Source organism: Mirounga leonina, unplaced genomic scaffold (assembly GCF_011800145.1).
Source record: "Mirounga leonina isolate KUSES-001 unplaced genomic scaffold, KU_Mleo_1.0 Mir_153, whole genome shotgun sequence".
Taxonomy (NCBI): Eukaryota; Metazoa; Chordata; class Mammalia; order Carnivora; family Phocidae; genus Mirounga; species Mirounga leonina.
Genome location: NW_023270387.1, coordinates 13,267,038 through 13,327,683, shown reverse-complemented (window position 1 = coordinate 13,327,683; position 60,646 = coordinate 13,267,038). Strand labels below are relative to the sequence as shown.

The 60,646-nt window shown below is 42.0% G+C and overlaps 1 protein-coding gene across 2 annotated transcripts; it reads right to left on the bottom strand.

Annotated features, from left to right (window-relative positions):
• Window positions 1-685: 685 nt before the first annotated feature.
• Window positions 686-30,152, bottom strand: PAFAH1B2 (platelet activating factor acetylhydrolase 1b catalytic subunit 2). Of its 2 annotated transcripts, none has more exons than XM_035009025.1 (6): window positions 30,011-30,152; window positions 21,833-21,920; window positions 14,580-14,669; window positions 12,950-13,066; window positions 10,962-11,084; window positions 686-6,581 (listed from the first exon to the last, which is right to left on the bottom strand). In XM_035009025.1, exons 2-6 carry the CDS (start codon window positions 21,911-21,913, stop codon window positions 6,303-6,305), a joined length of 690 nt encoding a protein of 229 aa, XP_034864916.1. In that variant the 5' UTR covers window positions 21,914-21,920; window positions 30,011-30,152; the 3' UTR covers window positions 686-6,302. The 2 variants fall into 2 exon arrangements, with proteins under 2 accessions (XP_034864916.1, XP_034864915.1); XM_035009024.1 differs by having other exon boundaries at window positions 21,823-21,920; window positions 30,011-30,024.
• Between the last annotated feature and the right edge of the window lie 30,494 nt (window positions 30,153-60,646).

Genomic DNA, 60,646 nt, shown 5'->3' with positions numbered 1-60,646 from the left:
GCTTTGCAGGAAATGAAGCTGGTCAATCAGGCTGCTGAAAACAAGGAGATAAACAATTGATCAACTCAAATCTGTCTCCAAAGATCACTGATTAAAAATGAGCCATCCTCCTATCTCAAGAAGGCTTGGGTCTCCAGCTACGAAATCAGAAGATGCAACTCAAGAAGCTTTTCCTCCTCTCTGGCTGTTATCTAAAGATAACATGGCAGCTATTCAACCCTTATTCCATGTAGTTCTCAATAAAAGAAAGGGTCCCCTCTCTTTACACTCTGGCTCACATATAGGCCACCTCCCATAGCATCTCCTGTTACCTCACTGGTCCCCAGAGCCTTCACAAAGGTGATTCTCTCATACACGATACATTTGTTCCTCTGAACCAGTCTAACTTTTTATTTGGTTTTACTTTTCCTATAAAAACTATCTTATTAATTCCGTCTAGTTTCAATCAATTCCAGAAAACGTGTCGAAAACTTCTGTGATAGGTATGTATGACATCTGTTTTTGTTTTTAAAAGTGAATTTTGTTTGTCCTTATTAATAATGTGCATTGTTGCTCACAAGCAGCAGTGTGGTATCATTGAAAGAACAGGAAATGAAGTCAAAAGATTTGTGTTTCAATTTCAGTATTGACAGTTACCGGCTAGATGACCATGAACAAATCACTCCATCTCCTGTTCATTCATTCATTTATTCAATGCCTAGTTTGTACTAGTCACTAAGCTAGGTGCTGGGAACATAGATACTTAAAACACATTCTCTGTTCTTAAGAATTCATAATCTAACAGTGTAGAACAAATAGTAAGCATATAATACAGAGTAAGTGCAATGATAAAAGATTTACACACGGTATTATGGGAACTCAGAGACGAGAGATCTAGTACAAACCAGAGCTGGAAATCAGGGAAATCAGGAGAAATCAGAAAACACCCCAGGAGGTCTCCGAGGGGGGCTCCAGAAAGATGAACAGAAGCTAGCCTAGCAAAGGAATAGGAGCATATTCCAGACAAGGGGTCTCAACTTGGAGCAAAGTCACAGACTCGAAGTTCAGTGCTACTGGCATGAAGGTTCAAAGGGGTGGGAGGATATGAATTGAAGAGGGTCAAGTCATGGAGAGCACTGGATGTTCTAATGGCTTGGGCTATGCGTAATTATTGATGAGCTTGCTGCAGATGCGTCATGGTCAAAGCTTGAGCAGTATGTAAAATGTTTTCTGAGATCTTAAAATCGATAGCATAAAATCAAGCCAGAGTAGAAGAAAGACTGCATGTTTATCAAACCTCTAAGACCTTTGCTTCGTGGCTATATAAAAATATGTAACCGAGTGAAGATTTCACCCCTGCTATGACTGGAGGAAAGTAGGAGATGGGACTCTCCTGCTGGTTTTGTCGTTTTTCCCCAAGTGGGTGCTGGCGAGGGAGCCTTCCCTCCTACCCACTTGTCCTGGCCAGTGAAGTTCACATGGGCTAGTAGTTTGGATACACTTAACAGAGGGGCCTGGGCTGCTTTCATTGCTGCTCTGTGTCTTAAGGGGAACCAGTGAGCCGCTGACAAAGGCAAAGCCTCTGGGGGAGGAGAGGGCAGAGAGGAACCTGGTGTGATTAGATATGGGAGGAAGACAACTAGAAAAGCAAAAGTATCTTAGTATCTCCACATTCTATTCTCTTCCAGGAGTAAGCCAGTTTAACCCAGTAGCCATCACTGCGGTGAAGAGTGATAAAGTAGATGCTACAAAAAACAGAGGAGCTTACAGCAGCTAGGGAACATTTTACTGGCGGATCAGTTTGCTGTAATTACTGCTGGCGTGGCTGGGGGCTAGTCATCAGGCTAGGCCCTGATGGGCCAGTTGAGTAAGTGGCCCTTGCTCGAGTATCACGGCTATGAAGAGGCCATACTTGGGTCAGGCTGTTTGAGACTGGGGAGGCAAAGATGCTACGTGAGAGCTGTGTCCATGCTCACGGTTCCTGTCCTGAACTCCGTGGTCACATCGTATTAGGAGGCTGGTGCCACCGATGCCATTCATCTGGTTCAGGTCCGGTGGTCTACAGCATACAACCAGCCTGACCTGTCTGCACAAACACGCCGGACTCATGGGTAAGGGTGGCTACAAAGGAAGCAGCTGTGCTCTCTTAGCGTCTCTGTATGAATGAACCCTCAACGTTTTCATCTACCCCTGTGGTCCCCGCCCCCACGCCTCAGCATATGGAAGCTGCTACGTTGCTCTTTTAATTATCTTTTTGCCATTTGACTGTACTTACACTTTCCTGTTTCCTTTAGATCTTACACTTGCATTTCCCCAAGGGTCTTCCTGTCAGTCCGAACTTACTGACCTGTTAACGGCCGAGCAGTCTTTGAACCCCTTCATGTGTACCACCAAAAATTCTGGCTCCACAAACGCCACAATTTCATTCTGCTGCTGTTTTAAGGTGGAAAGCAAGATGGCCAGGTAACGCATTTTAAATAAATTCTAATATTCGTGTGGCCGTGTGTAGGACGGAACAGAAGAGTATGCCGGCTGCAGAAAGGAAACTAGGGATGTATCTACAACTAGAAGGACAGCCCAGATTGAATGAGTAGTGGCAAGGCAAGGATTCTGAAATCTGGTAAAGCTGGGTTCAAATCCCAGCTCAGGTACCGAAATTATAGGACTCCTTAGATGGATACCATTCATACCTCCCTGGGCCTCTCAGCCAACAGCAGAATGGGGACGAATACACCTGCAAAATATTAGTAGGACTTTCTCCCTAGATGGCACAGGAACTCAGAACAGTCCAACTGATTGGAAGCACTCGAGTGCATGCTGGGGGCAATAGTAGAAAGAGATATTCTAAAGTGTAAAAAAGGAAACTGATGATTATTAGTGTGAGGAAGAGAGTGAGAAACAGTGGAAATTACAAATTTAATGGGAATAAATTCTAAAGACTGAAATTAGGAAAAAAGACCAAGAGGTCATTTTCACAGTTTAAGAATCGGTTCTTTTTAACTGACAGATACTCATAACCAATCTGAAATACTTCCTTTGACAATTTCCCCAGGTGTCTAGTTAGGATTCCTTGTAACTGCTCACCCCATCCTTCCCTCCTACAGCCCTGAGGAGATGTGATGCCAGTCAGCTCAGTATAGTCACTTCCCCAGAAAAGAAGGAGGATGTTTTAAGTATCCAGTGTGCTTGTGATAAGGTAGGGGGGAAAAAAAGCATCCCTTTGTCCCCTCCATTGGAATCCAGAGACTCTGATAAAGGAGACAGAAAGACATAAGCAAGTTTGAGAGAAATGTTTACATTTATATTGAAATATGCACTAAAACAGAATGAGTTCTACTAGTCAATGAAACTTCGCCAAAGCAGAATCACAAACTTCTGTTGGGGAGGTCCAGTCAGCTAGCAGCAGTGATCCCCAAGCAGGAACACCAAGGAGAAGCCTGGGAGACCCCACTCCAAAAAGCCTCCTTTCAAGAGACCCCGACTCACTTCTCCCACATGCACCCACACAGATTTAGGAGCGTGGACATGCTCCTCATTTTCATATATTTTTAGTTTCTTCTTCACTGCAATAAATATAAAATTGGCAATGCTCATACACCACAGCACAGACAATATTTCAGGCTTTAGCATACAACTGTAAACAGTGACTAGATTAAAAAAAAAAGTGTTTTTGTTTTTTAACAACAAGAGACAGAATTCTTAAGAGCAGGGAATGAGCTACACAAGATTTGTTTTGTTGGGTTAAGGTTTTTTGCAGAAGATTCTGGTTTAGATAGATGCCCCCAACAGTCGAAAAAGACCCTAAGTGGGTGCCAGACCACTGCCCGTGGCAGCCTAGAATGTGGAGGCAGCCAAACAACATGCCTTAGGTCACCCTTGGCAGTACGTCCTCAACCTGCCACATTCACAATGTGCCCACAGAGATCCACAGCCATCACTGGCTGCCAGCTAGGTATCGGGAATGGAGGGGCAAAGGAATTAAAACTTGCTGGGGGGAGGATCAGAACACCTCTGCTAGCTGTCTGGAAAGTTGGCCCCTTAATCACAATGACAACTAGGACATTTCACTTGGACAGTGCATTACATTTACATATACATGAGAAGTATAAAGAGAGAAATCCAAAGAGTAAGCATTAAGTTCTGTCACTATAGCGAACAGGGATGTTAATCAAAGAAAAACAGATGAACACTTTTTGCCCTAACGCAGTGCAAAGAAAGTGGGCAAGAAATGAAAGTGGACTCAGTATCTGCACATTAGCAATGGGTCAGACTTTTATTTAAAAGGCCAGTGGTTCAAATACTATTGCTTGAATAGCTCTGGTAGGCATAAAATGTAGTAACACCCGAGGTTTACACACATAAGCAAAGGAGCTGAAGGCCAGCTCACAAAGGGCTATTTGATCCTTAGTCAAGAGGGAAGCTAAAAGCGCATGCTGCAGGAATAACCTAACGGGTTTGTTTGGACGATAGTCCCGCCCTCTGACAAATGGAAAAAGACCTGGATGAGAATCGGTCTTTTCACACACAAACTTCTCCGCCCTCCTTAGAACTATGCCTCAGCTAAGAAAAAACCTGTCCTGATAAACCCAAGAATCTGGGCTCCTAAAAAGAGAGGGAACTTTAATGTGGGAAACGAGGCTAGTAAACATCACATGTACTTTGTCGTTAGTGAAGACATGATACATTCAGAAATGTATTAAAAAAAAAAAAAGGACTAAAAATAAGACCAAAAAAATTCCTAGAAAGACATTTCACAAGAAAAACATCAGCCCAAGTTCTATCCCTCTCAATCAGAAGTGGCTCTTAGCACAAATCAGCAACCCCCTCCAACTCACAAAAGCACCGACATTTGCCTCGCAAGCAAAACATCAAACATATTCCTTAGTCACTGAACTTGAATGTTAAGCTGAATCAGTGCAGAGCACATTTTAATAGGTTACTCCAATACCCACCTGGTCCAGTTTAAAATATTTGTTTGTAGATCCAGTTTGTACATATTCCAAAGGTATACTGAACAATAAACCATGTATTGTCCCATTATTTTTAAAATGGCAGTTCTTGAAGCTCAAGCAAAACATTAAGATTATAAAGAGCTCTCTCGAAAGAAATCCTCAGACCCTGAAAGTCAAACCAACCTAGTTCTTTTTCACTAAAATGGTGGGATCAGGTAGAATGCCTATTCTGAAGAGCAGCTCCATTTGTTTCCCCATGAAAAAGGCCAAATTTTTCTGGACTGATAAAATTTTAAAAACTAAGCCAATAAAAAAATAAAATATACACCCTAAGATACTATAAAACTTGAAATAATGTCAGGGCTTATGGAATGAGAAATAGAGTTCTGGTTGCCTTTTTTTTTTTTTTCCCCCAAAAGAGGAAAGTGTAAAACATTTGAGGGAAAAACAAAACAAACCAAACCAGAACTCCGAATCTGGACAGCACTACACAGACTACGCACAGAGCACCACACGAGAATGAGTTGCACATCAGTACTATCATCATGAGAGTAACTGGCTGGGGACTTATACTTCCAGCAAGAGCTCCTAGGTCAAAAATGTGTTAAAAGCTTGTAATGTCAACAAGGACCCCCCCAAAAAACAAAGAGGGGATGAGGGGAAATAGGGAGGAAAGGCTGCATGCATGGGTCTATTATAGACATGATATTCAGCAGCATAAAAATAATACCCTCCGTAGAGTCCCCCAAATGGGGCAAAACCTTTCTTCCATTGCTAAACATGGGAAAGATTAAGAGAATGGAACAAATTCACTTGTTAACCATAGCATCTCCCATATCTGAATCACAAGCATGTTCAATCTGATGCTGTATGTTAAGAAAATGTTGCGAATACATAGGAGTAAAGCAAACTAAAAACAAAGGGCTAAATTATGAACTTTAAAAACTGGAAAAGACATCTGTATTAAAGCCAAGTAGGTATGGATCCTGATCGTTACTCTATATGACATAATCCATAGAAAGAAAGGCCAAGAAAAAAAAAATCTTCATTTTGTTCAGTCCTTAGGCTCGATGTTGTCCTAGGAAAAACTGTGATAATTCAATGAGTGTGTCACACATACAACTAAAAAGTCCCCTTCTGGTTTCAAACGAATTTAAACAACAATCTTCCTTGGCTAATTTGTCTCCTGTGTCAAACCAACCTTCTATGTACAGGACCAGTTTAAATCCCTCCTCCCCTTCAAACACTAGATATGAACATCCAGGAACATTCTACAATGCAAAGTGCCTTAGGAAAGAGAAGGATTCTGTAGTGCCAGTGATATAACTGATCTGAGGAAGCTGGGGTGCGAGTAACACTGATGGGAGCCAGTCAGGCGATGGTGGTTTGTTTCTCCTCAGGGGTCTCCTCCAACAACTGCATGATCAGTTCATGCAGGGGTTTGCAGATCTTGGCGTAGCCCCCTCCTGTGAGGTGCAGAAAATCAAACATGTCGTGGCAGGAGATGGCACCGTCCGAGTGCACGAAGCCCCCGTCTGTGTCCAGGAGCTGGACATTGGTGAGCTTCGGCAGGGAAACCTTGAGGAGCTGGTTCACCTTGGCATTCTTTTGCCTCAACGGGTTGGGCTTCTCACCTCGAGGTAACAAACCCTGGGGCAAAGCAGAGAACACAAGAAGAGAAGAGTCACTGGTTTTTCTCTACTGACTCATCTGTGATTTCTGAGATTCCTGGAAGAACTGCTCCATTTGACACTCTTAAAACTTTGATTTCTCAAACACTAGAAACTCTGAACTAGATTGGTTTCAATGACGGTTCTCTGACCATTTCTTCTCTGTCTCTTCAGAAGCACCCCTTCCTCCTCCTGTCCCTTAATTGTTGGTATGCTCCAGGGTCTTGTCCTTGGCCTACTACTCGGCCCACTCTGAACACTCTAGCCTAGAACCAAACTTCCCAAACCTCCCGAAGCACTCCCAACCTGACATGTCCAAAAGCAATTCATCATCTTCTCCCCACACTATGCTCCTTCCACATTCTCTGTACCAACCGATCATTCCGACCTCCCTGCATCTTTCATCCCACATACCTTATCTATTTACCATTGAATTACTCAGCTTTTGCATCCTCAATAATTTTCAAAACCTTTTTTTCTCCTCCATTCTGAGTGTACATGCTGCTATGGCTTGGAAACTTACCACTACTCTCTCAGTTAATGTAAAGTCTCCTGACTGGCCTTCCCACCTCCAGCGTGGTCTTCCCTTTAATTCATTCTCCATACAGCCATCAGAATCACCCAGCTCCAACGCACATGTATTTATGAATGCTACACGGAAACTACACTACTGCAGAAGACAAACAGTGGGAACAACTGTGGTCTAGACGAACCAAAGCCACATAATATCTGCTAGGATAAAACAGCTATTTTCTTAATTCATTTTTAACTTATGTTAATTATCTATCTTCAGGTAAATCACATGTCTGTCCTCCTACAGTCAATAGAAGTTCACCCTTACGTGTCAAGAGCAAGGTTTACCATCTCAAACTAGAAATGTCCTTTTACAGATGCTGATCCTATTATAAAATTATTGTCAGACAACCTTTCCATTGGTTTATAACTAGTGATTGCACACACCAAGTTATTCCTATGTAGGCAAAAAAATTTCTACCTACTTCTCCTACAGGCTATGGTAAGAGGACTTATTTTACAAAAACAGATTTTCTGCGGGTATTCTACTAAAAAAAAACCTTTATGCCAAAGTTAAGTACTTGTTCATGTCTTTAATTCTTTTCAGCAAAATGTTGGAAGCTTTATTACCACTTTTTATGTGACTGTATAGTTCCAAATGAGAATTATAGATAATTATGACTCTGCTACCCTAGACCATCTCCTCCTATCCTTTTGTTAAGCGGCTCAAAAATTTCACAAAGTCAATCCTAAACCCTCATTTACATAACTGTTGAAGTATTAGGCTCTGCATATAACAGTTAACAAAAAAGAACTGCTTACATATCGGAGTCTTGCTGAGATATGAGCAACCAGGGAGGATGGCCAGTGAACAACAAACATACACTTTGTTCTGACACTCAAAGAACACCGTGACAGTCAAAGCCATAAAAAATGAGTAAGCCTTAAGAACAGGGCACCATACCTACTGGGATTTTCAAGCAAGGATGAGAAAAGCACCTTATGTATTTGCATAGCATTTTCCTTAATATGAGAATATCAAAGGTATGCCATGTGATTTTTCCCTATAATAATTAATTACTAAAATACTATCATGTTAAAAGAAACAAAAAAGAAAAATACCATGCTCCTAATCTCTTCACCACGTGACTACGGCAGACCCTTGAACAACACAGGTGTGGAGTGCACAGGTCCACTTATTCACAAATGTTTTTCCATAAATACAGTACTGTAAATATATTTTCTCTTCCTTATGGTTTTCTTAATCCCATTTTCTTTTCCCTAGCTTTCCTGTAAGAATACAGTATGTCATACATATAACAAGCCAAATATATCTTAATTGACTGCTTATCAGGAAAGCTTCTGATCAACAGACCATTAGTAAATTTGAGTGAAAAGTGGGCACCTGGGTGGCTCAGTTGGTTAAGCGACTGCCTTCGGCTCAGGTCATGATCCTGGAGTCCCTGGATCGAGTCCCGCATCGGGCTCCCTGCTCGGCAGGGAGTCTGCTTCTCCCTCTGACCCTCCCCCCTCTCATGTACTCGCTCTCTCTCATTCTCTCTCTCTCAAATAAATAAATAAAATCTTAAAAAAAAAAAAAAATTTGAGTGAAAAGTTATATGCAGATTTTCAACTGTATGGGGGTCAGTGCCCCTCAAGGGTTATCTGTACTTTAAGTAATTCTAACTATAATACACACACACTTTAATATTTGGACTTTTCACTTAAGTATGTCATAAATCTTGTTTCCACACAGCTCTTGTAACTGTCATGGGATCGGGGCTATTATGTTCAGTGACTTCTGCAATCATTCCCTCACAGAATCATTTAGGGCACTGCTGATGTTTGAGTGTTGTAGAGAACACCAGTGTATATCAAATTTAAAAGTCTGGTTGCAACAAAGACTATTTATGGAGGATTTATTCAGCAACATTCACGCAACAAATATGTCCTAAGCAGCTTTGTATCAGCCACTTTGTAAGAGCCACCTCAGAGGTGGACTCTTAACCACAACCCTTTCTGGAGTAAAGCAGGGATATAAGCAAGTAAATTATATTAAATACCATGTAATAAAAAAATAAGACGTGGCTCCCCACGGGCACCAGTAAGAAAAACCCAAACTCTGGGTGCCTGGGTGGCTCAGTTGGTTAAGCGACTGCCTTCGGCTCAGGTCATGATCCTGGAGTCTGGGGATCGAGTCCCGCATCGGGCTCCCTGCTCGGCGGGGAGTCTGCTTCTCCCTCTGACCCTCCCCCCTCTCATGTGCTCTCTCTCTCAAATAAATAAAATCTTAAAAAAAAAAAAAAAAAAGAAAAACCCAAACTCCTCCATCAAGGCACACAAATCCCTACGTGACTTGGCCATACCTCTTTCTCCTAACCATCCTAGCCTTAAACTTTATTCAATGACAGCCCTAGAATTCTTCAAGCACCCCCCTTCATTTGCCCAATAAACACACACAAGTATAAGACTTTCACCGTTTTTTTCCCCTCCCTCTGTCATGCCTTCTTTCCTTTCTCCATCTGTCTGGAGACCAATGAATTCTTTAAAAACTATAGTCAAATGTAGCTTTTATGTCTAAAATCCACCCTTTCTCATGGGACGCCTGGGTGGCTCAGTCAGTTAAGCATCCGACTCTTGGTTTTGGTTCAGGTCATGATCTCAGGGTCATGAGATCAAGCCCCACATCAGGATCCATACTCAGATCCACACTGAGATTCATTCACCCTCCCTCTCTCTCCCCCTCTGTTGCTCCCCCTGCTCGAGTGAACTCACTCTAAATAAAATCTTAACAAAACAAACAAAACCTGGGTGGCTCAGTCAGTTAAGTGTCTGCCTTCGGCTCCCGTCATGATCCCAGGGTCCTGGGATCGAGTCCCGCACAGGCTCCTTGCTCAGCAGGGAGCCTGCTTTTCCCTCTACCTGCCGCTCCCCCTGCTTGTGCGTGCGCTGTCTCTCTGACAAATAGATAAAATCTTAAAAAACGAAACAGAACAAAAAAAACCTATTCTCCCCTTAGCATACAGTATAATTACTCCTATTAGCATACAGTATGCTAATTCTCTCTTTGTATTGCTGTGCCCATCTACCACTAGACCAGACTGTGTGCTCCTTGAGAGGGACAATGTCTTACTCATTTTTGTATGTTCAGGACCCAGGACAGTGTCTTGTACATAGTGATCCTCACGTTTGTTGAATAAATGCCTACCTTCTTAACATCATCTCATTAAAGAACTGAATACATACCAGATTTCATTCAGAATTTGGTTTTGCTACGAGTATCTATAGGTAAACTTTCATACTTAAAGACAGCTATTTATCTCTGAGACGGTGAATATTTAATGCTTTAGCTCCATAAAGGGCAGTACTCTCTATTAGGAGTAAGACTATAAAGCACCCATTTTTTTGCTAACAGAATCTCTGATGTTTTAGAGAATTCAGAGATTCTAATAAATATACCACCTTTAACATATGAACAGTGGGACTGAACAACACATCTATGTTAATCCAAAGCCAGTCTAATAAAAAGAGACTCAGGACTAGGACAAGTTTCATATGTGATTTAAAAAATTATCAGAAGACAGTTAAAAAAAAAAAAACAAAAACGAAGGCTACCTGAGACAACAACCTCTAAACAAGGATAAGCAGATAAAAGATGACTCCCTCAGCTGGTCTGGGAAATGATGAAACCAGTAAGACAATAGGACATATCAGAGAAGAGCCTCTCAGGAGTATCATAAACTGCTTTCACCTAAAGATTCTCTGTATTCATGAGTGATCATATTTCTAAAAACATTCCTCACCTGACCTAATGACATCAAAGACTACTGGCCCAAAGGCTACATACCAATACAATGATTTTGGCCTGCGGCTGCCTTGTGTTAATAAGTTGGACGATGGCCTCGATTCCACCTGCTACTTCTTCTGCCGTATTTTCATGGTTGTTTGTTCCTACCCAGACAACAATGACCTATAATTGAGGGAAGATAAAGAAAGCGGGGCGATGAGTAAATAACCAAGAATAAAGGAACGTTTAGATGAAAATCTAATATTTAGATAAAAATATTTATCAATGTTTAGATAAGCATCTTATTTCAAAAATCAAAAGAAGGAAAGGTGAACTTGTCAAATGGTAGGGATAACTTCAACTGAGCAGCCACCTTCAAACACTGATTTAGGCCTCATAGATCTCAGGATAAATTCCAAGCAGATTAATTCCGAAGCAGTAAAACTACCCTAGGAGGAAATGACAGAATTCTTTCATCATTGTGGAGTTGGAAACTAAGCTCTTAAAATCCAGAAACTATACAGAAAAGATAACAAATTCAACTGTATAAAAATAAAAACTCTGCATGTTGAAGAAAATACTAAAGTGAAATCTAAGAAAGCCAGGAAAAAATATTTGCAACTCCTACCATAGAAACTCCCTGACTACAAGTATCTTCCAGAAAAAAAAATAACAAAAGTACCCAAGGGAATGTAACTGGTATAAATGCAGTTATACTGAAGAAAGAGTAGCTGGGGAGGAAGCTGGATGAAGTTTCGAGTTTTTCCTCTTTAAAAAAAAAAAATTCATCTACGAGGTGGCTGTCACCTAGAGACATACATCTTAGTATACAACCCAACAAAGTAACTTTCCACCCTGTCACAAAAGACAGGAACATGGACTAGTTTTTCTATTAGAAAGGCCAAAAAATAGGGCTTCCTGGCTGGCTCAGTCAGTAGAGCATGGGACTCTTGATCTCAGGATTGTGAGTTCAAGCCCCACATTGGGTATACAGATTACTTAAAAATAAAATCTTAAAAAAAATAGAGGGGCGCCTGGGTGGCTCAGTTGGTTAGGTGTCTGACTCTTGATTTCCACTCAGGTCATGATCTCTGGGTCATGGGACTGAGCCCCATGTCAGGCTCTGCGCTCAGCATCGAGTCTGCCTGTCCCTCTTCCTCTGCTCCTCCTCCCACTCCCAGAGGCATGCACTCTCTCACTCTCAAATAGATAAATAAATAATAATAAATGAATAAAAAGGGGCGCCTGGGTGGCGGAGTCCATTAAGCACCCAGCTCTTGCTTTCAGCTCAGGATGGGTTCTCAGGGTCATAAGATCAAGGCCCGCACTGGGCTCAGCACAGAGTTGGCTTGCGATTCTCTCTCCCTCTCCCTCTGCCCCTCCCAGTCATGCTCTCTCTCTAAAATAAATAAATCTTTTTTAAAAATTAAAAAAAAATTTCTAAAGGCAAAAAATAAAATACTTTCAACAAAGCAACTGTTATCAACTTTGTTTTTTTTCTTTGTTTAGAGCTGAAAAAAATTACATGCACAGTGTGCCAACTCAGGACATTTATAATGTGTTAAGGTAGTGGGGTACACATTTATGAATATTTGTTCGTATCTGCTTCAAATTTTCTTCAGAAAAACTTGGGAGGCCTTGCTTACTAATTTGTTTATATGGTTAAACAGCTCCAAAATTACTTCTTGAAGTGAATCATGACACTGCCACCATGGCCCTCGTCTGAGCAGATTCCCCTGGTGCTGCATTTAGGCCTACAGAATAGCGTGCCTCATGAGCATCAAATCCCTTCCTACAGCTGAAGAAGACCATTATTAACAACTACAAATACAACCTAAGCAAGCAAAACACTGATTTCTTAATACCTATCTGCAATGTTCTTAAGCAAGGACAACAGCATCATTTATCTTAAAGGGGAACAAAGCAAAGACAGTAGCAAAATAATGCTTTAAAGAAGCAGTTTGTTTTTACTAGCAGTTTCAGACAATTTTCTACCTGGAAAAGACTCAAGATTAAAGATACTCTTTAAAACATTAGTTTCATTTCACCTTAGGTTTAATATTCTCCAGTTCTCCATTCTTTAGTCTCCACAAAACATGTCTTGTTGTATCTCCCCCAATTCCAAAATTTAGTGCATGAAGTGGGGAAAAAAGCTCTCGCCATATCTAAAAAGAGAAAAAAGAGCTTTATTTAAACTGAGTGGGAAATAAAATTCTTCCATTGCAATGTGTTTGTGAGGCACCTGAAAGAATAATTTTCATTTTCTATATTCAAATGTAATGCTGCAAATCATGAGCTGCTCAGTGTTTGCAAGGCTCGGAGGATGGCACTGTATCACTCAATTCTTTCTATGATTACTTTTTTTTTTTTAATGTATTTTTTACTTTATTTTTTAAGTAGGTTCCATGCCCAACGTGGAGCCCAAAGTGGAGCTGGAACTCAAAATCATGAGATCAAGACCTGAGATCAAGAGTCGGATGCTTAATTGACTGAGCCACCCAGGCGCCCCTCTATCACTCAGTTCTTAATGCAGTCTTCGACCTGAGCTCAAGAATGGAGTCACAATGCTGCCCGATGCCCGTCAGGAGGTTCCAGCATTTATACTCAAGGTGCCAACTCAGTAAGCTCTCCTTTCCCTTTACTCATGCATCAAAATGAATAGGGTGAAGTAGAAACATGAGATGAAGAAATTTAGAGCGCTGGAGCCAGAAAGGAATCAAGCTATCTTTTCCTTTAACTGCCCTGGAAGAGTGCAAATCTTAAAAAAAGATGTGGAACACAAAATATGGGGCACCTGGGTGGCTCAGTCATTCAGCGTCTGCCTTCGGCTCAGGTCATGATCTCAAGGTCCTGGGATCGAGCCCCACATCAGACTCCCTGCTCGGCGCCTGGGTGGCGGAGTCCATTAAGCACCCAGCTCTTGCTTTCAGCTCAGGATGGGTCCCTGCTCGGCAGGGAGTCTGCTTCTCCCTCTCCCCCTGCCTGCCATTCCCCCTACTTTGCTCTCTTTCTGTCAAATAAATAAAATCTTAAAAAAACCAACTGAGCCACCCAGGTGCCCACAGATTTTCCTTTTTTTACATCCACCCAATTAAACATCCAATTAATGTTTGTATTTTCACCCATAGCAGATGAGTATCTCCGATTCACCACAGTGTTACCTGCACACTGGCTCCAGCGCTCTAAAAATACGCAAATATGCAAAATAAGGGGCGCCTGGGTGGCTTAGTCAGTTAAGCATCCGACTCTTGGTCATGATCTCAGGATCATGGGATCGAGCCCCACATCGGGCTCTGCACTCAGTGTGGAGTCTGCTTGGGATTCTCTGCCTCCCCTTCCCTCTGCCCCTCCCCCTCCTCCACATTCTCTATTAAATAAATAAATAAATCTTTAAAAAAATATATACAAAATAAGAAAATGTAAAACACAGTAAGACTCTGTGGCACTGTGTGGCAAAAAAGGGAGCTGAGTTAGAAACAATTCTGAATTTTTTGTCTCATCATGCATGGTGGCACAAAGAATCCCATTATGGAGGTCTGACCTCCCTCGCACTCTGAACTAGAGCTTCTCTAAACTGTCATGAATAAGCCTACAGATTCAGCTCAGAGTGAAAGTTTGCTAGCGATGAATGGATTTACTTTGGTAGCCAAGACCCACCCTCCCCCCTTCCACCTTTACCTCATATTGCTGCATTAACTGCACCATGGAATCCCCCACAAACAGTACATCAGGCTCTTTGTCTTTACAGTCGAGGACAAATCTGTTGTGCTGGTTCGAAAAAGGAAGAAAAATTAGAAAACTGGCATTTCTTTCTCAGTGAGAGGTCTTGGCCTAGACAGAACAGTTGTCCAACCAGTTACTCTGCTGTTAAACATTCTATTTATTCTGTCTGAAATAAACTACTGAGATTTTCTTCCCACCCTTACCACACTGATCATTCTAATATGCTAAGAAAACTGGAATTCTATTGAAACCAGAATGGAAAAACACACTTAACATGTTTTTTAGAAGTTTATCTTTTCCTCAAACTCTTTGAAAGATAATTTCAGACACACAGAAAAACCACAGTACAATGAACACCTGTATATCCTCTGCCTGTATTCAACAATAATGTTCTCCCATATTTGCTTTATCTGTTTGTGTTTGCTGAACCATTTGAAGGTAAGTGGCAAATGCTATGGTTCTTCACCTTTACGTATTTCAGCATGAGTAAGGACAGTCTCCTATAAAACCACAAAACTATTATTGCATCTAAGACAATGAACAATAGTCCCATAGTCCCATAATATTCAGTCCATATTCAATTTTTCCAGTTGTTCCAAGAGTTGGATAAAGTATTATAGCTCTTTTTTTGAACTAGGAACCAATCAAGAATCATGTATCTTATTTGGATGTTTTAACATGGCCTTTGAAAATGCCTGTTCACCTCCAACTCTGAGACAATGGCAAAGTGGGAGTCAATCCTTTCTCAGTCGAATCCAAATCTATAAGCAGTGGTGACCATGACCTAGTCCTAGAGTACTTCTCTCTGCTGCAAGGGCACAAGACACTTTTAAAATGGATTTTACTCATCAATACTAAAGGACTCGCTATTCTCTGTCAAATAAATAAATAAAATCTTCAAAAAAAAAATACTAAAGGACATAGCTGAAGTTTCTATATTCATCCCTGAAATAAATGTACATGATACTCTAGGCAACAGTCTTTAACCCAGTTCTAGGGAAAGGTCTGAATGCTGTTCCTTTTTCTCAAGCTCTACATTCAACGATGCTTTCCTTAGGAATTAAGTTATATTTAAGTGTTTCTGCTGCTAAATATCTGTGCAGGTAACACTGTGGTGAATCGGAGATACTCATCTGCTATGGGTGAAAATACAAAAATACTTCTGGAAATAATTTGACAATTAAAAGAGCTCCTCCTGTAGAGTGACAGGATTTGATATAGATTTTCCTTTTTTTTTTTAAAGATTTTATTTATTTGACAGAGAGAGAGACAGCGAGAGAGGGAACACAAGCAAGGGGAGTGTGCGAGGGAGAAGCAGGCTTCCCGCAGAGCAGGGAGCCCGATGCAGGGCTCGATCCCAGGACGTTGGGATCATGACCTGAGCCGAAGGCAGACGCTTAACGACTGAGCCACCCAGGCGCCCCCCTTTGTTTTTTTAAGGTTTTATTTACTTGAGAGAGAGAGAGAGAGTCCAAGTGGGGGAGGAGCAGTCGGGGAGGGAGGGAATCTGTCCAGCAGAATCCACATTGAGCACGGAACCCGACTCGGGGCTTGACTTCAAGACCCTGAGATCAGGGCCTGAGCTGAAACCCTGAGCTGGATGCTTAACCAACTGAACCACCCAGGTGCCCACAGATTTTCCTTTTTTTACATCCACGTTTTGTGTAAATAAACTTTTTAAATTACTACTTTTTCAATAAGTATTTTTAAACTGAAGAGATAAAATGGGCACGAATAAAACCATAGCTGGTGGGGCGCCTGGGTGGCTCAGTCGTTAAGCGTCTGCCTTCGGCTCAGGTCATGATCCCAGGGTCCTGGGATCGAGCCCCGCGTCGGGCTCCCTGCTCAGCTGGGAGTCTGCTTCTCCCTCTCCCTCTCCCCCTGCTTGTGTTCCCTCTTTCGCTGTGTCTCTCTCTGTCAAATAAATAAATTAAAATAAATAAATAAATAAATAAATAAATAAAACCATAGCTGGCGAGTAGGTACACTTCCACAACACTTCTCCTCTCCATTGTGGTACTACAGTGCCAACTACCTCTCAAAACCGGTGAAATAGTTCACAGTTCTAGAATGTCATGGAATTTAAGCTCTGCTGTTCTAAAGGTTCTGGTACTCTATGTTTTCTTTTTAAGTCTAAAAGTAGGTACAATAAGTTTGGAAAAATAGATCAAAACAAAACACTTAGAATTCTACCATCTTAGCCCAGTAACTATCATTTGGGCATATTTTCCTTTTTTTTTTTTTTCCCCCACAGGCCTCCCTAACCTTTTTTTAAACAGTTGACTCACTATGTGTACCTCTTTCTGGCACAATAGCTTTGGGGACAGAACAGCCTATGTTCAAATTCTAGCTTGCCTACTTTCTAGTCCAGAAAGCATATAACTAGTATCACCCTTAAAAAAACTTAATATGAAAAATATCAAACGTACACGAAAGCAGAATAGGGTAGCTCTATTTTTAACATCTTGAGGAACCTCCATTCCCTTTTCCAGAGTGGATGCAACAGCTTACATTCCCACCAACAGTGTAGGAGGGTTCCCCTTTCTCTGCATCCTCCCCAACACTTGTTGTTTCCTGTCTTGTTAATTTTTGCCATTCTAACTGGTGTAAGGTGGTATCTCATTGTGGTTTTGATTTCTATTTCCCTGATGGCTAGTGATGTTGAACATTTTTTCATGTGTCTGTTAGCCATTCGTATGTCTTCTTTGGAGAAGTGTCTGTTCATGTCTTCTGCCCATTTTGACCTACAGAATCTCCCACAGTCTGGATTTTGTTGACTGTATTCCTATGGTGATCCTAGTGGACACGTTCATCTGCTCCAGGTATTTCCTGATACGTGGTATGGTATTTTGGCAATGCTTCATAGGAAATATTATCACTTCAAAACTTGTTTTGAAATAATTTTAGATCTACAGAGGAGTTGCAAAGATAGTACAGTATTCCCATATACCTTTCACCCAGTTCCCTCCAATGTTAACATCTTACATGAGCATGATACATTGGTTAAACTAAGAAATTAATATTCATAAATAGTATCAACTAAAATAGCTTACTCAGGGGGCACCTGGCTGACTCAGTCAGTAGAGCATGGGACCCTCCATCTCAAAGTTCTAAGTTTGAGCCCTGCATTGGGTGTAGAGATTACTTAAAAATAAAATAAAAATCTTAAAAAAAAAAAAAAACAGTTTACTCAGATCTCACCAATTTTTCCTCTATGTCCTTTTCCTGTTCCCAGGACCAATTCAGGGTATCACATGGCATTGAGTCTACATGTCTCCTTGGTCTCTTCCATCATGGGACAGTTTCTTGGTCTTTCCCTGTATTTCATGTCGTTGACACATTTAGTAGTAGTCAGGTGTTTTGTAGAATGTCCCTCAATTTGGGGCTGATTATTTTGTCACGAACACACTGAGGTGATGAATTATTCTGGAAGCCTACCATGGAGATGATGTGTGTGCCCTTGCTATATCATATCAGAGAGGAGTACACAATATTAACATGACTTATTACTGGTGATGTTAACATTGATCATCTGGTTAAGGTGGTGGTTGCCAGGTTTCTCCAATATATAGTTATTTTTCCTTTCCATACTGTATTTGTTAGAAACAAGACACTAGGGGTGCCTGGGTGGCTCAGTTGGTTGAGCGTCTGCCTTCGGCTCAGGTCATGATCCCAGGGTCCTGGGATCGAGCCCCGCATCGGGCTCCCTGCTCAGCGGGGAGCCTGCTCCTCCCACTCGTCCTCTGTCAAATAAATAAAATCTTAAAGAAAAAGAAACAAGACACTAAATCCAGCTCTCACTGATGGGGAATTAATAAGCTCCACCTTCTGGAGAGAGGGGATATCAAAAAATACGTGGTCTTATGTTAAAACCACCAAGGTAATTTCCAGGGGGATACTCCTGAGGCTAGGCAAATATACTCTCTCTCCTTAAAGGTGTGCCTACTAATTTTAGTATTCACTGATGGACCTTCCCTACAGTAATTATTACCATGGTGTTCAAATGAGGGTTTTCTTTTCCCTCCCTCCTTCTACATTTATTTATTGTTAAAAGATTTTACTTTTACGTAATCTCTAAACCCAATGTGGGGGTCAAACTCACAATCCCAAGATCAAGAGTTGCATTACATGCTCTACTGACTAAGCCAGCCAGGCTCCCCTACATTTATTAATTAAAATTATTATCTTTTCCCCTGTTCATCAATTGTTTATTTATAGCAAAATGGGTTCATGAATATTTACTTTATCCTTTGAGTTATAAACCAATAATATCATGATTTATTATGTCGCTCAAACTGTCCAACTTTGTACTCGGGTGCTCTTTCAGGTTGGCCTCAAGTGGTCAAAGTGAATATCATCAAAGAGACAAACCAGTATCACTGGTCTTCTATGAGATGTGCTAAGGACACTTCTCTTCAGTGATATTCTTGCCATACATCTTTTTTTTTTTTCCTTTTCTTGAGTAGTTGCTCTCTTGCACTACAAGATGCTACAGGTTCATCTTTTATTTCCTTTGTTCCAGCTGTAGATGCAATCATTTCTCCAAGTAGCCCTGATTCCTTTCACTGGAGAAAAGAAACCAAGATCTGAGCATATATTTAATTATTTAGTAAAGTTATTCTTCTATACAGGTTAAAAATTTTTTTTTAAATATTCCTGTTTTTCTTCCATTTGACTATTTTTTTCTAGTCAATGCTAATTATTTAAAGCCTGCTAATTTATGCCAGAACAACAAAGACATCTAGTTCTAGTTACTACTTTTAATAAAGTTATAAATGGCCTAAACGTTCCTAAATATTTGTACCTAAATGGTATTTTCATATATAGCAAAGAAATACTATTTATAAAGAGGAAAGAGGCACCTAGATGGCTCAGTCAGTTAAGCATCTGACTTGTTTTTTTTTTTTTAAGATTTTATTTATTTATTTGAGAGAAAGAGAGAATGAGAGACAGAGAGGATGAGAGGGAGGAGGGTCAGAGGGAGAAGCAGACTCCCTGCCGAGCAGGGAGCCCGATGCGGGACTCGATCCCGGGACTCCAGGATCATGACCTGAGCCAAAGGCAGTCGCTTAACCAACTGAGCCACCCAGGCGCCCAAGCATCTGACTCTTGATTTCGGCTCAGGTCATGATCTCAGGGACCTGGGATCAAGACCTGCATTCAGCTTTGCACTTAGCATGGAGTCGGCTTGGGATTCTCTCTCTCTCCCTCTCACTCTGCCCCTCCCCACCCCACTCAAGCGCTCTCTAAAATAAATGAATAAAATCTTAACTAAATAAAATTTAAAAAATAGGGAGGAAAAAACTATAGCTACGCTTTTAACATGTATGATACACTGCAGAAAAATACAAAAACATACTACTTACAAAAAGTTTAAAAGCATGCAAAAATACTATAAATACAGTTTAGAAATTTAAGATATATGTAGTATGTAAGCACATGAAAAAAAAACCCACCAAATTTAGGATACTGGTTTGGGGACAGGGAGGTGGGAAAGAGAAAAAATGATCAATGAGAGGTATACACAGAACATCAATTCTATTAGCAATGTTTTATTTTTTTAGGGTGAGTGGTAAATACACAGAATGGCCAGTGGATTTCATAATACTTTTTAAGATATAAATGAACTGGGGCATCTGGGTGGCTCAATCAGTTAAGCGTCTGCCTTCGGCTCAGGGATTGAGCCCTGCATCTGGCTCCCTGCTGAGCAGGAAGCCTGTTTCTCCCTCTGCCACTCCCGTTTGTGCTTGCTCTCTCCCTCTCTGTCAAATAAATAAATGAAATCTTAAAAAAAAAAGAGGATATAAACAAACTAGGAAGATTAAGAATAACCATGCAGCTGATCCATATAAAAGTCAAAAAAAAGTACTTACTACCACTCAAAATTAGCTAGTAGACAGATTGATTTTTAAGTCTGGGAAGACAAAAACAGAAGTAGACAACTATCAAGAGTATAAACAGAATCACTAAATACTAAAATGCAAAACTCTGGGTACTTAAAATCATATAGAACTTGTTATTCCAAAGAGGAAATATGGTTGGAAAGCAATAGATGAAGGTTAAATACAGTTATGGTTAAGTGATAACAGCTTATTAAAAGGCAGCTAAGAATACAAAGGAGACACAGTGCTACAAAACAATGGAACACATCAAGAAGACATAGGAACCCGGAGAGGAGTCCCACTTGCTAAACCTGGGACAATGTGAGCTTGAAAATTACAACGATTATAACGCCCTGGAAAGAATAAGAACTATGAGTCCACACCATAATAAAGAAGAACTGGTTTAGGCCAACAACATCTTCAGTGATCAAAGTTAATCGCCAATAAGACAAACCAACACCATGTACCTTCTATGTGACGCACTGAGGACATCACTTCACTGATACCTGCCAAAAATGTGTAATCTGAATCTTGATTAGGAGGAAAAAGATAACCCAAATTGAGGAACATTCCGCAAAAGAAATGGCCTATATTCCAAACTGTCAGTGTCATGAAAAACAAAGGCTAAGCAATATTTCAAAGTAAAGGAGAATAACAAGACAGGACAACAGAATGCAACGTGTGATTGTAGACTGGGAGGAAAATTGACATAAAAACATTGGGACAAATGGAGAATTGTGAACATGGCATGATATCAATGTTAAATGTCCTGGCTTTAATAACCATTCTGTAGTTTTATAAGAAAATGTCCTTATTCTTAGAAAATGCACTGAAATATTTAGGGGTGAAGGGGCATGATAATTGCAACTTCCTCTCAAATGGTTCAGAAAACACTGAATGTTGGTATGTGCACATACAAATACAAGCAGATATGAACAGAACCTTCAGGCAGATGTAGCAAAACGTTAACTAGCAGGTTTGGATGAAGGATATAGGGAGTTCTTTCTAAAATTTTTGCACATTTGTGTAATTTTGAAATTACTTCAAAATAAAAAGCGCTTACCAAAAAAAAAAAAAAAAATGCTGTGGAGACACTGTTATCTTTCAAGAGGAACAAAGGGCAATGACTATGCTTTCAAAATATTCCTCTGGTCCAACATCAGGCTAGTGATTAGGTATGACATTAGCGTAACATTAGATTTTTATTTAAAGTAATGATTCTTATTGACCATAAAAATGCATGCACTTTTGTGGCTTTGGTCAAAAGAGTCTGGAAAACTGAAGAGACTCATCTTTGGTGAATAATACATACGCACTTCCTTTTACCTGAGACATCCATCTGTCATCTCCTTGAATATCTTCTGCTGCATGTGGAATAGCTGCTGGGTTTGAGTCCCCTTGGCTCATTCTATACCTGAGGGGAAAAATGTCTACGTCATGTTTCATTCATTAACAGGAACGTCTGTTGCCACTTAAATATTACATGCTAGGTTTTAAATAATAATTTAAGTCTCATTGTGGCTTTGCCTAGAAATGAAACTGGAGTTTATTTTCAGTAGACGTTGAGTTCTAGGACATGACTGCTTAAGTCCCATGAATATCTAGCATCCTCAAACTTCCAGACAGGTTCGAGTATCATTTAGGAACAGTGCATTACAATGAAAAAATCTGCTCCAAGTATATACTTTACATCTACATTAATTTTTCATAATTACATGTTAATGCAAGCACCAAATGACATAAGGGATCAGACACTTAAGAGTTCAATGAAACCTGCATTAGAGGCTTTTAGACTGCTCCAGTTAGACACTGGAGAATTGCTATAGCCTGATTAGAATCCATTGGTTACTAAATATCACACAAATAACTACTACAGATTGTGACAAAACTAGTCATAGGCTTTGGCACTGGTTTTTGACAAATGTTTACTAGGTATTTTATTTTTGATAGGTATCCACCAAGAAAATGTTATTAATGACGAGTTCAAATACGGCATCTGAGAGTGGAGAAGGCGTAAGCGAAATTCAGAAAACCTAGAAATGCTAATCTAGAAAGACAAAGACACCAGACTGTTTTCAGTCAACTCTGGAGAATACATACTAGAGACATCGGGCTCGAGAAATCACTTGGCATATACAAAGAATGGTGAAAAATAGGAAAATCTGGGGTTTTGTGGCTTAAAGAGGACCATTCTCTTTTTCTTTCCCTTGCTATCATCAAATACAGCTAAGCTTTCTCTGAAAAAGGACTGAGTTCTATTCATTCAATAAGTATTTACTGAGTAAACAAAACACACTAGATTGGCATAGCAGTAATTTTTGAGAATCAGAAAGTAACAAAGCTCTAAATGTGAAAATATACCTTTATTCATGAAAAATACGTTATAGAAGCAAACCAATGTTTTAACACTAACTTTGCAAACCAATTAGTTCCACTCTAAATGACACTAGGTCTAAGAAAATTAGGCTTAGGGTTAAACCCGTATCTAACTCGAAATGTAAAACATCATCCACACCCTGTGTACAGACCTTCCTCAACTTATAATAGGATTACATCTGGATAAACCCATCATAAGTTGAAAATATCCTAAGTACGGGCACCTGGATGGCTCAGTCCTGACTCTTGATTTCAGCTCAGGTCATGATCTCAGGGTCATGAGACTGAGCCCTGTGTGGGCTCCAGGCTCAGCAGGGAGTCTGCTTGAGATTCTTGCCCTCTCCTTCTGCCCCTCTCCCCGCTCGCATGCTCTCACTCTCTATAATATAAATAAATAAATCTAAAAAAAAGAGAAAGAAAAATCCCAAGTCAAAAATGCATTTAATACACCTAATCTACCAAACAGCATGACCTAGCTTACCTGAAATGTGCTCAAAACACTTCTATTAGCCTACAGTTGGGCAACATCATCTAACACAAAACCTATTTTACAATAGAGTACTGAATATCTCCTGTAACTTACTGAATACTGTACTGGATGTGGTAAACAGAATGGTTGTCCCTGTATCGGATGCTGACCCTCACGGTCACGTGGTTGACTGGGAGCTTCGGCTCACTGCCACTGCCCAGCATCACCAGAGGATCCTGTCGCATGTTGCTAGCCCAGGAAAAGATCAAACTTCGAACCCTGCCCTGCGCGTGTGGGGTGGGGAACCACCCTGCCCTAGGTGTGTGGGTTGGGTCCGGTGGCTTTATGATAACCACCTGTGACCAACAAAGAATAACTAGCCCCTAAAAAGGAAGTAAGCCATCGAAGGTGTTATAAATAGAGATGTTTAAAGGATTTAAGTTCCCTGGTTAGCTTTCTATAAAAGACCAACCTTAAAGGCCCTTGTACGCAACCCTGTGGGGACCCCCTCACTCTTGAGAGCTTTTTCTGTATCTTCAATAAACTTTATTCACATACACACACAGAAAAAATCAAACTTCGAAACTGGAAGTACGGTTTCTACTGAATGCATACGGCATTTACACCATTGTAAAGTCAAAATATCATAAGTAGAACCATTAAGTCAGGGACAATCTGTATATATTTATTTAGATTACTAAAATTTGCAACTATCAGAAAATAATAGCTATCTATGAAGGACTACATATGCCATGTTTTTTATACATACCACTTCCAATCCTTGCAAAACAAAAAAATGAGGATCAGATAATTTAGGTACTTTGTGCAGTAAGTGAAGGAAATTAGGTTTGCTTGACCCCAGTAATGTCACATCTGGCCCACTAATTCACAAAGCAGTTCATGCTGACTCCCTAAAGAGGCCTTGTATCTTTTTTTTTTTTTTTTTAAGATTTTATTTATTTGAGAGAGAGAGACACAGGAGAGAGGGAACACAAGCAGGGGGAGTGGGAGAGGGAGAAGCAGGCTTCCCACCAAGCAGGGAGCCCGATGTGATGCGGGGCTCGATCCCAGGACCCTGGGATCATGACCTGAGCCGAAGGCAGATCCTTAACAGCTGAGCCACCCAGGCGCCCCGAGGCCTTATATCTAACCATTTCACCCCAAAAACATAAACTACCTGGAGCTAAAAACATCAATGTAAAATACAAGAATTGGGAAGAACTGCAAGATGAATCTGTATAGCTCCAATCAAATTATGGTATCTGGTTGAGGCTTCACTGCCTGAGAAAAGTATGGGAAAATTAAAAGATTCATAAAGGACAAAGAAAAGGGGAGCCTGGGTGACTCAGTTGGTTAAGCGTCTGCCTTCGGCTCAGGTCATGGTCCCAGGGTCTTAGGATCGAGCCCCACACTGGGCTCCCTGCTCCATGGGAAGCCTGCTTCTCCCTCTCCCACTCCCCCTGCTTGTGGTTCCCTCTCTCACTGTCTCTCTCTCTGTCAAATAAATAAATAAAATCTTTAAAAAAGGAAAAAGAAAAAAAATGATTAAAGGAGATTAAGACAGTCACATAGAAACCTTTAGTTTTGGGGGCACCTGGGCAGCTCAGTTGGTTAAGGGTCTGCCTTTGGCTCAGGTCATGATCCCCGGGTCCTGGGACAGAGCCCTGGGATAGAGCTTCTCCCTCTCCTCCCCCCCTCTGGTGCTCTATCTCTGTCTCTCTCTCTCAAATAAATAAATCTTAAAAACAAAACATTTAATTTTAGGTGTTTTTTTTTTTAAGGATTTATTTGAGAGAGAGAGAGAGAGTGCGCACACATGTAGGAAGAGGGAGATAGTTGAGCAGAGTCCTCGCTGAGCTCAGAGCCCACTTGGGGATCGATCTCATGACCCTGAGATCATGACCTGAGCGGAAACCAAGAGTCGGATCCTTAACCGACTGGGCCACCCAGGCGCCCTGCTTTTGTTTTTAAACTAGTAAAACATTCTATACGTTCCATACAAAAGTTTCTTTGGGTCTAAATTCAATTCTAGATTGAAGTCTGGCTATTCAGGTTAAATCTGACATGGTGCTTAACAGTAGTTTTAATTTTAAAAATAGCTTTCTTTCCTGCCGATCATACAGCTGTTATTAGCCTTAAGACAGACAAAGGGCAACCAAGTTTTCCCACCTTATGGATTTCAAAATTACATATATAATGTAAAGAAGTACAGCAACAAACAGCTTCACTTTCCACTAATTCAAAAGACTATTTCCTAAATTTTTAAATAGATTTTCTTCTTTACCTTTTTTTAAAAGGGGAGAGCGGCAGAGGGAAAGGAGAGAGAAATTTTTAAATTTTTTAATTAATTTTATTTTTAAAAGATTTATTTATTTGACAAAGAGAAAGGGTACAAGCAGAGGGAGTGACAGGGAGAGGGAGAGGGAGAAGCAGGCTTTCTGCCAAGTGGGGATCCCAGGATCTGGGATCATGACCTGAGCCGAAGGCAGACACTTAACCAACTGAGCCACCCATGTCCCAGAATCTTTTTTTTTTTTTTAAAGATTTATTTATTTATTTGAGAGAGAGAGACAGAGAGAGTGGGGGGAGGGGGAGAGAATCTCAAGCAGACTCTGGGCTGAGCAGGGAACCCAACTCGGGCTGGATCCCAGAACCCTGAGATTATGACCTGAGCTGAAACCAAGAGCTGGACGCTCAACCCACTGAGCCACCCAGGCACCCCTTAATTTTTAAAAACCCAACTATTTCATTAGTTTGTTGTCATTTGTTTTCCTACCTGGAGAGACACTTAACATGTTAGGTATTTTTGAGGTAAAAGTTAACTGACACAAAATTAACTGAGAGACCACTACTGAAACAGAGAAGAAAAATCTGTCCTACTCTCACTATATGATTATATAATTAAACTATTGTTCCTGGGGATTGTTTAAAGAACAAGGGTGACAAACTGCGAATATAAGGTACCTTCATAATAACACGTATTCTAATATATCCCTCATCACTTAAAAGACAAAATGCAGGCACTTCAACTTCATTTCAGTTCTTGGGATTCCATATTCGGATCTTGAAAAGCTTAAAGAATTTTGACAAACTGGAGGGTGTCTAGAGGAAAGGAGCCAAGCTGGTAAGAAACTGAAAGCCTGTCCTATTAGAAACAGTTGAATGAAACAGGTATGTTTATAATCTGTAGAAAAACTGGTTAGGGAAGAGGAAGAGAGGACATAAATAACTGCCAAACTATTTGATGATTACTAGGAGGAGATATTACCCTTATTTTGCATGTCCCCAAATAGGAAGGTAAGGCCAGTGGATAGAATGTACAGTTAGACAAATTTCTAACAAGTATGACTACAAAATGACATGGCCTGTCTCTCACAGATTCCTCCAATGGAGATTCAAAAAGAGGCAAGCTGAATCCCTAACAAGAAAGCATAAAGTGAACTAAAGCATGAGTAAAGATTGGTCCAGATTTGTGGTGCCCAAACATCTTTAATGTTCTAGAATCTTTTTGAAATGTGTCTTATTATATATTTACTTATAAATTAAATGTCTAAGTTACTGTTAATCTATATATTAAATATTAGTAAAGTTTACTTTTTCCTTTTACATAAAAAATAAATGTACGAAGTTCTGAATTGTTTCCTGTATTCCAATGGTTCATCTTCTGCAATCCCCAGGGAGTGCACATACTCTACTTTCAAGACCAATGGTCTATTTAAGCTATAAAATCTTTCTAGATCTAGGATTCAATTCACTAACATGGATTTTCAGAGTTCCTCCAACAGATAAATAACTGTTGTAAAATAATAATCACAATTAAAATTAAGAACTTACTATTTACAAGACACTGTGCTAGGCGCTTTGTTATTTAAATAAAACTGAAGCTCAGAGAGATTTAAAGAACCTGCTCCATGATGGGGAGAGCTGAAATTGGAACTCAGGCTGCTATACCTCTAAAGCCTATCATTCTTGAGCAAAGGGTGTCAGGCTCGATATAGAAAAGCCACGATAAATTCTCATTTACTAATCTGATTCACCTATCTACCTTATTATTACTAACCAAATTTAATGGCATCCTGATACCCTGAGCAAAACACTTTCATCTTGGTACTAAATTTCTTCATGGACAAAATGAAGAAATAGGGACAGAGAAACCGAGGGAAAAGATGTCACTTATCTAAGGCTACCAGGCAGGTAGAATTGAGAGAAGATTGCAAAATATTCCCAATTAGCTAGTCTTTTTTTTTTTTTCCTGTAACTATGAATACAAGGTCATCCTTCCTCCTCAACAAGGGCAAAGTATCTGAGCAAAAATTTCTTTGTGCCTTCAGACACTTGGATTTTGTATTGTTTTGCTAAATCAAATTCTCACAATACAACGTAGCTTTCAGTTTTACTGATGGCTATGGATTGATAACATCCTTAAAGAGCAGGTAAAGAAAAAGTGAGCCACAAACCCATGCAACCTCCTAAGAACGAAGCTAGAAATGTACAATCTAGGGATCTATGCATTTAGAAGATTCAAATAATTTGGGAGTCAAATAAAATAAGCTGTTGAATTCTTTGTAAGAGAAATGAAGAATGAATCAGGAGCTATCCAGAGTACAGCCTGTGATAGGACACAAAAACCTGAATGATTTTGGGTTTCCTGCCTCAGAGCAATACCATACGCAGCAGTATTCGGAATAGTGAAGCTGTAATCAGTAACGTAATAAAAAAAGTACCAATAGGGAGGTGGATTCTGACTCCCATTTCACCTTCCTGATTCATAATAATCCCTTTGGGGGGGATTATTTTAAGTCACTAACTTCTGATCACAAACAGCAGGTTCAGTTAGAGAAACCAAGGAGAACGGAGATAAAGGTCTAAAGAACAAAAGTTTCGTTAATTTACCAGGAGAGACTACTCCAGGGAATCTCTGATTGTCCATTAAAATGTAAATTCTTTGGAAAAATGAGGAGTAAGCAACTTGCACAGCACTTCCCAATTTTCCTGCATTTTCTATCTTCTTTCTACCTTAACTTGGACTATAACGGTGAACACCAGAATTTCCAGATACTTACACCAGTATGTGGTGTAGCTGGTGTAGCATGTTTAATCAGAAACCAGTTCCAACAACAAAGAAATATAAATTCTCAAGCTCAGCTGGATCTTTAGTTTAACCAGGAAACAGAGGGAGGAGAAAAGTTGCGCCAAGAATTAAAAGATTTAGAATGTGTCCACTCTAACCTAAGCCTCTTCATTTTGCTTCAGAGGGAGTTGGCAGCAATATTCTGAAAGGGAAGAAAAGCCTCATCCAGAAGACCCTGCCTCAGTGGGCTGGCGGGTGAGTCCCAGGGTTCCAGCACATCCATAATTTATTATCAAATGCCCGCCCAAGCCAACAAATTAAAGCACAATGATTTCCTACTCCTCCCCTGCTCCCCCACAAGGAGGCAACCTTTATATCAGAACAATGTGCCCAGGAGAGAATCTAAAGACACAAGGCTTATCCAAGGCAAAGCTGTATTCAAATGCTCAGGAGAGACCACACTCTGTATTTTTTCCTTCTTCTTTCTCCATACCTTTATCCCCCTCGCCCCAATTTAAAACTGTACAAAATGAGATCCTAGAGTGGGTGCAGATGATCTTCCCTTTCTCTGCAGACACACTCTAAAAAAGAGCCAGAGACTGAAGTGCTTGCTTTTCTTAAGGTTCGTGCGTAAGTCATGGAAAGCAACGCTGGCTTGAGAGCTATGGGAAGCAGAACAGTGAGTCACCATGCAACGGGTATATCGCAAACCTGCAGGCCAGCAGGTCTCGCTCCTGTAAATGGACATGGATGGACCAAGTGGAAAAGCACCAGAGAAAATCTGTCCATTGGCCTCTTTAAGCAGCTGGTTGACCTTGGGCAAATCACCAACCTTGCTGGGCCTCATCTCTAAAATGAGGGGCTGGGCAACATGGCCCTCTAAGAAATAATCCCCTCGGAGCCCTGACAGTCTGCGGGTTTTTGAATACATTAGGGGAAACGGAGAAGTTTCTAAAGAGTTGACATTTTTCAACAAAAAGGGGAGGAAAAAGTGCTCGGTCAACAAGCCACCGAGTAACGGGCCTGAGCCCGGGTTAAAGGCCTCTCCGACCGGGGAAAGGGGAGGGAGGGTCAGAGGTTCGGGCGCGGGGATGGAGGGAAGAGGCAACAGCTGAGACCGAAGGCAGAAGAGTTGCTACAAACGCGGCTGGCGGCGGCGAACCGCCGGCCACCGCGAGCTGGGGTGCCGAGAGGCCTGCTCCAGGGGGTGGGCCGGGGAGGAGCGGCCGCCCCGCCACCGTAGTCCCCCTGCACCCCTCCCCTGGGAAAGGCGGGTGGAGACGGCGGCCAGCGGCGGAGCCGAGTCGGCAGGTTTGGGGGTGGGGTGCCGGCGGGAGGCTCTACGGGGGGCGGCGAGCGGTCCGGGGAGTGCCGGGGACAGCACGGGCAGCTGGGGAAGCAGCGCTGGGCCGCGGAGAAGGCGCGCGCGCGAGGTCCCCCGAGGGTCGGCGGGGGGGGAGGTGGCGCGGGGGGAGGGGCCCGGACAGTGGGGGAGGGGAGGTCGCGGGCCTCTCACAATAACAAATCGCAGGCCCTTCCGACCCCCACCTCTAAGCCTCCGGTTCCCCGCGACCCTGGCTGCACTCACTCAGGCAGAGGGTCCGTACGGGCCCCAAGCGGCTGCGGCGTCGGCGGGTGGCGCGTCTGTCGCTCGCTCAGTCCCGGCGGCCCCGCTCCGGCGCGTCCCTCCTCGGGCCCCAGCACCAGCGGCAGCGCCCCCACTTCCGGTTCCCCTGCCACTCAAGCAAATGGCTTCCGGAAGTCCCGCCTCGTCCTGCGCGGCCTCCGCGTGGCTCCTCGCTCCCCGCTTTCCCTGTCTGCGGGCACTCGCTGCTGGCGCTCAGGTGCCCCGCCACGCCCTGCGAGGTTCCCCGCATTGTTCTCTGTCCTGCCCTCTTTTTGCACGTAGTCTGCATGAGGTGCAAACTGTCTTTCCTTCGACTGCATCCCTCAATCCTGCGTTAATGTCGCCGCGGAGTGGAGGTGGCATTTGGGACAATGTGGCGTGACCTCACACTGACGCCATTCCTCTCCCGCCCGGCCAGCCTGGCTTCTTTCTCCACCCCGTGGAATCAACCAGATTGCTGTAACTGGGAGGGAAATAGGGCCCCAAGGTTAATGAGACAGTCTGCCACATTATGAGTGGAGTTTGTTTCTGTGATGAATGGACGGGTGTGGGGGGACCGCCTCTTAAGGTGATACCATAGGGGGCTGGCGGGTCAGCCCTTAACAGTCCATCCAGTTTAGGGGAAGACACACATATACAAAGTCAACACTAAAAAGAGTACATGCCAAATGCTATATAAATGCGGGACCTGTAAGGGTAGAGAGGGAGGGCGAAAGATGTGCGCCGGCTTATGGCAGCGAGAGGTTTGGTAGAGCACACGCCTGAGCTGGCCCTTTAAGACTTCATTCAGACCTACGCCAGGTAGTAGGTAGAGCCTCCCAGCGCTCTGATACGATGGGGGGCAAAGGGGGCCGGCGGTAATTTTGCTGAGAACACCTGTTAAGACTACTATAAAAATCAGGATATATCAAATTGGTTTTCAGCTCACCTGTGCTGTCAAGTGATACTACGTTTACCAGGCATGTATAATCCAAAATAATTTTGTCCTTGTATAGAATGATTTTTACACTGCTAATTTACCTTGGAATTTTCTTGCAGACACTGTATGGCACACCAGTACGTGCTCAGTAAATGTTTGTTGTTTTAAGTGTTATACTGAAAAGAAGTCATGTTTGGGGAACTCAAGAGGCAGCCCAGAAATATGTTGATAACAGAAGAGAAACAGCTTGAATTATTCTCAGGGGATAAATCCACAGAATCTGGCATTTCCCCAATTGTAACACTCAACACACTTTAATGTAATTACTACTTTAATACTCTGTCTTCACTGCTATAGTGTAAGCTCTGAGGGAGCAGGCACTGTGTTCTTTGGATTCCCAGCACCTGGCACAGTGCCTCAATCACAGTAGACGTTAAATATTGCTGCATGAGGAATGAATGATCAAGGGTTGATTTTGTGCCTGTGTGGAACCCATGGCCTCTCTCCCTACTTTTTTGTTTTCAACTTTTTAATTAAGAAACATAAACAAGGGAGGTGTACCCCTAGGAAATACTAAACCTAGTTAAACTAGCTTCTGCAAATATTGAAATACCTTTATGGCTCGGGCAGTTTTTATTGTTTTGGCAAAATCTCAATGTCATTGAACCCTGAAATCTATCAAGAGCTTCTTTCCTGGGCGCCTGGGTGGCTCAGTTGGTTAAGCGGCTGCCTTCGGCTCAGGTCATGATCCTGGAGTCCCTGGATCGAGTCCCACATCGCGCTCCCTGCTCAGCAGGGAGTCTGCTTCTCCCTCTGACCCTAACCCCTCTCATGTGCTCTCTCTCATTCTCTCTCTCTCAAATAAATACATAATAAAATTAAAAAAAAAAAAAGAACTTCTTTCCTGAATTTGTCTGTTTTAGCTTTCTAAATAGATCATTTTCAAAAATAAGCAGGTGGTACAGTGGAAAGGACCCTGAACTAGGCTTCAGGGTGTCCCGGGGTGTTGTCTGCAGGCTACTGCTATTTTACTTCTTCAAGCCTTTGTTTCTTAGTCTGTAAGATAAAAAGAATGGACTAGATGATTGCTAAGGTCCTTTTTAGCTCTCAATTTCTACCCTCCTCCCCGTTACATTCAGGAAGATAATTCTGAGGGCATCCACATCCTATCTCACTCCTCCTCACTTCCCACACACAAATCCCCTTCCCCCCGGGTCCCATTCAGAGTCGGTGTTTTCCATACAGTCCCAGTTGGTGATAGGTAAAAACAACTTTTCTGACTATGACACAAATTGACGGAAAACTATCCAGAGAGCTTGTGCTTCAAGTTGTTTTTCCATTAACGATGGGTTTTATGAATCCATCCAGATTCTTTATAGTCTGGTTTCCCTATTGATTAAATGCTACCCTAAAGGGAGAAAATATATAAATCCTGACAAAATGTCTGTGGACTGATTGGAGTCCTCAAATGGGCAAAAGTAAAAGGGATCTAATGTAAACCTAGGACTTTGAGAATGAGAAGTGTCAAAATACTACCCAAGTGGGGGCGCCTGGGTGGCTCAGTTGGTTGGGCAGCTGCCTTCGGCTCAGGTCGTGATCCTGGAGTCCCTGGATCGAGTCCCGCATCGGGCTCCCTGCTCAGCAGGGAGTCTGCTTCTCCCTCTGACCCTCCCCCACTCATGCTCTCTCTCATTCTCTCTCTCAATAAATAAAATCTTAAAAAAAAAAAAAAATTAAAAAAAAAAATACTACCCAAGTGGCCTGGAATTTAGGAGACTGCTTGGCATTTCATTACTTACAGTAATGAAACTGGGAGGTTTCAGAGGACCTGGCATTTCAGACGTGAAAAGGAGGGAAAGCTATGTGGCCTGCGAATGGACACGTGGTATGAATTCAGGGAATTTCTGTGGGTAGAACCCAAGATCAGATGGTTTATAAAAAGAGTTTCAAAGTGTTTCGTATTGTTAAAACAACATTAAAAAATGTTTTGACCGAAGAAAACAAGTTCGCTTACATCCTCACAAATAAACACATTTTCATTTGCCTCAATAACCATACATTGAGTAAATATTTCTTAATTTTAAAATCTCTGGGATCAGGCCAAATGTTAGAAATACAGTAAAAAATATACAGTATTGGGACCCCTAGGTGGCTCAGTTGGTTAAATGTCTGTCTTCAGCTCAGGTCATGCTCCCAGGGTCCTGGGATGGAGTACTGTGTCCTGTGGGGCTCCCTGCTCAGTGGGGAGTCTGCTTCTCCTTCTGCCTACTGCCCCCCCGTTTGTGTGCTCTCTCTCCCTCTGACAAATAAATAAAATATTTTAAAAATATTTAAAATATTTAAAAAATAAAATATTTTTAAAAATTAAAAAAATATTTAAAAAATATTTAAAAAACAGTATTATAACAGCATTTTTGTTTCCACCACTGACAATTGTTAATTTGTCATAGTCTTATTTTTGTAAACAACGTGTGTGTTTATGTTTTTGTATCACTACAAACTCATGAGTTGTAACACATTTGATGTGTGTTATTCCATTGCAATTATTAAGCTTATTGATAACCATACTGTCCTATGTTTAGGAGGTGGGACGGGACCCTAGTCAAGTTGCCTGAGTCGTTTTAACATGACCAAACATTGATTTGTTTTCTGCCATTTTAGTTTTTTGCCTTTTCTACAATTTCATAGAAATGGAATCAGACAGTAGGTACTCTTTTGTTTCTGGCTTCTTCTGTTTAACATATTTTTGAGATTCATCCGTGTTGTATGTATTCCTTTTTATTGCCGAATAGTATTCTGTTATATGGCTATTCTACAATTTGCTTATCCAGTCAACTGTTAGGAACATGTGGTTTGTTTCTAGTTTTGCTAATTATGAATAAGACTAAGATGAAAGTTCATATAGAAGTCTTTGTGAAGGTATTTGTTTTCACTTTTTTCTGATAAACATCTAGGAACAGAATTGCTACTTCTATTGCAAGTGCGTGTTTCCCATTATAATAAACTGAGCCACCCAGGGGTCCCAATACTGTATATTTTTTACTGTATTTCTAACTGCCCAACTGCTTTTCAAAGTGGTTTATCATTTTATACTCCCCAAAGCAGTATGTGAGAGTTCCAGTTGCTCTGGATCCTTGACAACACATGATATTGTCAATCTTTTTAATGTTAACCATTCTAATGGGTAGGTAGTGATATCTCACTGATTTTAATTTGCATTTTCCTGATTATTAATAATACTAAACATCTTTTCATATTCTTTTTAGCCATTTATATATTTTCTTTTGCCAAGTGCTTGTTCAACTCTTTCACTCATTAAAAAAATTGGGTTGTCTTTTTTTTTTTTAAGATTTTATTTATTTGACAGAGAGAGACAGAGAGAGAGAGATAGCAAGAGCAGGAACACAAGCAGGGAGAGTAGGAGAGGGAGAAGCAAGCTTCCCACGGAGCAGGGAGCCCGATGCGGGGCTCAATCCCAGGACCCTGAGATCGTGACGGGAGCCGAAGGCAGACACCTAACAACTGAGCCACCCAGGTGCCCAAAAATTGGGTTGTCTTATTACTGAGTTGTGAAAGTTCTTTTATATTCTGACTATAAAGACTTTGTCAAATATATGTATTTCAAACATTTTTCTCTCAATCCATATCTTGAGTTTTCTTTATTATTATTATTATTTTATTTTAATTCCAGTATAGTTAATATGCAGTGTTATATTCATTTCAGGTGTACAATAGAGTGATTCAACAATTCCATACATAACTCAGTGTTCATCAAGACAAGTGTAGAGTTTTCATTTTCTTTTTTTTTTAAGATTTTATTTATTTGAGAGAGAGAGAAAGCACACACACAAGTAGGGGGGAAGGGCAGAGGGAGAGGGAGAAGCAGACTCCCTGCTGAGCAGGGACCCTGACAGGGAGCTCCATCCCAGGACCCTGAGATCATGACCTGAGCCAAAGGCAGATGCTTAACCCACTGAGCCACCCAGGTGCCACGAGTTTTCTTTTTTTTTTTTTTTTAAGATTTTATTTATTTATTTAACAGAGAGATAGCAAGAGCAGGAACACAAGCAGGGGGAGTGGGAGAGGGAGAAGCAGGCTCTCCGCCGAGCAGGGAGCCCGATGTGGGGCTCGATCCCAGAACCCTGGGATCATGACCTGAGCGGAAGGCAGGTGCTTAACGACTGAGCCACCCAGCGCCCCGAGTTTTCATTTTCTTTCTTTTTTCTTTTTTTTAAAGATTTTATTTATTTATTTGAGAGAGAGAATGAGAGAGAGAGCACAAGAGGGGGGAGCGGGAGAGGGCGAAGCAGACTCCCCACTGAACAGGGAGCCCGATGCAGGACTCGATCCCAGGACTCCAGGATCATGACCTGAGCCAAAGGCAGCCACTTAACCAACTGAGCCACCCAGGCGCCCGAGTTTTCATTTTCTTAATGGTATCTTTCAAAGAACAAAATTTTTAACTTTGACAAAATATAATTTATCATTTTTTTAAATTTATGGTTTGTGCTTTTGTGTCCTATTTAAGAAATCTTTGCCAACTGTTACAATGAATTTCTTCTAAAAGTGTTTATAACTTTAGCTTTTACATTTCAGATAGTAATCCTTTTAAAGGTGATTCTTGGGTGTGGTGTGAAGGAAAAAACTGTTTTGCATATGGATGTGGGATTGTTTTGGCCCTGTTTGTTGAAAAACTTTTCCTTTCTCTACTGAATTATCTTGGCCCCTTTGTTGAAAGACAATTGGCTATATAAGTGTGGGTCAGTTTCAGACTGTATATTCTTTTCCATCCATCTCTGTATCTACCTTTACACCAATGCTAAACCGTCTTAACTGGGGTGCCTGGGTGGCTCAGTCGTTAAGCATCTGCCTTCGGCTCAGGTCATGATCCCAGGGTCCTGGGATTGAGCCCCGCATCGGGCTCCCTGCTCCGCGGGAAGCCTGCTTCTCCCTCTCCCACTCCCCCTGCTTGTGTTCCCTCTCTCGCTGTGTCTCTCTCTGTCAAATAAATAAATAAAATCTTAAAAAAAAAAAACAAAAAACCGTCTTAATTACTGTAACTATGTAGTAACTTTTGAGATCAGATAGTGTTAAGTCCTCCAGCTGTCTTCTTTTTCAAAATTGTTTTGAGTGTTCTAGGGCTTTTGCACATCCATATAAATTTTAGAATGAGCTCATCAAATTCTACTAGAGGCCTTTTGAAATTCTGATGGAGATGCATTGAATCTATACACCAGTTTGGGGAGAATTGACTCCTTGACAATGTTGAGTCTTCTGATTGATGAAGTTTTTTTTAAAGATTTTATTTTAGGGGTGTCTGGGTGGCTCAGTCAGTTAAGCATCTGCCTTCGGCTCAAGTCATGATCCCAGGGTCCTGGGATTGAGTCCCGCGTCGGGCTCCCTGCATAGCAGGGACCCTGCTTCTCTCTCTCTCTCTCTGCCCCTCCCCCTGCTTTTCTCTCTCTGTCTGTCAAATAAATAAAATCTTTTAAAGTAATTTAAAAAGGATTGTATTTTATTTTTAAAGACTTATTTGAGAGAGAGAGTGTGCACGGAGGTGGCGGGGGGGAGAGGCAGAGGGGAGAGAGAGACTCTGAAGCAAACTCCCTACTGAACCTGGAGCCCAACTGGGGGCTCAACTCAGGGCTTGACGTGGGGCTTGATCTCACGACCCTGAGATCATGAGCCAAAACCAAGAGTCAGATGCTTAACTGACTGAGCCAGCCAGGTGCCCCTGATTGATGATTACTGTTTACTGTGCCATTATTTTAGATCTTAAATTTCTCTCAGCAGTATTTTGTAGGTTTACATATTTGATAAATTTATCCTTAAGTATATATAATATATCCTTGACATTTATGAGAAAATTTTGTCTTTGAGAACTCTATTTTTGAGAACTGTATAATAGCATATAATTTTCTGATGAAATGTTCTTGAAATTTTAAAGCAATCACTTGATCTCTGTTGTGACTGTAACAATATGCTTGAGGAGGAGTAAAGAACCCAAATGCCAGGCTGAAATTCACACCCTATCTAGGCATCTGGGCCTTGCTTTCTGGCTAAATGCTTTGTTTTCATTGCCCACCAACCTTGAAGAGACTTTCATTCAAATTTCCACCTTATTAAAATTACAAATCCTTATATCATGGATTTTCAGGCTCTCTCTCAAGATAAAACCCTGAATTCTGAAGCCAAGAAAACATGGATGTTTCTACTGTAGTGTGCATCTCCCTCTTTGAACCCTTTGTTTACAAGCCTCCTTCCCTAATTCAATATGCATTCTAGGCAGGAGCCCTGTCTCATTTCTCTTTGTAACCCCAGTTCCAGGAAGTGCCTGGCATAATGAATATTTTTTGGTAACTGGTGGATGAATAAAGTCAAGGTCGATTTTCAGACCTCAGGAAAGAAGACCATAAAAGCTGAGTGGGCAGAGGCTGGAATTAAAGTCGGGAATAGGACTCAGCAACAGGAATCCTAAAAGTCTGGCAACGCAGTGGGAAGCTGAAACTCAGGAGTTAACCGGGCAGAGTTCATCTTCATTCTGGCAGTTTCTTGCACTTTCTCATATGCTGTAAAAGCTGCATATTCTTTTTTTTTTTTTTAAGATTTTATTTATTTATTTGAGAGAGAGAATGAGACAGAGAGAGCATGAGAGGGGGGAGGATCAGAGGGAGAAGCAGACTCCCTGCTGAGCAGGGAGCCCGATGCAGGACTCTATCCCGGGACTCCAGGATCATGACCTGAGCCGAAGGCAGTCGCTTACCCAACTGAGCCACCCAGGCGCCCCAAAGCTGCATATTCTTAAAGGCAACATCCAAGTCATAGACATTACATTTCTCTTCACTTCAGTAGATACTTACTGAATCCTTACTCTGTGCCAGGCACACTGCTAATCCATGGGGAGAAAAGATGAGCAGGGTAACACCCCCCCCCTTTTTTTTTTAAAGATTTTATTTATTTATTTGACACAGCGAGAGAAGGAACACAAGTGGGGAAGAGGGAGAAGAAGGCTTTCTGCTGAGCAGGGAGCCCGATGGGGGGCTTGATCCCAGGACCCTGGGATCATGACCTGAGCCGAAGGCAGACACTTAACGACTGAGCCACCCAGGCGCCCCATAACATCCTCCCCTTAAGGAAAACAGTGTAGTCGGGGCGCCTGGGTGGCTCAGTTGTTTAAGCGACTGCCTTCGGCTCAGGTCATGATCCTGGAGTCCCGGGATAGAGTCCCGCATCCGGCTCCCTGCTCGGCGGGGAGTCTGCCTCTCCCTCTGACTCTCCCCCTCTCATGCTCTCTCTATCACTATCTCTCTCAATAAATAAATAAAAATCTTAAAAAAAAAAAAAAGGAACACAGTGTAGTCATAGATATAGACATAAAGACAAGTGATTCACATATAGTATGCAATGGTAGAGGAGAGTATTGAATACTCTGAGATATGAAAAGCCCACCCTGGAGGTGTGGTGGCCAGAAAAGGCTTCAGGAGGAAATGATCCCTGAACTGAATCTTTTTTGTAAAAGACTATTTTTTTTTTAGTTTTTATTTTTATTTTTTTATTTAAAGATCTAAGTTCTTTTTTTTTTTTTTTAGATTTTATTTATTTATTTGACAGAGAGAGCGCACAAGCAGGGGGCGTGGCAGGCAGAGGGGCGGGGAGCCGGGTGTGGAGCTTGATCCCAGGACCCTGAGATCATTATCTGAGCCAAAGGCAGATGCTTAACTGCCCCAAGCTCAGAGATTCTTTCCTGGGCTGTGTCCAGTCTGCTAAAAAGCCCATCAAAAGCAGTCTTCAGTTTTGTTAAAGTGTTTTTGACCTTTAGTATTTCTTTTTGATTCTTTCTTAGGATTTCCATCTCTCCGCTTACATTACCTATCTATTCTTGCACACTGTTTATTTTATCCATTTGAGCCCTTAGCATATGAAGAATAGTTGTTTTAAATTCCCGGTCTGGTAACTCCACCATACAATGTCTGGACTGATGGTTGCTCAGTCTCTTCAAACGGTGTTTTCTTGCCTTTCAGTATGCCCTTGTATTTTCCTGATGGCTGAACATGATGTCCTGTGCAAAAGGACTAGTATAAATAGGCCTTCAGTTATGTGATGGTAAGGTGTGGGTGGGGGGAGTTTGAGGGGGAGCACTCTACACCTGAACTGAATCTTAAAGAATGAATAGGACTTGCCAGGTGTGAAGCAAGAAGGATAAAGGGAAGAAGTAGAGGGTGTACTACAATTAAAGGCTTGAAGCAGAAACAGCAGCAGGAGCAAAATCTCCCTTTCTTAAGATCTCTCAAGACTAAAATATTTTTTTAAAGATTTTTTATTTATTTATTTGAGAGAGAGAGCACATGAGAGGGGGGAGGGTCCGAGGGAGAAGCAGACTCCCTGCCGAGCGGGGATCCCGATGCGGGACTCGATCCAGGGACTCCAGGATCATGACCTGAGCCGAAGGCAGTCGCCCAACCGACTGAGCCACCCAGGCACCCTCAAGACTAAAATATTTTGGCAATGACCTCATATCAGCTGATGCCCTGGCCAGATTGGAATCACGGCCAAATCAGCTTTACTTTCTTCACATTGTCTAACCTAGAGCATGAGTTCTGTACACAAGTGTTGTAAAACTAGTAAGTAATCATTTCCCAATGACAGGAGACCTCTCTGATATCAGAGGGATCGCCCTGGACAAGCATAATTTGGGCCCGAGGTCACATGAGACCAGTCTCACCCTTGCACTACTGAATGAATTAGAATTGCCTCAAATCACGGATGGTCTTATTACCACTACTCGTACCAGTACTTCTATTACTAGCCCAGCAACATAAATACTGTAGTAGTATATATTAAATATGCATATATACGTATGGATATATAGAGAGAGATGTAATGACAACTTCAAATTTTAAAAAGTTTTTTTATTTTTTATTTTATTTTATTTATTTTATTTTTTTATTTTTTAAAGATTTTATTTATTTATTTGAGAGAGAGCACGAGAGGGAAGCGGGTCAGAGGGAGAAGCAGACCCCCCCCCACTGAGCAGGGAGCCCGATGTGGGACTCGATCCCGCAACTCCAGGATCATGACCTGAGCCGAAGGCAGTCGCCTAACCAACTGAACCACCCAGGCGCCCAAAAATAGTTTTTTTTTTAAAAAGATTTTATTTTGGGGCGCCTGGGTGGCTCAGTCGTTAAGCGTCTGCCTTCGGCTCAGGTCATGGTCCCAGGGTCCTGGGATCGAGCCCCGCATCAGGCTCCCCACTCCGCGGGAAGCCTGCTTCTCCCTCTCCCACTCCCCCTGCTTGTATTTCCTCTCTCGCTGTGTCTCTCTCTGTCAAACAAATAAATAAAATCTTTAAAAAAATAAAAAATAAATAAATAAAAATAAAAAAGATTTTATTTTTAAGTAATCTCCACTCCCAACATGGGGTTCGAACCCACAACCCTGAGATCAAGAGTCGCACCGTCTACCGACTGAGCCTTAGGCGCCCCTAAAAATTCTTTTATATACATTATCATAGCTGATCTTTATAAAATACTAATGAAAAACTTTTAGGTATTCAGTTAACAAATAGTTATTAAACACCAAAATGCAGTCAGACTGTGTTAGCTGCCTCAGGGATACAAAAGGCATATTGAAACAATAGTATTTGTAACTAAAAGGATTATTTGGTCCAGCTCTTTTATTTGACAGGCAAGCCCTACAGGTGAGAGACTTTAAACATTTAGCCCCTGCCTGCAGAGCCCACGACTAACAATCTAGCAGCGAAGACAAAATGAAACAGGTGAAACAATTCAAAAGCAAGCAGGCGCTCCCTAGTATGGCCCTGAGAGAAGGGAAAGAGCCATACAGAAGAACGGTGACAGGATGAGGAGTAGACACAGTCTTGGGCACTTCCACATGATGTTGGTCCTCGAAACACATGTCCTCATCACCATCTTCTTCGTTTGGTGATACACACTAAGGCTCAAAGAAGTCAGGTCAGTTGCCAAAAGCCACACCAGAAGTGGTGGGCCTGGGACCCAGAGCCAGTTCTGAGTTCCAAACGTGGGTATTTAAACTTCAAACTACCGAAGCAGAATAGGCACAGCCTCTGTGTGGGATGAGAAAGAGCTTTTCAAAAGTACTGAAAAAAGGGCCGCCTGGGTGGCTCAGTCCTTAAGTGTCTGCCTTCGGCTCGGGTCATGGTCCCAGGGTCCTGGGATCAAGCCCCACATCGGGCTCACTGCTCAGTGGGGAGCCTGCTTCTCCCTCTCCCACTCCCCCTGCTTGTGTTCCCTCTCTCGCTCTGTAAAAAAAAAAAAAAAAAAAGTGGGATTAACCTCAGCAGAGGCTTGAAACAAGGAAAGTGGGTTACTTAGGTAGGCAATGGTGGTGCTTAAGTAGGAGCAGTAACACAGCCATTATCTGGGAACTTTATTTTTTTTATTAGCATGTAATGTATTATTTGTTTCAGGGGTACAGTTCTGTGATTCATCAGTCTTACACAATTCACAGCGCTCACCATAGCACATACCCTCCCCAATGTCCATCACCCAACCACCCCATCCGTCCCTCCCCCCACCACTCCAGCAACCCTCAGTTTGTTTCCTGAAATTAAGAGTCTCTTATGGTTTGCTCCCTCTCTGGTTTCAACTTGTTCCATTTTTCCCTCCCTTCCCCTATGATCCTCTGCATTGTTTCTCAAATTCCACATATCAGTGAGATTATATGATAATTGTCTTTCTCTGATTGACTTACCTCGCTTAGCATAATACCCTCTAGTTCCATCCACGTTGTTACAAATGGCAAGATTTCATTTTTTGATGGCTGCATAATATTCCATTGTATATATATATATATATATATACACACACACATATATATATACCACGTCTTCTTTATCCATTCATCTGTTGATGGGCATCTAGGCTCTTTCCATAGTTTGGCTATTGTGGACATTGCTGCTATAAACATTGGGGTGTATGTGCCCCTTCGGATTACTACATATGTTTCTTTGGGGTAAATACCCAGTAGTGCAATTGCTGGGTTGTAGGGTAGCTCTATTTTCAACTTTTTGAGGAACCTCCATACTGTTTTCCAGAGTGGCTGCACCAGCTTGCATTCCCACCAACAGTGTAGGAGGGTTCCCCTTTCTCTGCATCCTTGCCAACATCTGTTGTTTCCTGACTTGTTAATCAGGGAACTTTAGAGTTGGAGAGAATCTTTGGTTAGAAGTCACATAGAAACCTATTTATGGCACTGTTCACATACAGATATTTACTCAAATTCTGATGTAAGTGACCACTTGACAGGGAACTTACTTCTTCTCAGGCAGTACATTACATTATTGGCTAGCTCTGGTCACCAATAGCTCTTTTTTTTTTTTTTTTTTAAGATTTTATTTGTCAGAGAGAGAGAGTGCGCATGAGCGGGGGGGAGTGGCAGAGGGAGAAGTAGGCTCCCACTGAGCAAGGAGCCCCATGTGGGGCTCGATCCCAGAACCCTGGGATCATGAAATGAGCCGAAGGCAGACACTTAACCGACTGAGCCACCCAGGTGTCCCAGCCGATAGCTCTTTAGTAAGCATACTTTGTATTTCTTCAACCAAAAGAACAAAACAGCTCAGGAACCAAGGTCAGAGCTTTGTATGCCACTCCTGGAGATCTTCTAGGTGAGCACAAAGCCAAGAATCCATACCTTTTCATCCACTCCATTCTTTCACAAAGGCTTAGTGAATGCTTCCATGTGCCAGTCACTCTCTAGGGCCTTGGGCTACAAGGATCCCCACTCTTTCGAAGCTTACATTCTAGTGGGGAGAGGTAATAAACGTTAAACATCATCATAATCAAAACGAAGTCAAGGACATCATCATAATCAAAACGAAGTCAAGGACAAGTTCAGAGATGCGTACTACAGAAATACAAGAGAGCTGTAAAGTGGTGGGCAGGGCTGGGAGTGGTGGGCTGGAGGAGTAGTATGAGTTCCGTTTGCTCAGGGAAAGCGTCATTTGAGAAGACAACACCGAGAAAAGACTTGAAGGGAGTGGGTTATCTGTGTAGGTCTCTGGTAGAAGAACATTCCAGGCAGAGGGAATATCAATGGACAAGGCCCTGAGGGGGGTGCAGGCCTGCATACCTGAGGAGCAGCAAGAAGGCCAGGGGGGCTAGGGTAGAGTGAGTATGGGAGGCCTGGTTGGAAACAGGGAGAAGTGATGGAGCTAGAATATGAAGGCCCTTGTAGACCAGGGGCAGGACCTTGAGTGACATCCTGAGGACAATGGGGAATCATTGTAGGGTTTTGAGAAGTATGAACCTACTTTAATTTTAAAAGGATTTCTCAAGCTTCTGGGCTGTGAGTTGGCAGCACAGGGAGAGCCAGAGTGGGAGCAGAGAGAGACCAGTCAGGGGCTTATTGCAGTGGCCCAGGTAAGAGATGATGGTGGCTCAGACCAGGCTGGTGGCGATTTGAGGTTGTTCGTGTTTTGTTGAAATCTGCACCTCCCTGCATCAACCCGAAGCAATGCTTTCTAAAATGTGTTTTTGTGGGCGCCTCGGTGGCTCAGTTGGTTAAATGACCAACTCTTGATTATGGCTCAGGTCATGATCTCAGGGTTGTTGGATTGAGCCCTGTGTCAGGCTCCGCACTCAGCGGGGAGTCTGCTTGAGAGTCTCTCTTTTCCTCTGCCCCTTCCTGCCACTCTCACTCTCTTTCTCTCTAAAATAAATAAATAAATCTTTTAAAAAATGTGCTTTTGCGTGTGGAACTTGACCCACCACTGGTCACTCTCTCTCCGGGTTTATTCCTCTCCCCTGACTCTGAAGGTGGACATAGTCAGCCCAACTTCCCTTCCCAGTCACTTCCCAAGACAAGCCCCAAGACCTTTCCAATTTGCAGATTTTACAGCAAAACCACCAAAAGAAAGCTGACAAGAGATAAGGAAACTAACACGATGAGAAAGTGACAAAGGTGAATTTCATAATTTGTATGGAAGCAGTGCTTGGGTGATGAGTTTGCCTCTATGATGGTTTTGGGGACCTCAAAGTCTTTTGTCTTGGCTTTTATTGTTGAAGAATGGGCCTCCCTAACACTGCCCCCCAGCCTCTATAATACCCCCCAACACCAGTTTTTTCCACTAAGGTCTCTTGATTCCACATCCAAGCTACACTTCTTACAGTTCACTGAACTCTATAATTATCTAACATCTGCCTCTGGCCCCTCCTTATAATGTCCCTGGCAAAGTATAGGCCAGGAAAGATCTTTCTCCTTCCTCCCCATCTTTCTCTCTTCCCTTCCCTAAGCCCCTAAATGCCCTGGTGCCAGGTATTCAGCCCGTGATCATTGTCCTTTCCCTCTGCTGTAAACTCTTGGGGCTCCTGAGCTCTAAGTCTACGCTGCAGTGACTTACTCTCTTTTCCTCTTAAAGTCTAGTTTCCTTATTGTGGCTTTTGTTCTCTGCTCCTTTTTAGGTCTTTTTTTTTTTTTTTTTTAAGATTTTATTTATTTGACAGAGAGAGACACAGCGAGAGAGGGAACACAAGCAGGGGGAGTGGGAGAGGGAGAAGCAGGCTTCCCGCCAAGCAGGGAGCCTGATGCGGGGCTCGATCCCAGAACCCTGGGATCATGACCTGAGCCGAAGGCAGACGCCTAACGACTGAGCCACCCAGGCACCCCTCCTTTTTAGGTCTTGAACTACCTCTCCAGCGTCATCTCCCACCCCTCAAACCCCCCCAGTTCACACTCCATCTGTTCCAGCCACTCCATTGACCAGCCATGTCTCAGGCAGACCCCACTGCTCATTTTCCCATGCCTTTGCTCTGGCTGTCTTCTACCTTGACTGTCCTTTCCCCCCATCCTTTAGCCAAGGAAATCTTACTTCTCCTTAAAGCTTTGCTTGGTTCTAATAGCCCTTCCTCTGTAAAGCTTTCCCTGCTTACCCAGCTAGAATGAATGAGAACGGGTGACAGTCCCCCGCTCTGCTTTGCTAGCAGTGATCCCTGCTGGGGATCTCTTTCTTCATGGAAAGGCTACTATGTTATGTAGGTAAGGACCTGATTCTCAGAAAGGTGTCACATTGGATAGCTGCTTGCTAAAATATTTTATCTAAGGTGTTAATTAGCTGATAAAGTTTAACTTATGAATATGTGATATAGATAATTATAATAGACAGACTATATCATTGAGAGTCAGGAGACCTGGATTTGAATTTCAGCTCTGATCCTCCCTCCCTCCCTTCCTCCCTTCCCTCCTTCCTTCTTTCTTTCTTTCCTTCCTTCCTTCCTTCCTTCCTTCCTTCGTCCTCCCTCTCTTCTTTCTTTCCTTCTTTCTTTCTTTCTTTCTTTCTTTCTTTCTTTCTTCTTTCTTTCTTTCTTTCTTTCTTTCTTTCTTTCTTTCTTTCTTTCTTTCTCTTTCTTCTTTCTTTTGATAATTATTCTAATAGATGTGAAGTGGTATCTCATAGAGGATGACAGGCACAGTGAAACAGGAGGATTGAGTGACTATTCATATACTGAATAGTCAAGGCGGGCAACTGAAAGAGATTTCTCTGGGGAATCCCAGCAAGTGACCAACGCAGATCACCCTTTCTGTGAAGCTCAAAGTGAACAAGCCCCACATATGTGCTCAGAAATTTCAACAGCTCTTTAGTCCCCCACTCTTTACCAAGAGCAGTGTGGACAGCCAAAATTATCAGATATCTGAGAAAAGCCTCTAATACTGAAGACCAAGAACAAAACAAGAAAACATTTTTTTTCATGGAAAAATGTGAATTTTATGATGCCTGAAACGTAGTATCACGAAGGGAAGAGACTATATAAGACAATCAAGTATGCTGGGTGTTCTCATTGCTGCTACTGAGTGTCCCTGCCTGTAGGCGTCTCCAAGGATAGAGCTAGGAAATAAACATATCTGTACTAATGTGTATACACAAGGAGTATCCTTATCTCTCCACGTAGCTATTGGTGTCTATTGAGCTAAACATGAGTTCACTCTGATATCTCCCACTATAACCCAGTGCCATATGGTTCATTCTAGTTTGCTCCCTTCCTTCTCCATAACCTCTCACTCCAACAGTGAGAAACCTGGCTCCCACCATCTGCCATCCACATACTTCTTTGTTCATTCCCAGTATACTTGTATGGTAGTTTTAGAATTGTTAACCCATACCTCTAAGGTAAACAACTTTACCAACTAGAGGGCAAAGCATACATATAGTTCCTTTTGTCTTTCGTCTTACGGTGTTGAGTCCCCAAAGTTTCTTAAGTCAACACCTCTCTTTCCCCATTCCCTTCTGTGAAATTATGTCATTTATAATACACTTAGATTCTTTTGTCACAACCTACATTCCATTCTAGGATCTTCTGTCCTTCTAGTTGATTTTTTTAAGTTTGCATACATTAAGATGCACTGTTTGTGTTATAAAGTCCTATTGCTTTTGACAAATAGTGTCATGATCGATATATTTTTTCATGCATAAACAGTGTGAGAAAAAGTAAAATGAAAGTGAGCAAGGGAAGAGGACAAGGAAGAAGCAAATAGGTGTAAATTACTGGCAAAGTTCCACTTTTTAAGTTAGGCAGTAAGGTCATTATGTAAATAACAAATAAACAAATAAATAATAGATAAGGCCATACATGGACCAATGTTAGTGGGTACACATGTACCAAGGATTATGAGTTATGATTATGATCAAATTGTATGGACTTTCTGTCCCCATCAAGGGGGAAAAGGGGCCATCTGGCGTCCACAGAATTTTTAACTGAAAAGGTCAAAAACTACCCATGCGTTCCTTGATGGATGAGTGGGTAAATAAAATGTGGCATATACATACAATGGAATATTATTCAGCTTTAAAAGGAAGAGAGTTCCGACACAGGCTGTAACATGGATGAACCTTGAGGACATCATGCTAAGTGAAATAAGCCAGTCACAAAAGGACAAGTATTGTATGATCCCACGAACATGGGGTACCTGGAGTAGTCAAATTCACAGAGACAGAAATTAGAACAGTGGTTGCCAGCAGCTGGGTAGGGGGTGGAATGAGGAGTTCGTGTTTAATGGGTACAGAATTTCAGCTGGGGGAGATGAGAAAGTTCTGGAGATGATTGGTGGTGATGGTTGTACAACAATGTGAAATGTACTTAATGCCAACAGAACCATACACTTAAAAATGGTTGAAACTGTACATTTTATGTTATATATACTTTATCACAGTGAAAAAGAAAAGGCAAAGGCAGAAGAAACAGGTTTGCCCTTCCCTAAAAGGGATCAGAGTGAACTGTGTATAGGAATTAAGACAATGTCTCCTTGAGTTCTTTTACCCCATCATCAAGAGTGAAGAGAGGCCCCTGCACTGGCCCATGAACCCAACTAAGACCACACATCTCCCTGGTCTTCTATGCCATCAGGTGTCAAAGAGGGAGTCCCTATCCCCAGACTAACCCCTGGTTTCCTGAGAAATCTCAACTTCTTCAACAGGTGTCAAAGTGGAGTCTGCATCTGGTATAAATTTGCCCCTCCCCTAACAGGGCCAAGAGTGAACCTGAATACTTGAGAACCTGACCGTGACCTTTCTCCTCTCCCTCAGGCCTTCTACCTACATCATCAGAAGACAAGAAGATGGGGCGCCTGGGTGGCTCAGTCGTTAAGCGTCTGCCTTCGGCTCAGGTCATGATCCCAGGGTCCTGGGATCAAACCCCGCATCGGGCTCCCTGCTTGGCGGGAAGCCTGCTTCTCCCTCTCCCACTCCCCCTGCTTGTGTTCCCTCTCTCGCTGTGTTTCTCTCTGTCAAATAAGTAAATAAAATCTTTAAAAAAAAAAAAAGAAGAAGAGACATGAAGTGGAACTGAGAACTCAACATCCATAGACTCCCTTGCCTCCATTAACAAGGGTGAAAAAGTGATGCCCAGATATCCACCACTCCCTAGTCCCCAGTGACATTCAGTTGACTTGAATGTCTGTCTTGAATCCATTAGAACCAATCTCATGATGTCCTTTACCTCTGTTTACGTCTCAAAAAGCCCATGTAATCCCTCCTGTTGGAAGAGGCAGTCTACTGTGGGCCCTGAATGTCCCTGCAGAGGGAACCAAACTGCAAGACTTAATATCTCCTGATGCTGGGCAGTTTCTTTTTCTTTTTTTTTAATATTTTATTTATTTATTTGACAGAGAGAGACACACAGCGAGAGAAGGAACACAAGCAGGGGGAGTGGGAGAGGGAGAAGCAGGCTTCCCGCCGAGCAGGGAGCCTGATGTGGGGCTCGATCCCAAGACCCTGGGATCATGACCTGAGCCGAAGGCAGACGCTTAACGACTGAGTCACCCAGGCACCCCGCTGGGCAGTTTCTTTCTTTCTTTTTTTTTTTTTTAAAGATTTTATTTATTTATTCATGAGAGACAGAGAGAAACAGAGGGAGAAGCAGGCTCCCAAAGAGCGGGAAGCCCGATGCAGGACTCGATCCCAGGACCCTGGGATCATGACCTGAGCCGAAGGCAGATGCTTAACGCCTGAGCCACCCAGGCACCCCGCTGGGCAGTTTCAATAGTCACTTGAGCAACTAAGTAGGTCAAGGTAAAGGGGGTATGACTACTGTCTGTTTGTTCAACTGTACCCTCCCAGCCCCCAAGGGAGGGGGACTGGCTCAGTGTACAAATACGCTGAATCCTTGGCCCTGCAATTCTCAGTCATGGCATAAGCACCTACCCCTGTAGCCTCCATCTGGACCTGTTATGTCATCCTGGGGGACCTAAGGACAAAGGCAATCAGCATAATTAGGCTGGTACTCCTGCTGTTTGCTGTGCTGTAAGTAAGAAACTGTCTGCTCTGATCCATTAAGTTTCCCTATCAGCTTTTAGCCACCAAGGAATTGTGCAAACCACCCCCCTCCTTGCCTAGTTATCTTTGGAGTTTTGTTACTTCCTGCCTTCCTCTAAGAGGTTGAGGTTCTTCCCTGACACTTCATATCCCACATCCTAATCCCCATAAAGGTTGGCATATCCCCTACTGTGTCCCTTCTCTCACTCTTCGCGATTCCTAAAACTCTACCACTCTTAACTCTAAAATTCGTGATCCATTATCAGCAAAATCACCTATATTCTCAAATATTTCTTGAACAGTCCCTCCATCTTCTTGCCCTAAAAGCCATTTCAAGTGGTGGCTGTATTTACTCTCATGATTGTCATACCTCTGGGTCTGGACATGGGGCAGGTGTCCTGCCACTTTCTGATCATCCCCAGTCTTTCCTCCCCGACAACCCCAAGATCAAAATCTCATGCTATCAGATAACACCCATACCCCTCATAGCTCCAGTCATCTACTAACATTCTCCCCACCCCAATACACCCCCTCATTTATTTACTAATTTAGCTCCTGGCTCACTCTCCAGAATTAGTCATGTCTTAATTCTTGGTAATCTCAATAGACATGTACATGGTTTTTCTAACACCCTGCCTCTCAGTCCCTTGACCTCCTCTCCTCTGTTCCTGTTGTTCTCCACCCTATTTCCTGTCTTATTTTATCAATATCCACAACCTTTCATCAGGGTCATGCATTTCACTCTCCAACCACCTGTCCCTCTTTTCTGACCACCATATCTTGTCAGTACCCTGACACCCACAATTCTTCAACCCCCCAGGACCTGTCATCCTCATACCTTTTCCCTATACTCTCTCCCTTGATGTCCTCTCTTCCCTCCTTTACCTAGTTTAAATTCCATGATTAATCATCATATCACTTCCTCTGTATGTACTCTAACTCTCTTACCCTTTTCTTGATTCATCATCTTTTTCTGGTATAACCACAACCCTGGATACATAAACACTTTCACCTGTTCTGAACAGTTGAGAGCGATTGGAGCAAAAACAAAGCCATGCTGGCTGGTCCCACTTTACAATACAGACCATGAATTTCAAGTGTTCCCTTATGCTGCCCACCAATCATGGTACAATATATACATGTACATGATACAGTTGGTTCACTCATCCATTCTTCTGGATGAGAATTGCATAGCTTCTCTCTCCTCAAAACATCCTAACGTCCACCCGGATCATGACTTTGGCTCCTACTTTCCTGAGAAAGTTGAAGTGAACAGAAGAAGACTTTCGCAGGCTCCCAACACCACATTTACCCAACTTCCTATGATCATGGGTAAACTCTCTGTGCTCCTGCTTTAAGCCAACCTGTCCACTGTGCCCTAGATCCCATCCCTGTCATGTCATGAAGGACACCACTCCAGCAATTGTCCCTTCATTTCCAAAAAGCATCATTTTTTGCTCGTCATCAGATAATTCTCTTCAGCATACAAACATTTTCCTTCTTCCTCAATCTTTTTCTTCCAGTTCCTGTTGGGCTAACTCCCTCACCTTTTCAAGTCTTTACTCAATGCCACCTCCTCAGTAAAGGCCTGCTGACCACCCACTCCCCGCACCACTGAATCCTTTATCGTGTTGTGCTCTTACTTTTTATCCATCGTATTTGTCCCCTTCTAACATATTTCATAGCTCATTTTAAAATCATTTTTATGGTTTATTGTTTGATTCCCCTCACTAGTATTAAGCTTCATAAAGGCAGGGATCTTTGTTTTGTTCACTGACGTATCCTGAGTCTCTAGAACAGTGCCTGCCCTAGTAAGAGCCTTAGCAAATATTTGTGGGAACAAAGGATGACTGAACCTGAGGCCTAAGAGAAATCTAACCAAAGGACATACAACTAAATTGGAATAAAGGGAAAGATCTACCATATTCTTGAATGAGAAGACTCAAAACAAGATGTCACCAACTGATGACAAAAATTAAATGAAATTCCACTTAAAATCCCACTTCAATTTGTAAAAAAATTTTTTAACTTCTTCTATATTTTAATAATACACAAAACAGAAAGAATAATATAGTGGACCCTTCTGTTCCCATCACTCAGCTTAAATAATTATCAACTTACAACTATTTTTAATTTGCCTTATCCCCCCATCTACACTCCCAGATGACATATTATTTTTATTTCTCCTGAATTGTTTATTTTGAAGAACTTAAACTTAACAGAAGACTTGCAAGAATCATTCAAACAAATAAACACCCCAGGTTCACCAATTATTATTTTGTCATATTTCCATATCAACATATATTCTATCCTCTTCTGCCTTTTAGAAAAAATAAAATACCCTGTGTATTAAAATATACACATAAGGATGTGCAATGCATATAGTACAATGAAAAAGCATGCATTAGTGTGTAGGCCTTCAGAAGATTGTACATATATATATGAATATATACATATACTTTGTTACCGATAGTTATAAACTTTGTGACATTTCATAACAGAGTTTTAAATTTTGATAAGATTATCTCAATGTTTATGTGGGAGAAAAAATATTCAAGAATAGACAAGAAAATTGTGAAAAAGAGCAATAATGACAAACCGGGCTTAACAGATATTATATCATAAAGCCTCTGTAATAAAAATATATGAGAATAGAAAAGAGAATCCAGAAATAGATTCAAATATATATGATAATTTTATGTATTGAAAATGCAATTTGAATTTATGGGAGAAAGGTGGTTTATTTAATATATAGTCTAGAACAATTGACTATCCATTTCGAGAGAAAAGGTTTATTACCTCACGTCGTATGCAAAAAATTCATTTTAAGTGATTAAAAACTTCAATGTAAACAACAATACAAATTATAGAAGAAAACTGAGGCACCTATATATATAAGCTCAATGTTAGGTGACCTTTATTTTTTTTTATTTTATTTTATTTTTTTTTAAGATTTTATTTATTAATTTGACAGAGAGAGAGATAGCGAGAGCAGGAACACAAGCAGGGGGAGTGGGAGAGGGAGAAGCAGGCCTCCCACGGAGCAGGGAGCCCGATGCGGGGCTCGATCCCGGGACCCTGGGATCATGACCTGAGCGGAAGGCAGACGCTTAACGACTGAGCCACCCAGGCACCCCCCGTTAGGTGACCTTTAAATCAAGACAGGAGACTTAGGAATTATACAAGAACAGAGTTAACAGTATTAAAAAAATGCTTTTGTGTAAAAAGATTCCATAAACAATGCCCAAAGACTATTAATATGTTGAGAAAATTTTCACAATACAAAGGACATACAAGAACTAAGAACCATAAACTGTGAAGAGGTTTTACAATTTTGTAACAAAAAGACAACACAGAGAAAAGTGGACAAAAGATTTGAATGGACAATTCACAGAAGAGCAAACACAAATGACAAGAAAGCATACGAACAGATGCTCATCTTCCCAGCAGTCGGAGAAAGGCGAATTCAAGTACAATGCTGTCATTTATGCCTATCAAATGGGCGAGAATGAAAAAGAATAACCATGCCTACCGCTGACCGTGATATTCATATCTTGTGGAAATACGAATCTTGTTGACCTTTTGGAAAGCGATCTAGAAACATCTGTTAAAATTTAAAATGCACGTACCCTTCACCTAGGCAATCCCGCTGTTGGGAATCTATCTCATAATAATAAAGGTGACAGGGACGCCTGGTTAAGTGGCTGCTTTCTGCTCGGGTCATTATCTCAGGGTCCTGGGATCGAGCCCAGTGTTGGGCCCTGCTCAGGGGGGAGCCTGCTTCTCCCTCTCCCTCTGCTGCTCCCCCTGCTTGTGCTCTCTCGCTCGTGCTCTCTCTCTCTCTCAAATAAGTAAATAAAATCTTTTAGAAAAATAATGAAGGGTGACAATTATTGAGTACATATTTTGTGCCAGGCTCTGTTCCATCACAATAACATATTATCTCATTTAATCCTTGCAATGACCCTATGAGGAAAGAACTATTATTATCCTTATTTTATAGCGAGGAATGAGAAACCCATGGCACAGAGAGATCAGGTGATTATAGACCACGGATAATAAGTGAGGAACAGGGTTTCAAATCTAGGCCATCTGAATCCAGGGTTTGTACTCCTACCCACCTCCTGAACCCTCCTTTCATAAGAGAAATAAAAGCAACAGTGTGAGGATATAAGCACAAGGGTGTGCACCACAGCAGTGTTGGTAACGGCAAAAGCCAGATGTGAGGGGAATAACCATCCACAGGAAACGTTTGAATAAACTGTGGACCATTCATGCCATGAAATATCATACAACTATGAAAAACAATGTATAAGATCTATACCAGTTGGTTTGGAGGGATTTCCACAACATAGTAAGTGAGAAAAGCAAGGTAGAAAGAAACACACATAATATAATTTTTTTTAAAGATTTTATTTATTTATTTGAGAGAGAGAGAATGAGAGACAGAGAGCACGAGAGGGAAGAGGGCAGAGGGGGAAGCAGACCCCCTGCCGAGCAGGGAGCCCAATGCGGGACTCGATCCCGGGACTCCAGGATCATGACCTGAGCCGAAGGCAGTCGCTTAACCAACCGAGCCACCCAGGCGCCCCATAATATAATTTTTTAAAGACAAAAACAAATCCCCTCAGCAATATGAAGACAAACAACCCAATTAAAAAATGGGCAGACACCACACCAAAGAAAATATACAGATGGCAAATATGCATACGAAAACATGCTCCACATCATATGTCATTATGAAATTGCAAATTAAAACAATGAGATACTGGGGTGACTGGGTGGCTCAGTCGGTTAAGTGTCTGCCTTTGGCTCAGGTTATGATCCTGGGATTGAGCCTACTTCTCCCTCTCCCCCCGCTGCCCCCCCCCCCAGCTCCTGCTCTCTCTTGTGCTCTCTCTCAAATAAATAGATAAAATCTTTTTTAAGGGGCGCCTGGGTGGCTCAGATGGTTAAGCGTCTGCCTTCGGCTCAGGTCATGATCCCAGGGTCCTGGGATCAAGTCCCGCATCGGGTTCTCTGCTCCTTGGGAGCCTGCTTCTCCCTCTGCCTCTCTCTCTCTGTCTCTCATGAATAAATAAATAAAATCTTTTAAAAAAAATCTCTAAAAAAAATCTTTTTAAAAAATAATAAAAATTAAATAAATATATAAAGCAACGAGATACCACTATACAACTATTAGAATGGTCAAAATCCAGAAAACAGACAACACCAAATGTTGGCAAGGATGTACAGCAATAGGAACTCTCATTCATTGCTGGTAGAAATGCAAAACTCTACAGTGACTTTGGAAGACAGTTTGGCGGGTTCTTACAAAATGAAACAAACTCTTAAAAAAAAACAAACTCAAATGAAATATACTCTTAACATATGCTACAGCAATCAGCAATCATGCTCCCTGGTATTTGCCCAAAGAGTTGAAAATATGTCCACATGAAAACCTGCACATGGATGTTTATAGCAGCTTTACTCATAATTGCCAAAACTTGGAAGCAACCAAGATGTCCTTCAGTAGGTGAGTGGATAAATAAACTGTCATATATCCAAACAATGGAATATTATTCAGCACTGAAAAGAAATGAGCTATCAAGCCATGAAAAGACATGAAAAAACTTTAAATGCATATTGCTAAGTGAAAAAAGACAATCTAAAAAAAACTACTCTGTACTGTATGATTCCAACCATATGACATTTGGAAAAGGCATAACTACGGAAACAGTAAAAAGATCAGTGGTTGGGTAAATAAAATCCATAAAAAAATGGGGGTGCCTGGGTGGCTCAGTCAGTTGAGTGTCTGACTCTTGATTTCATCTTGGGTCATCTCAGGGTTGTGAGACTGAGCCCTGAGTGGGGCACCATGCTCAGCACGGAGTCCGCTTGGGATTCCCTCTCCCTCTCCCTCTGCCTCTCGCCCTACTCATGTTCTCTCTTGTGTGGGCGCTCTCGCTCTCTCTCAAATAAATAAATAAATTAATTAATAAATACATAAATAAAATCTTAAAAATAAATAAGATCAGTGGTTGGAGTGTGGAGGGAAGGATGAATAGGTAGAGCACGGCAAATTTTTAGGGCAATGGAACTATTCTGTATGATACTGTAACAGTGGGTACATGTCATTCCACATTTGTCTAAGCCCGTAGAAGTTACATCATCAAGAGTGAACCCTAATATAAATTATGGACCATACATACATGGAATTTAGTTAATAATGCATCAATATTGGCTCATCAATTGCAACAAATGTACAGTAATGCAAGATGTTAATAATAGGGGAAATGTGTGGGTGGGAGTGGTATGGGACATGTGGGAACTCTGTGCCTTCTGCTCAATTTTTCTGTAAACCTGACTGCTCAAAAAATATAAAGTCTGTTTATTAGAAACAAATTCCCTAATATCTGGCTTTCTATGTGTTTATGTATGATCATATGGGCATTTTATTAGAAAGCTAAGAAAGACAACATACCCAGGTTTGGGTGATGGGGTGATGGTGGGAACAGGATGGGGGTGGATACAAGCTGAGCAAATGCATAAACATAACATTCAGGATCCTGTGCCAAGAAAACATCCCAGCCAAACAGGGTGGAAACAAGCCCAGAGTGGGCACACAGAAGATCTGGCACTGTATCCAAACTAGTTCCTTAGCCATACTAGTTAAGAGTTATTACCAATTTCTAAACTTGTAAATGATATGGATTTTGTATTAAAAACAAAGCACCAAACAAACAAACAAACAAACAAAAGGATGGCCATTAAGAAATGCCCTGTTCTGGGGCGCCTGGGTGGCTCAGATGGTTAAGCATCTGCCTTCGGCTCAGGTCATGATCCCAGGGTCCTGGGATCGAGTCCCACATCGGATTCCCTGCTCCTTGGGAGCCTGCTTCTCCCTCTGCCTCTCTCTCTGTCTCTCATGAATAAATAAATAAAATCTTTAAAAAAAAAAAAGAAAGAAAGAAATGCCCTGTTCTGATCTCCCATATGTGTCCATGTCCTGCCCATATTTCAAGATCCAGTTGAAATGCCTATTTCCACAAAGTTCCCCTGATGCGATAAGCTGAAAGGAAACTGTCTCCTTCCTTTGAGCTTCCATAATACTTCGCCCATATCTTCCGTGGGCATCTTATATTGTGTGTATATGTATATATGTCTTAGTACTATGTGGTATGCACCTTGACCAAAATTACCCTCCTTAAAGGCATATTTAGTAGGGATTTATTGAAAATGAAGTGACATCGTGGAATAAGATATACAATTTACCACAGAGTTAAAATAGTTTTCAACATATTAAAAGCTAGTTTAAAGTAAGTTCTTACAGTAATTTGTATTTTTTTTTTTTCTTACTGGCTTAGAGACTTCTGGTGTCCTCTGCCTATCTCTTCTTCCTGGTTCTCCTGCTTCACTTCCTCTCTGCCCCTGCTACCCCTGTCCCATCCAGTCTTATTATTACTGGGTCCTTATTATTGCTGGGCATTTCTCCAGGTCTTTATCTGTGACTGCTCAACGTTTCTTTTAAATACCCAGTTGCAGGGCGCCTGGGTGGCTCAGTCATTAAGCGTCTGCCTTCGGCTCAGGTCATGATCCCAGGGTCCTGGGATCGAGCCCCGCATCGGGCTCCCTGCTCCACGGGAAGCCTGCTTCTCCCTCTCCCACCCTCCCTGCTTGTGTTCCCTCTCTCACTGTGTCTCTCTCTGTCAAATAAATAAAATCTTTAAATAAATAAATACCCAGTTGCTAGCCACCTTCTATCAGAAGAGCTTTGCACACACTGACATTCCTCATGAAACACCTCTTTTCCAGGGAATGGGTTCTCCTTCCATTTGTCTGACTGACCCTGTAGCTTTCTGTTCTTATTTCTTATCTGAGCCAGCTGCCTTAAGGAGATGAGGAGAATAAGAGTTTTTTCCTTTGGTAGGAAGAGTGACTTTTTTTTTTAAAGATTTTATTTATTTGAGAAAGAGAATGAGATAGAGAGCATGAGATGGGGGAGGGTCAGAGGGAGAAGCAGACTCCTTGCTGAGCAGGGAGCCTGATGCGGGACTCGATCCCGGGACTCCAGGATCATGACCTGAGCTGAAGGCAGTCGCTTAACCAACTGAGCCACCCAGGCGCCCCGGAAGAGTGACTCTTTGATGAGAGTCTGGTTGTGCTCCATTACCTGGATACTTGCTGTATAGGAGTAGTCAGCATACCCTCAACTTGGCAGGTGTTTCTTGCCCACCGCAAGGTGAGCTATGTTAGCTCTCCTCTGGATTCTAAACTCCCTGGGGGCAGGAGCTAGGTCTCATTTATCTTGGTGTCTCCAGAAACGTCTAGCATGGTAGTACAGTGCCATCCTCATGGTGGATTAATTCACCCATAATTTATTAAGTCCCATGAGCCAGGCATTTTACTTGATATTAGGGAAACTAAACAAATACAGTTTCTGCCTTCAGAGAAACTACTTGTCTTGTGTTGGAGGTTGGAATCCTTGAAAAAAGAGTGGCAGAGGATTGGTAATAGAATTGGGTGATAGGCAAATAGAGGATCATTGTACTATGTTTTTTTCATATTTTCATGTTTGAGATTTTTCATGATAAAATGTTTAAAAAGCTATAGAATGGGGAAAATGTCCTGGGCTGAATGAACTCTGAGATTTTTTTTTTTTAATGGATAAAGCAATCAACCCATATTATGGACTGAATGTTTTTATCTTCCCAATATTCATTTGTTGAAGCGCTAAGCCCTAAATGTGATAGTGTTTGGAGATTGGGCCTTTGGGAGGTAATTAGGTTTAAATGAGGTCATGAGGGTGGGGCCCATGATTGGATTAGTGTCCTTACAAGAAGTGGAAGAGATGGGCATTTGCTCTCTGCCTCGTTGAGGACACAGCCAGGGGGCAGCCGTCTGCAAACCAGTAAGAGAGCTCTCATCAGAATCTGACCATGCTAGCACCCTGATCTTGGACTTACAACCTCAAGAATTATGAGAAATAAATTGCTATTGTTTAAGTCACCCAATCTATAGCATTTGGTTATGGCAGCCTGAACTAAAACAATGAGTAACCAGAACTAAGTAGAGGATGTAGTCAGAATTGACCTTATCATTAGATCAAAGCCTTTGTGATTTGAAGACCATTGAGGGAGTATCTACAGCCCCTAGAAGCATGAAATTCACTTCACAGGCTTAGAAGAGGATCGGTACCTGAAGCCTAGATGGGACCCCATTTTTCTCCTTTCCACCATTTCTAGCATCTCTAGCCCAGAGTGTAGCTATACCATAACAATAGGAAGAATGCACTGGTAAAATCCTGCCTAGAAGTACTTCATCACTCTTGCTTTAGATATATTCAAGACTTGCCCCAGTCTCAGAAGTGGTGGATGGGGATGGCCTCTTGGGTTAGGGAAAGAGTTTATCAGCAAAAGGATCAGAGTCCAAGGAGGAGATCAAGTCTTCAGGCTTCTCTGTTTTATGAATTTTCTAGCTTTCTCTGAATCATTTCAGCAAGTCTCATGTAGGCTCCAAAGTTTTAGTTGAGTAAGTTGCTTGCAGACTCTCAATAGTGGTAGAAAGAAAAGAAAGCTGCTATTGTCTATACCACAACTCAGACTTAATGATTTAGAATTTACTGGGGCAAATCCGCAGGTGATTATTATAGACACTAAAGATTAAGAACCACTGATTTATACCCTTTGGTTACATTCAGGCAGGAAGCTTCAAGACCTAGAAACTTTTATCTTCCTTATATTTCATCTGACTTACTTGTCACTTAGCTAGATTGCTAGTTACTGTCTCTCCCCACAAACAGAAGACTGAAATCCTTTCCACCTTAGGAAATCCTATTGGAGATTCAGCTTCTATTTCATTGAGTAGTCATCTTGAAAATGAACTCAGCATTAGGAACAATCAATTTTCTTCCCTTCTCCCCATAACTTCATCCCCAGTGTATGAAAGCTGAAGAGAGAGCACCTGTCTCTTGTTTTCAGGGAAGCTAGAGTGTTGCCTATGGCAACCACCAGACCACTTGAGATTTATTGCTGCAAGTTCCCTAAGCAACCCTGGCAAAGCAAAACTGTCTTTGCAGGGACTCTTCGCGGGCAAGGACCCTGGATAATCTAGAGCTATTGCATCCCAAGCTCTCACCTGTTTGTGACTTTTCTTGACAGGCATAAGGGCATCTGAATAACCTATTCCCCAGGGTAAGAGCTAAGGCTTCTCTGTGTCCTTTGGGTCCCTGGGGCAAGGCAGAAGGCAGAGAAGGCTTCCCTTGGAAAAAGCAGAGGCCGCAGCTGCTCTGAGTATAGGTGAATGGCAAGAATTACCTCCTAGGGAGACTTGCTTCCCAGCTCTTAGTCTAGCACTGTGGCATTAAAAATAGCTCTTTGCAAACTTTATTGGCACTTTGGGGTGTTGGAGAATTAATAGTTGAGTGTTCGCTAAGAGGCACCTTTCAATATATATATTTTTAAAAGATGTAATTTTTTTTTAAGATTTTATTTATTTATTTGACAGAGAGAGACAAAGCAAGAGAGGTAACACAAGCAGGGGGAGTGGGAGAGGGAGAAGCAGGCTCCCCGCTGAGCAGAGAGCCCGATGTGGGGCTCGATCCCAGGACCCTGGGATCATGACCTGAGCCGAAGGCAGATGCTTAACAACTGAGCCACCCAGGTGCCCCAAGATGTAATTTTTTAAAAAGTAATCTCTACAGTCAGTGTGGGGTTCAAATTCACAACCCCAAGATCAAGAGTCACATGCTCTACCGACTGAGCCAGCCAGGCGCCCCATCTTTCAATATTTAAACATGTATCACGAGCAACTTCAAGATTCAGTGGACACTTCGTCTGGGATGTTAGTGATTCTAGTTTACTAACTTTTTTGTTATCTGAAATGACTCTGTATTACATGAACCTTTGCTGGCTTTTAGGGCTTACCTGCTGACGTAGGGGCCCCAGCTGTCTGCAAATCCCCCTCCCTCAGTGCTCCTGGTAGCTCCCGAGACTGTCTAAATCCTTCATTTCTAAAATATCCACCGTACTCTATCAAGAGCAAGCACTCCAGGACACTGCCTTCCACTAGGCTGCCGGGTGTGGCAGTTTCTGCTAGGGGACTGTCACTGCTCTGTTGGAAACAATGCACACTGCTGCATTCAGTAATCGTGCTGTGGTCCTGGCTGGAAATCGACACTGTGCAGGCTGGCACGGCCATGACTCTGCTCTTTCTCCTGGGTGCCCTGGGTCTTTCCCACTGGGTTCCTACCGGGTCTCAGAGGAGCACCTGCTGGTCGGTAACAGAGTAGGGAATAAGTCCTCTCATTCTCCCGTGTTATACATTTGGTGGCGGTGGGAAATGTCCCAAAACAAGTTGTTTGAGCTCCAGTGTGTTATAGAGATGGGAAAATAGCTCTCTCAATGTCTATATAAGGCCTGTCTTTCCTTTGAGGCCTGGACTTTATCTAAGGAGTTGTAGCAGGGGAACAAAGACCACACTCCATTCTGACGAACCAGGCACTAGCTCTTGGGGAACCTATCAGGCCTGGCTCCATATTCTCCTGGGAGGAGATCTCTCCAAGGAGGCACCGAAGGCTTCTTGCAAATAAACATGTTAAAGCCACCCTACCAGCTGGCCAGACACACCCAGCCCTCCCTGAGCCACCTGCAGTGGGCAAAATGAGATCCCTGACCGACCCTGTGCAGCCATGTGCTATCCTAAAGGTTTTTCATGTTTGCAAGCCTTAGTTATACTTCTAGGATCTCAGGGAACTTGAGATCAGGGTCATACTAGCATAAGCCCCAGGACAACTAACAGTAAGCAAAACAAACCTGCATAACCCTTTATAATTTACAAAGTACTTTTGTAAACATCACCTCCCTTAGTTATTTTTAAGATTTTATTTATTTATTTATTAGAGAGCGAGCGAGAGAGA

Excerpts from the sequence above, each read along its gene's own strand:
- PAFAH1B2 (XM_035009025.1), bottom strand. The coding sequence starts at position 21,913 with ATGAGCCAAGGGGACTCAAACCCAGCAGCTATTCCACATGCAGCAGAA. Across the intron at positions 14,670-21,832 it reads ATGACAGATGGATGTCTCAG|CACAACAGATTTGTCCTCGA; the intron begins GTAAAAGGAAGT and ends TTTTCGAACCAG. Across the intron at positions 13,067-14,579 it reads AGTTAATGCAGCAATATGAG|ATATGGCGAGAGCTTTTTTC; the intron begins GTAAAGGTGGAA and ends TTCTCTTTTTAG.